A 72,089-nucleotide genomic window follows, 5' to 3' on the forward strand; every position below is an offset into this window, starting at 1 on the left:
TTCCCCATCTGGGTTGCTCTGATGACATGGTCTGACGACTTCAGGGACCGCTCAGTGGTGTTTTGGTCTGATAATATGACTGTTGTCGAGTGCATTAACCAACAGGCAGCACGCTGCAAATTGATCTTGAGATTGTTGAAAGAAATTGTGCTGCTTTGCATGAGATTGAATGTACAGTTCAGGGCGAAACATGTGCCAAGTGTACTGAATCATGCGGCTGATGCACTCTCTCGTTCACATATGCAGGCATTCAGGGGTTATCTACCCACAGCGGACCTAGAGGCAGCACCATTCCCCGAAACAATATGGCTAATCGGTGCCCCGGATTACAAGACCTCGTGGCAGCGAGTTTAGCCCCCAGGACAAGGAAAGCATACGAAGGAGCGTTTCGTTCCTATTGCACATATTTGGGTCCTGCAGGGAGTCAGAAATGGGGTCAGGAGGAATCCTTCCTGGGGTACTTGGTAGCGCTGCACAGAGAGGGCCGATCAGCGGCAACGGCCAGTAGGCATAGGGCGGCCATTTCATTCATGGCCCAGGTACACAGCATAAAAGACCCTACAGGTTCCTTTTTGGTGAAAAAAGCCCTTCGCGGCTGGCAGCGCCTTGAGGGTTGCAAGCAAGATACGAGGCACCCGATTGGCTTAGACAGACTGTCTCTGCTTTTAGCAAAGCTGGATGACACGTGTTCCTCCCATTTTGAAGCAGTTCTGTTCCGGGCAGCGTTCACATTGGCATTCCATGGGGCTATGCGGGTGAGCGAACTTGTCGCAAGGAACAAGAGAGATATGGAGGGAGGCTTGTGCAGGGATCACATCCAAATAAGGGGTGATTCGATGGTGATCGTGATAGCCAAGTCAAGTCAAGTCAAGTAAAAATTTATATAGCGCACTACATACCCATAGGGTCTCAAGGCGCTTGAGGAAGGGGGGTAGGATTACTTATCGAATATCCATGTTTTAAGTTGTTTTCTGAAGGCTAGGTGGTTTTGAGTGAGGCGGAGGTGGATGGGAAGGGAATTCCAGGTCTTGGCCGCTAAGTAGGAGAAGGATCTTCCTCCCATGGTGGCTTTGTGGATGCGCGGAACAGCGGCGAGGGCTTGATTGGACGAACGCAGCTGGCGGGTGGGGGTGTAAAAGGAAAGGCGCGTGTTGAGACAATCAGGTCCAAGTTCGTATAGGGCTTTGTGTGCGTGGGTGAGGAGACGGAACGTTATTCTTTTGTTGACGGGGAGCCAGTGAAGGTCTTTCAGGTGAGCGGAGATGTGGTCTGTGCGGGGGATGTCTAGTATGAGTCTGGCTGAAGCATTTTGTATGCGTTGGAGCTTTTTCTGTAGTTTCGCGGTAGAGCCGGCGTAAAGGGTGTTTCCGTAGTCCAGACGGCTTGTAACCAGTGCGTGGGTGACCGTTTTTCTTGTTTCGGTGGGGACCCAGTAAAATGTTTTTTTGAGCATACGTAGGATGTTGAAGCATGAAGATGAGACGGCGTTGACTTGTCTGGTCATCGAGAGTGAGGAGTCCAGGATGATGCCCAGGTTCCGTGCGTGGTCCTTCGGTATGGGGGCTTTTCCTAGGGCAGTTGGCCACCAAGAGTCGTCCCAGGCGGAAGGGGATGAGCCTAAGATGAGGACTTCCGTTTTGTCCGAGTTCAGTTTCAGACGGCTGTGCTTCATCCACTCGGCTACTTCTTTCATCCCTTCGTGTAGGTTGGTTTTGGCGGTGGTTGGGTCTTTAGTGAGTGAGAGGATCAGCTGAGTGTCATCAGCGTAGGAGATGATGTTGAGGTTGTGTTGACGTGCAATGGTTGCGAGGGGGCTCACGTAGACGTTGAAGAGGGTGGGGCTGAGAGATGATCCTTGCGGGACGCCGCAGATGACTTCGGTGGCCTCTGACTTAAAAGGGGGGAGGCGGACTCTCTGAGTTCTTCCAACGAGGAACGAAATGATCCAGTCCAATGCTTTTCCTTGAATTCCGATGTTTCTGAGGCGTTGTATCAGGGTGCTATGGCAGACTGTGTCGAAGGCTGCGGAGAGGTCAAGGAGGATAAGGGCGACTGTGTCTCCGTTGTCCAGTAGTGTTCGAATGTCGTCTGTTGCTGCGATGAGGGCGGTCTCGGTGCTGTGTTTGGCTCGAAGCCAGACTGAGAGGAGTCAAGTAATTTGTTTGTTTCGAGGAAGGTGGCGAGCTGATTGTTAATGGCTTTCTCAATGACTTTGGCAGGGAATGGGAGAAGCGAGATGGGGCGGTAGTTTTTGAGTTCGTTGGGGTCAGCTGTGAGTTTCTTCAGAAGGGCGCTGAGTTCGGCGTGTTTCCAGCTTTCTGGGAATATGGTGGAGTTAAGGGAGTAGTTGATGACATCTCGGAGATGGGGTGCGATAATGGAGTCTGCTTTGTTGAATATGTGATGGGGACATGGGTCTGTAGGGGATCCTGAGTGGATGGAGTTCATCAGGCGAATGGTCTCTTCTGTGGTGATTGGGTTCCATTCGAAAAGGATATTCGGAGGAGGTAACGGTTCGGAGGTGAGTGGGGTGGACTGGTTTACAGGTTGGTTGTCAAAGCTGTTATGGATGTCGGCGATTTTGTTATGAAAGAATGAGGCAAGGGAGTCGCAGAGGACTTGAGAGGGGGTGATGTCGTTAGAGCTGGCGGTGGGGTTGGTGAATTCTTTGATGATGTTGAAAAGTTCCTTGCTGTTGTGGGCGTTGTTGTCTAGTCGGTCTTTGAGTGCTGATTTCTTGGCTGTTCGGATTAGTTGGTGGTGTTTGCGGGTGGCGTTTTTGAAGGCGGCTTGGGTGATAGTGTTTGGGTCTGTTTTCCAAGTTTTCTCACGGGAACGACAGAGCTTCTTGGATTTCTTAAGGTCATCGTTGAACCAGGGGGCGTTCTTGCTTCCTTGCTTGATTTGATGTTTTTTCAAGGGTGCTAATTTGTCGGCGGTTTGTGTTAACCATTTTGTAAGGTTGATGGCGGCTTGGTTAGGGTTCGTTGAATAGGCGGGCGGTTTTTGAAGAAGCGATGTTGAAATCTGGTCGATCGTTATTTTGTTCCAATTTCTTCGCAGAGTTTGTTGAGGGTGGTTGTGGATCGAGGTTTTATTGTAAATAAAGTGGATGCAGCTGTGGTCCGTCCAGAGGAGGGGTGTGGTATGAGTGAAGGAGATATGCTTGCTGGAAGTGAAGATCGGGTCGAGTGTGTGTCCTGCATAGTGTGTGGGGGTGTTAACAAGTTGTTTGAGTCCGAGATTGGCGAGGTTGTCCAGAAGGGTGGTGGTGTTACTGTCGTTGCTCTTCTCCAGATGGAAATTGAGGTCTCCCAGTAGAATGTATTCTTCCGAAGGGAGGGCGTGTGGGGTGATAAAGTCACTGATGTCTTCGCTGAATTTTGTTCGGGGTCCTGGTGGCCTGTAGAGGAGGGTGCCCCTAAGTGTTGTCTTGGGGTCGGTGTGGATCTGGAAGTGTAGGTGTTCGGCGATAGCGAGGTTGTCATCTGAGCTGGTTGAGACGCGGATGGTGTTCTTGTGGACGATGGCGATGCCTCCTCCTGTTTGGATGGGGCGGTCCTTACGGATGATCTTGTAGCCGTCCGGGATGGCTATGGTGATGTCTGGAGCTGAGGAGGCATTCATCCAGGTTTCTGTTAGGAAGGCGATGTCCGGAGAAATGGTGTTGAGTAGATTCCAAAGGTCGATGGCTTGTTTGTGAACCGAGCGGGTGTTGAGAAGGATGCATTTGAGGTGGTTGGTGTTGTCTCTCTGTTTGGTGTTTGTGGATTTGGTTTGGGACTTGACGCAGGTGAATTTGCAGGAGTGGCAGGTGAAGGGTCCATGGGTGTGTCCTGGTGCTGCTTGGGCGCAGTTAGTGAGTTGGCCGGGGTTGAGTGCAAAGAGGGTGGAGGCGTCGTATGAAATGCGGGGAGGATGGGTGGAGCGGGGACCAGGGGGTCTGGCGCTTGGCGCGGTCCAGGCGCGGACGGGCGTAGACGGGCTTACCTTTGGCGCACCATCGGCGCGCGTCCGCTGCGCGTGGACGCTGCGCGCATTTGCATCTATCATAAAGGATAGTCGGGGGGAGGGGCGAGGGAGGGTCAGCTGGGAGGCGGGTGCGGGGTGGAGAGGGCGGGCTCCCAGGTGCAACAACAACAAGATGGCTCTAGAAGCGAAACCGTAACCGGTTGGGGCTAACAACAGTGAAAACTACGTGGGCAGAGGCACAATCACAGAGGCACAATCACGATGTATCAGCAATTAATGCACAATGTTAAAGTTGAGCAAATAAATCGAGCGTTACGCCAGGCGGGTAATTTGAGCAGTAATGAGGCAATGCAGGCGATGCTATTAAACAATGCAAAGACGAGCAGCACGCTCCAAAATGCAGGCAGCAGGCAACAGTACGATACCAGATGCAGGCAGCAGTGAGAAGAGCAGTCTTTAGGCAGTGGCGCAATGTAATCAGCAGCACGATCTCAGCAAGGGCCAGGGGTCGTAGGGAGCGACCGTTTCTGACGGAGTCCAGATAGCCAGGTCCAAGACTGACCAGTGGGCTATGGGAAACAGTGTGGTCGTACAGCGCAAGCGTGGGTCCCCCATCTGCCCGTTGAAGTGTGTGGAAGACTATTTGGCGCTAAGGGCGGCCGCATGGGGGGGGAGCTTGCTCCGACACAAGGATGGCACTCCACTGACGAGATTTCAGTTTCAGAGGGTGCTAGCACTGTCAATCGCTGACGCGGGCATGGACCCGTGCGATTTTGGGACCCACTCCTTTAGGATAGGGGCTGCTACTGAGGCTACAGCCAGGGGTCAGAGTGCTGAGGAAGTGAAACAATTGGGCCGTTGGTCCTCGAATTGCTTCAAGAGGTATGTGCGATTGCACATGTTGTGAGTGATCAATTGACATGCACTCACGTTTTCTGTCTTTGTTTACTTTACAGTTTCGCGAGCCTGCCACGTGGGGCGGAATTTGAGGTCGACCCAGCACCAGGAGACCAGCGGTCAGAGGCCACGGACTGGAGAGAGGATGGTATGGGTCGTGGGCCACTCATACGTGAGGCGCGCCGGCGACGTATTCAAGGAAGGTGACGCGATTCACGCACCTGGGGAATACGGGTTCAGAGTGTCCTTCCATGGGAAGGGTGGGCTCGTTTTTGACCACTTTGAATCATTTTTCGAGGGGCTTCTAGGGCAGTATAGGTCACCGCCGTCTGTAGTCATAGTACACCTGGGAGGCAACGACTTGGTGACACTGGGTAGACGAGTGTTACTTGAACGAATTTTGTCAGCGGTTAGCTGGTTGGCTAAAAGAGTCCCGGGGTGTACGATTGCCTGGTCCCACATGATTCCTAGGAAGATGTGGCAGGGGGGCCTTTCGGTGTCAGCACTGAACCATTCAGTTAAACGGGTCAATAATAAAATAGGTAGATTGTTCCGTTCTGCGCAGTTGCATAACAATCCTCATGGGTGTATTCGGGGTGATCAAATGTATCTGAACGATGGGGTTCACCTGTCCAGGGAGGGGAATGACTTACTCATAGGAGACTTCGTAGCATGGCTAAGGGGTTTGAGGAAGCATGACCTTTAGGAGGATTTGGGGGGACCGTCGGTCAACTATCCGGTCTGTGGCGGTAAGGTCATGATCGGTGAGCAGTAATTTCAAGGTCCCTAGAGTGGGGCGCCACCCACAATGGATGGGAGCGCCCGGGGGAAGACGGCCATTGGCCCCTTCCACGGGGAGGCGGCACCCACTAAGGATGGGGCGCCTAGGGGGAGATGGCCATGGGCCCCTCCCAGGGGGGGAGGCGGTTAAATGCCCCTCCTACTAATTTCCCGGGGTCGGATATCCGCGACGGCGGATAGAGAGTGTGGGGATGGGGGGAGAGTCCACGCTGTCCTTCCTACAGAGACCTCATACGGGAACTCGGACGACCCTTAAGATGGCGTCGAGTAGAAAGGGGGCCCCCACCACGACAAGGGAAGTTACAGTTGGCAATGAGGGTACAGTCCTCTGCGCATGCGCCGCTCACACCGTGAGGGCGGGAGTCTGGTAGTAGGGATCTGACACCGGTTAAGACCTTGCCGTTGGCCCTTAATGCTAGGATGTACAATTTGAGTTAGAGTTTATGCATTTTCAGGATGTTAGCCAAAAGTACATGACTGCATCGAAAGGTAATAAATGACAAATTGTACATTATGGATAATGATGAAACTTTTATTTAATGTTTTAAATTTTGTTTCATATTTTAATAAATACGGCCGGGAGGGTGACTCCCTCCCGCCTTCCAAAAGTTCAACTATTGTCCGACTTCCCATTCTTGGGGAAACGTGTTGGGAGGGGGTGGCGGGCATCCCGGCCATATGGAAAGGGGCGACCACTCGGTCCCCCCGAACGTATGGATGGGTGCCCCGAACCTCCCGGGAAACCATTTTGGGCGGGGTGGGCGTAGCCCGGCTGGTATGCCCGAAGCGGCGTAGCCGGGGCGCGCCTTCCCCCGCCCAAGAGGGGTTGTCCTAGATACCTCAACGGAAGACGACCACGCCCCGTAGGCGTACCGGGGACGGGTACACGCCCTCCCGCAGAAGAATAAAGGAGTGGGAATCCAGAGGAGCGTCCTCTTGTTCCTCGGATCGGAAGGCTGCACCACTCGTTGCCCGTGAGCCCTCGACGGAACAAGCAGCAATTTTGACCCACCCACCAGCCCCTTATGGCAAATGTTTGGAGAAATAAAGTCTTGCAGAGAGATGGAAGTATAGGCCTTTTTTCCTTGGTAGAAAGAATGAAGGAATGTTGAGAATAAAGATTGACCTTTTGCAGAGATGTCTTCTTGCAGGAAAGAGCAATTGATGGCACAGTAGTGATGTCGAGTTTTTCTTTCCTTAATAGGTAAACAACTGTCGTATTTATTTGTCGGGCGGTAAGGTCATGATCGGTGAGCAGTAATTTCAAGGTCCCTAGAGTGGGGCGCCACCCACAATGGATGGGAGCGCCCGGGGGAAGACGGCCATTGGCCCCTTCCACGGGGAGGCGGCACCCACTAAGGATGGGGCGCCTAGGGGGAGATGGCCATGGGCCCCTCCCAGGGGGGGAGGCGGTTAAATGCCCCTCCTACTAATTTCCCGGGGCCGGATATCCGCGACGGCGGATAGAGAGTGTGGGGATGGGGGGAGAGTCCACGCTGTCCTTCCTACAGAGACCTCATACGGGAACTCGGACGACCCTTAAGATGGCGTCGAGTAGAAAGGGGCCCCCACCACGACAAGGGAAGTTACAGTTGGCAATGAGGGTACAGTCCTCTGCGCATGCGCCGCTCACACCGTGAGGGCGGGAGTCTGGTAGTAGGGCTCTGACACCGGTTAAGACCTTGCCGTTGGCCCTTAATGCTAGGATGTACAATTTGAGTTAGAGTGTATGCATTTTCAGGATGTTAGCCAAAAGTACATAACTGCATCGAAAGGTAATAAATGACAAATTGTACATTATGCATAATGATGAAACTTTTATTTAATGTTTTAAATTTTGTTTCATATTTTAATAAATACGGCCGGGAGGGTGACTCCCTCCCGCCTTCCAAAAGTTCAACTATTGTCCGACTTCCCATTCTTGGGGAAACGTGTTGGGAGGGGGTGGCGGGCATCCCGGCCATATGAGTATTACATGAGGTGGGTACTTGCCCCTCTCAACCAATACCCCAGTGTCTATCAAGGGTTATCACTATGTAACTTTGTATCCATAGGGATTGCCAGAGGGGTGAACCAGTACCAAAATCCTGGCCTACTATTGTTAGCTGTAGTATTCAATGCATCAAAAACGTCAGCTCTAAAGTGTTTGTCATAACTTTTCATCGTAAACAAATCAGACCTATGGCAGTGGACTAACCCTGGGTGAAGCACTACGCTACGCTCGTGTAGTTTGCGAAGTTTGCGCAACTTCGCACTACGCAAACTGCACGTAGCACAGTGCAAACATGCATAGCGTAGTGCAGCGGTCATTTTTTGCTTGCTCGCGGTCCTCAACGTCAAGTTGGCGATCGCGAGCAAGCAAAATGATATCCTTGCAAGACTTTTCCTTGTTCGTGATCAGCAACATCAAGTTGCCGATCGTGAGCATGGAAAAAAAAACTCCCGGCGAGATTCTCATTGCGGGGAGGTCAGGTTTCTCATTGCGAGTGGTCGCGCATGCTCGCAACCGCTCGTGATGAGAAACTACCAGTCCGCGTTGAGAAAGCTGCAGCTCGAGTACAAATCTACTTGAGCGGCAGAAAAGAACAGCTCGCACTGTGCAAGATGCTGTTTTCAATGACTGCACAGTGCCGGATGCTTGTCCACACTGTGCAATCATTGAAACGACATCTTGCACAGTGCGAACATGCTACTGCGCAGTTTGTGTAGTGCTACGCGTAGCTCGCGTAGTGCAAAGTGAACTTCGCGTAGCTATGCGTAGCGCTACTTCGCGAACTACGCCCACCCCTAGGGACATGAATTTTCACAATGAAGCAATTGACTCGTCGCCATAACCCCAGCCTACTGAATTGAGCATAAGTAGTCCCATCCTGCAAAACATGCACTGCAAGAATGCAGTGGAAATACACACCTTCTGTCCAATCAAAAGACTGTAGAGAGGAAGAGCAACATATGGGCGGAGCCCAATACCCTGTGAAAAGGAGTTGTCCCTGACTGCAAGAACCCGCACACCGACCTTTTATAATCCAAGTGTGACTTGAGAGCAGATATTAAACATGCGAAATATATTGCTCTGGGGACTAGTAATCGCATTTCCACATAAAACTCTCACAAAGCCTTCAGCCCTATTTTAGAAGAGAGGAGGCATGTGGCTGCACAGGCCTCCTCCAATGAACGGAGAGGATTGCAAATGGCGATTATGGAAACACCACGTGACCCGCCCGGGAGAAGTTCCGTCTGCGCGAGACAGACATCCCATGGACACCCCATGGACACCGGCCGTCAAATACCGACAGTCTCCAGACTTCAATCAAATCTGATCCCGCCCCCTCATGAGTCACCCCTCCTACGGGTGCCGACGAGCGATCGATTGACATGTATTAATCAGCGTCTGGGGGGATTAGTCTTTCCTGATCGATACACTCTGGAAGGAATCACCTCTCAGACGAGCAGGTGCCTTAACCCCTTGTGTACAGGCAGCTTCTACCAGAGCGCCTGGCACTATTTTATTTTTATTTTCCCACATTAAAAAATCAGCATCTTATTATGAAAACGTGTGCCCAGATACGTTTAACCCTTTCTCCCCAGATAACTAAGGTACATGAGAGGGTAGATTTCGAATAGTCCGTTTAAAATAAATCCCAAAAAATAAAACAATAAATCCTTGTTTACTGATATGACTTGTCAGAGTGTGAGCTTTTTAGGTGAAGTACATCAAACCGCAGTACATTTCTAAATGCTAATCAGGAACCACAGTAACACGAGCTACATCACTAACAACACCCGCACCACCACAAAATATAACATCGCCAGCTCCAGCAACCCACCTTCATCAGCAACATTCATAGATATTAAGAGCGGAAATACACCCTCCCTCGCCACCCAATCAGCCTCCATAAAATTCACATTACTACCACGCAGGGCCGGCTTTAGCGCAGTTGGCACCCTGTGCATAAATGTTTTTTTTGCCCCACCCCTAATGACCTCCTCCTCGGATCCCCTCATTACCACCCTGCAAAAGTGCCCCTTATCTCTCCACAGCCCCTCTCTCAAATACATTTCATTTGTTTTAAAAGCGCTGGTAAAGGCTAGCTCTACTAATCCACTCAGCTATCCACATAAAATACAGATCTGTTCTTTGCAGCAGGCACATTAACCCCCTGTGCTACTTTATGGTGAGTCAAAACTGCCACTAGACCAACCTCTGATCCCTCTCTCTCCAGCTGGAACATTAATCACAAGAGTTATCTTGACATTTCTATTGCTGCCTGAAAGCTGGAAGTATAAGGAACTCTGAAGCAGGTGCTTTTACAACCCACTACCCAGTGCTTAGCATTTCCCAAGAGTAAAAGAGGGAAAGTGAACCAAGGGGAAAGAAGGATAAAGACTGAAAAAGGGAGATATGTGGAATCTGCAACAATTAAATAAACGGGCAAGAAGTGTCTGGGACTCGATTAACGAGGAATGATGTGGATTCTAAGATTAACGAGGAATGATGTGGATTCTAAACCACGGGTCCTTGATACCAGCTGGCTGGTATTCACTGTTTCGAGGTTTTTAATATTTGTGTGGTGGAAAAGGTCAAAAATGGGTAAAATTGTTCCTGTGTTGTAGCACTGTTAACATAATTCCAACCAGATTCAGTGGTATCCTTGTTCAGACGCAGGCTCTTTTTTTATGGAAAATGCATAAGATTTTCTTATTGTATTATATAAATCACTTTTAATGGTTGTATATTGCTCCATTTTTTAATGGTATATTGATTTTGTATTGTATTTTAAGATGTGAATGATCATATTTTTGATCGATCGAAATAAATAAATTAATAAAGATACTCGGCGCACCAGTGCCAGCCGCTGGCTTGTGAGCAGAGCATTGGGTACCAGCACTTACTCTTCTACAAATTAAGCACTGCCGCTACCAGAACATATACCAACATCTGCAACATTTCCAACACTGACATCACATCTGGAACTCGCTACCTTTATCCTTGAGGATGACTGAGGACGAAACAAAATTTAGGAAATTACTCAAAACTCATCTCTTTGAATAAAAAGCTTGCGTGAACTTCTATGTGACGGAGTTGAGCGACAGCGTTGGGAAGCCTGTTGGGTAGTCATGTGCTTTACAAAGCTCTAGCAAAGCACATCCAAACCACCACTAACAGCCGCAGTCCACACTAAAGATTAGCACAAAAAAACAAAAGACAACCATAACATACACACCAAAACCTAACCAACCCAACACACCATCAGCACCAGAACCACCTACAGCATCCATTAAAAAATGCCATCAGCAGCCATGTAACCATCCAAATTCCACATCACAACACGCATACCCACCATCAATGACGCTGGCACCGACACCCACATCTCTTCCAGCACCAAGAATCACATACTACTGGAACAGCAAACAACCACACCACCAGAACCGCAAAGAACCACACCACCAGAAACACCGCCAACAGCCCTGTCACTGTCAGTCACGCCGCCATCACCTGTACACCCAACATCCGGCACCCAAACCACCACATCAACAGTGATTCCCACACACACTCACTATCCTGACCACCCCCACCAGCCACATGCCAACAATGATGTACACCACCACTAGTACCACCATAAATCGGGTTACCAGGCGTACCGAATTTGCCTGGACAGTCCCGGTTTTCCACTAGCTGTTGCAACAATTTTGGCTCATGTCAACTGAAAACAGTGAGAGGTGATTTTTAAGTGTTCTAAAGCTGTACTAGTCAGCAAATGTTGTAAGTAAGCAATTTAATCAACCAGCACAATGCTGGTTTTAGAAATTACAAATCATTTATTTTCTAAGCGACTCTTCTGTGCTCCTGCGTTGATGAGAGCTGTCATTCTGCACCGCTCCGTTGATGTAAAATTGTAGTCCTTCTTCTATTTTTGCAAAATGTCCCGGTTTTGGGTTCCCAAGATCTGGTCACCCTAACCATAAGCCTTTTCCCCAACACTACCTTCACCACCGCTAACATGATCACTAGTTCAGTAACCACTTCTAACACTATCACTACAAGGGGACGCCCATCAAACACTGACAACTCCAAGGCCAACACTGACCCTGCCATGACCACAGTCAGAGTCAGAACAACAACCAGCCTAGCCATCTCCCAACCCCCTCTACTAATGCCATCTCCCCCAGCCCAGGGGGCATAAGCTGCCCAGAAATAGCAGGGCCTGGATGCTGCGGGGAGGGTGCCCCTCCCTCTGGATACTGCGGGGGAGGGGCCCCTCCCCGCATGATGTACTTATTGTTCTTTAATCCCAGATGAGGCCTTGTTGGGCGGGGGAGGGCTGATCATGACAGGAAATTACAAATTAAAAACAGCCATTTCAATCAGCCTGCGATAAAACCAGCACTTAAAAGCTTTTTGGGGTTGCTTGGGGGAGGGTGGGCGCGGCACGGGAGTGGGCGGGGCTCTCTCTTCGCTCTGACTGTGTGCCCTTTCTGGCACGTCTTACTTTCTGCTTCTCTCACTCTGGGGCATATTATCAAGGACCGGTGTTAAAATTATCGCCGTTTTATCGGCAGGAAACTGCCGGTAAAACAGCGATAATGGGCTTGATAATACGCCCTTGTTAATTCCCATAGAAGCCCATGTTCTGATGTCAACATGGGTTTCTATGGGAATTAACAAGGGCGTATTATCAAGCCCATTATCGCAGTTTTATCAGCAGGAAACTGCCGATAAAACGTCAATAATTTTAACACCGATCCTTGAAAATATGCCCCTCTATTTCCTTTCCTCGCTTATCTTCACTTCTTCGCCCTCTCTCCGTCCTCTTTTCAAATTTCTTACCGTCCATACCCTCAGCCGACTCTCCTCCGCTAACGCAATACATAGTCTCCACTCTTTACTTTTTTCGTTCATTCATCTCTCCATTTTCCTCCTTTAATTCATGTCTGTCTTTCTTTCCTTCCCGTCCCCCAATCTCTCCCTCACGTATTCATCCCAACTTCCTCTTTCTCCTTTCCTTTACTTAGGGTGACCAACCGTCCCTAAATTTCATGGACCGTCTGTAATTTGGACCCCACGTCCATTATCCGTGAGGATCCCTTTTAAGAACGCATTTTGTCTGTAATTATGGCCATTACAGGGAGCAGCACTGCTCCCCTGCGAGAAGCCTTAGCCCCCTGATGGGACCGCCTCGCACTCCCCCTCGAGCACAAGAGCAGCCCCACCCGCCCATTGTTATTCTGTATGCCGGGTATTGTCACATACAGAATGACAATGGGCCGGTCTGGGCTGTTGCCGCATGTGGCTGCCTCCACCTGCCGCCGTGCACAGCAGGGCATTCTGAATAAAAGGTAAAACGCCCATGCTGCAACGTGAGGAAACAGTTTATATAAAGAAGCCTGTGAAACAAGTTAAAAAGAACGTGTTATGGTTCTTTCACTGTTTCAGCATTTTTAAACTGACGCATTTTCAATATTATATTCAACAAAGCCATGGTTGCTGCTTTTTTATTTTAAGCAACTAACAACCATTAGCAAAGCCAATAGTCCTGGCTTGCTGTTGGTGTAATGATGCTTGCTGTATTATATATGTGGATGCAATGACAGAAACAACATGATACCAGTCGGGTGGACCACTATGCTAAGCACATATTTTTAGCCTAGGTGTTTTAAGCCACGCCCTTAATTACATCGAACACCCCCGTTGAAGAGACCCCCCCCCCAAGTTTATTTTTACCCCATTTAAGGTCCTGGAAACAACACCATGTCACAGTCACCTCACGTCCTGGCACTGTGCATCATGCATGTTTTCAGATTGCCTATGTGCAGGTGCATAGTGAACCCTTCCCCACCCCACCCCTTGCTTTAGGAACTACAGCGAGGCGAAGTTCTTTGATGGACCTCTTCTGTCTGCAACTTTGCAGACAAAGGCGCTGCTCATAATGTGAAAAGGTGGGTGAGTAAATAAGTGAAAGAGTGTGTGAATGGATTAGTGAAAGGATGAATGAAAGGGTGCATGGATAGATAATGAAAGAAAGAATGGATGAGTGAGTGAGTGGAGGGATGGATGAGAGAAAAGGTACATAGATGAATGTATGGTTGGAAGGGTAGATGGATGGGTAAAAGGGTGGATGGGTGAGTGAAAGGATGGATGGATGAGTGAAAGGATGGATGGATGAGTGAAAAGATAGATGATGGGCGAGTGAATTGGTGGATGGATGAGTGAAAGTATGGATGGATTGATGAATTGAAAAGTGAAAGGGTAAATGGATGGATGAGTGAAAGGGTGGATGTAAGGATTGATGAGTGAGTGAAAGGGGTAGATGGACAAAACAATGGATAGATGAGTGAAGAAGTAAAAGGGTGCATGGTTGAGAGAACGGATGGATGGATGAGTGAAAGGATGGATGAGTAATTGGGTCAATGGATGAGTAGATGGGTGGATGGAAGAATGGATGGATAAGTGAAAGGGTCATAGAGAGAGAGAACGGAAGGATGAATGACTGAAAGGGTGAATGGGTGGAAGGATAAGTGACTGGGTTGATGGATTAGTAAGTGAAAGGATGGCTGGATGGGTGAAAGGGTAAATGGCTGGATGGGTGAGTAAATAGATGGATGGGTGGAAGAGTGGATGGGTGAGTGGATGGATGGATTGGATAAAAGGGTGGATGGATGAATAATAGATGGATGAGTGAAAGGGTAGATGGAAGGATGGATGAATGAAATGATGGATGGAAGGATACATGATGGATATGTTTGCAAATGGTTGAATATGTTTGGATATAGATGGGCACACAGATGGAAGGACAGAATGAATGGTGAAAGACTGAATGATAGATAAAATGATTACACCTTGTAGCACCCATTATCTTAAGTAAAATTTCCTATACATTGACTTTCACGTTTATATGAGTCATTGTCTCTATATGATGTGTGTGTGATGTAACGCACTCTGACACCCTGCCCTACATACTTGGGATGAGTAGCACTATAAAAGAAATTAAATACACATGAGAGACGGTCTATGTGAAGATGAGGTGCACCATTGGAGGGTGGTAGCAAGGCCGGACTGGCCGGACCGGGCATCGGGTGTTTCCCTGGGAGGCTGGAAAGGGGGCGGGTGGTTTTGTGACTGGGGGCTGGCACTGCAAAGTTCCTTGTATATCCAGTAGTTTTCAATCAACAATAAAAGCGGCCCCACTTGTATTCAGGTGTGGTTCACCATTGTCTGGTGACTAATACCTGCTGGAGCGAGAGGCAAGTTTTGAATCATCTATGGTAGCAAGCTGCAGGCATATTGAAAAACCGTGAAGTGCACGATTGTCTCAACCTAATATAAACTTATTTTGACTTGTACTTAAGTGGTTGTCTATTTACTTACTTTTACACTATTGCTCGACCTCCTCTGATGAGTCTGTAAAACTCACCTTTTGTCCCAAAGTTTTGTCCTGAATTTTGACCTCCTGTCCTGAATTTTGACTCTTTGCCCTGAATTTTTACACTCACCGTCCTAAATTTGCACCCATGCCAGTTGCTCACCCTACCTTTGCTCCCGCTGTCTCGCTTCTTCCACACCGCCCCTCTCTCTCCTACGTTCGCTTCCCCACTCCCGCTCAAGTATTATTTTCCATTCTTTCCGTCCCTCCAGTAGGACATCGGCCCCCCTGCCTTTGTGGCACGGATCCTCCATCCCTCTCCAGAAGTGCTCCTTTCCTCCCTCTCCAGCATTAGCCCATCACCCCCCACACAGGGCTTTAAGTGGGCAGGGTCTCAACGGTGCTGAGCACCAGCAGTTTTTTATAGGGGACCACGAAGCGGGTCTCTATCGAGCTCTGCTTTGTGCCCTGGCACAGGCGTTTTGTTCTTTTACGGACTGCAGTGACAGCAGGTACATCGATGTGCGTGTGCTCAAACTGCTCACTTCTCACTAGTGGTGAAGTTATGGCATGACGTCATGCCAGGTGAGCTTGCAGGGGAAGGGTTATCCTTTAAAGCAAGTCCTTTTGACTCAGAAGAAGCAACATTGTTGTGGTGTTAAGTGAAAGTTTTTCAATATTATATACAACAAGCCATAGTTGTTACTTATTTATCTAAAACAACCATTGACAAAGCCAATAGTCCTGACTTGATGTAGGTATGATGTTACTTGTTGTATCATATATCTGGATGCTATGACAGAAACAGCAAAATACAATTCGGGCGGCACACTATGCTAAGCACAGATATTTAGCTAATGTGTTTTAAGCCACACCCCTAAATACAATGGCCATGCCCCTTTGTGAGACCCCCCCAGTATTTCATCCCACTTAAAGCCCTACCCCCACGTTATAGATTTCCCTCCGCTCCCCACATCCTAACACTTGTCTCTTCTTTGTGACAGTTGTTCCACCCACTTCTCTCTCATGTTCCAAATGTTAAATATGTCATTTTGTTTTTATGAAAAGTAAAAATGAACTTAAATTTGTGTCAGATTTCTTCGAAGTTCCACTCCTCCTCCGAATCCCCATATCCCTTTCGATGTATTGGCTTGTTTGATTTCCCCTTTTTCAATTTCACTTGCTGGATTTTTTTACAGTTTCACGCTTTCCCTTGAAAGGTCTAAATCCCATGCAAAGTTAACAATTGCTATATTGCAAAAATGTTAAAATAACAAAGAAATATTATTTTTGTCTGGATTGCTTTGACATTCCTTGTCCATGTTTTAGACTACTCGTGATATGCAATATTTAACATTTTAATTGTGACAACATAATGGATGTTAATTCACTTATGATGACCTAATCATTTTTAGGTTTCGCCTGGCGTTCACTGCGCAGCAGTGTCGCACAGACGAAATCTTATGTTTTTCAGTAAGGGGCTTTCACTCGCCTCTCTCTTCCATTGGCTAGCTCCATAAATGGAGGCTAGCCATTGGAAGAAAGATCTGTCAGTAATTCTCGGAGCAGATTCGTGGGCGTTCCGGTGATTTTTTTCTCGCTCCGCCCCTTTGCAAACGTCATGTGGCGGTGGGCGGGTGTTTTTTTTTTTTGGGGTACGGCATGTTTTGATCATTTGTTCGTGACTTTTGCAGGAGTGGGCTGCGCACTGAGGCCGCTGGCCGATGTCGGTTTCTTTTGGCCTCCAAGCGCCTGAGAGCGCTTTGCTTTTTCCTCATAGCGCCTAGGGGCGCTGTAATTGTGCCACGAGCACTGGGAGTGCTTTATTTTTGCTTTAGCGCCTGGGAGCGCTGCATCTTGTTCACTAGCACTTGGGAGCGCTTTATTTGTTTTAACCGGTGCCCACCCGGCATTGGCCCCCTGGATTGCTGCCCCCACTGAGTGCCCACATCGGTTTATAATTAGCTTGAAGAGGGAGCCCGTGTTTCACCGCCACTGGCCCGGAGATCGCTAAGGAGGCGCTGTGCCCGCCTCCCTGCCAAGGGCCGCGCTGCCATTGGTGGCCCTCAGCACAGGAAGTCAGGCAGTCTGGGGGCGGGACGACGAGACGATGGGAAGACTAAGGAGCTTCCCCGCGGGGCTCCCAGGAGCGAGGGAGAGCCCCATAGTATACCGGCCGAAGAGCGGCTGCCGGAGGAGTGCCACAGTGGAGCGAGGCTCCCCCGAGTCCCGCCAGTGAAGATAGCAGCGAGGCAGCCTCCAGCCGCAACCAGAGTCCGCCGTTCCGGTGAGTGGCCGAAAAGGAGAGGGGGCATCGGGGCACATTGCCGGTGCCCGCCCCTCCCCTCCAGTGCGAGTGTGTGTGCTAAGAGGCCCGTGGGGCCTTACCTGATGCAGAGTCCCCCGAGAGGGACTTCCCCGACCAGGCCCAAATTATTGAAGAGCCCCGAGAGACTCAGGCAGCATTCCCGTGGTGACGGAGCGGCCCCAAGAGGCAGCGGGCTGCTCCAGCGGGCATTGTTAATTCGAGCCCACGAGAGGCTCAGAGGCAGTTCTTAGTTCTGGAGCCCAGCGAGGCTCCATAAGGGCCCACTCATTTCTTGAGCCTGCGAGGCTCCCACCTGGCCCCACGTTTTGTTGAGGAGCCCCGAGAAGCTTCAGGCGCCACAGTTGTTCTTCGAGCCCAGAGAGGCTTAGAGCGCCCCATTTGTCTTCGAGCCCCGAGAGGCTCCAGGCATTTCCTTTGTTCAGAGCCTGTGAGGCTCCCACGTTGGCCCCATCATTGTTGTTACAGCTGCCCAGCACTTAGTGGGCAGCTGCCACGTTTAGGCCCCCCTGACACTGGGACACAGGGCGTCCCACCCCAACAAGGCCAGTTGGCCTAGGGACTGCCACAGGTGGTGGACACTGCAAGCACCTCAACCCTAAACCACACTCAAAGCAGTAAGGCAACCCTAGGCCACCAGAACCATCATTCAAAGCAGTACCACCCCAAACCCAGCTACGGGGTGGACTTATTCACAGCTACCAAGTGACCTCGTTGGGGTATTACTTTTTGACATTTTTATTAACCCAAAGCACTTAGCATTATGAAGCATATGTTTCCACGTTTTCTTTTTTATTTAAGCAGGATTGGCGATAGATCCCAGCTCACAAAGTGCTGTTTCGGTTAAAAAACAAACAAACACAGGAATTGCTGAATGTTCCACCATTAACATGAGAACACTGGTTAACTCTGACTACCCACCCCTCCTTGAAGCATCCCCCCCCTCACTAAGGTATGTTTAAATGAGAACTGAACACCACTGTGGCTGGAAACCCTGCAGCCCCCGATCACCCACCCCAAAAGGTGCTGACTGTGCCTTTTCGGCCAGCCGTCCACTTTTTAATTAGATTCCTGGCGACGGTGGGAGGAGTGGGCGAGCCCTTTGATCTGAGGGCGCTTAATGAACTTTACTTTATAGGTCAAAGCCTGGCGTTCACTGCGCAAGCAGTGTCGCGCAGGCTGTCATGTACTTGCACAAGTTCGTTTTATGTATTGTTTTGTAACTGTATTTATATAGTGCTTACTACCCCTGACAAGGTGTGGTCGGGTGGATGGAGTCAGTGGATGAATGGAGTTGAGTGGTGGCTAGGTGGATGGACTTAGTGGGTGGATGAAGTGTGTGTATGGGGCTGTGCTTGTGTCTGTAGCTGCGTGTGTGTCTGTGTATGTGGCTCTGTGTATGTGTGGCTCTGTGTGTGTGTGGCTTTGCGTGTGGCTCTGTAGGTATGTATGTGTGTGGGAATCTGTGTGGGTCTGTGTTTGTGTGTGGCATTTGCGAGAAATTAAGCTATTGGCATTGTAAATGACAGTGCCATTTATTTATCTGTTTTCAAAATCAACACATAAATAAAAATTTTGTCATTTACAACGCCAATAGCTCTAACTTTTTCAAAGGCGAGATCATTGCATTGTAAATGCTTGTTTCTAAAGTGGGCACAATTTGTAAAAAAAAATGAACACTGCTGATCTACTCTTGTCAAGAACATTCTGGAAGCCCATGTATTGTATTCTAATTGCATTTATATAGCGCTTACTACCCCTGACAAGGCATCAAAGCGTTTTTTTCGGCGAGTAGCACGCTACTCCGGAAACCATAAAGGATTAGTGGTGAATTAGTATAGTGAAATATGAAAGTAATTTGAGTGGTGGATATGTTAGTCAGGTATTTTGATTGAGAAGGATAGTGGAGGAATAGAAGAGGCAAAACGGTTTGCATTGGTATAGTGCTTGCTACCCCTGATGGGGTGTTGAAGTGCTTCTTCGGCGAGTAGCCCGCTACATAGCATGTAATGTGAAATGCTACTTACCCAAAGTTCATTTGAATGTTTTCCAACTTTGTGACCAGCACAGCTGATAAAGTTAAAAGGTTGGGGCAAAAAAGAGAATGAGCTGAAATTGGAACACCCCTACTGTTAGGCATCCCCGCGCGTGCACCGTTCAGCAGTCACTTACCCTACCAGGAGAGGTTCCACCTACAGCTCAAGCTTCCGGATAGAGCTTCCTGTAGTGAGGAAAGCAGAGGCGTAGCTTCAGGGGTGGTGTTACACCCCCCTAATAAATGTATTCTGTTGTAAATAATTGGATGCAGGTACTTTCAGTTGGGTATGGTGAAGTGTATGGTGGATTTCACTTGGGACTTAAACATACAGATGCAGATAAACACACACACACACACTCATCTCTGTTTTAAAGGTCTTAAAAGGGATTATTTTACAAAATGTTAAGGTATAGGTGCCCCTCACAATCTGCACTCCTCTCCATTCTCACTTCTTTTAAAGGCCCTACTCCTACCCTGCTTCACGTATAATGGATTTTAAATAGAGTGATTGTTGGGAACTCTAAAGCTCGCCCCCGTCCCAATCTTACTGACCAAGCTACACCCCTGGAGCAAAGAAGATGACACAGCTTCCCATGGTAGCCAGGGGATGCCTGTGCAGTGGGGCACACAGCTCCCCAATCCTGCATGGTTATGTTCCATCCATGTTGGCCGTAACACCCAGCTGTAGGTAACAGAATTTTGAATTGGTCTGAACAATTTCTAAATATTGTATTCTAATGACTGTTTTATTGTCTGTAAGTTTTAAGGAATCAATTTTCCAAAATTAAACTTTATACACCCACTCAGGATATAAAGTCCAAAAGAAATATTTCCACAGGAGAGAAAGTTTATTAGGAATAAAGCAAGACTGCATAGAACCAGGTTCAGCGACAAATATTTATTGCAGAATTCCCATGATTGAGATTCTATGACGGCTTAAAGAGGATGGGAATTGTGTGTAGTGCAAAATGAATCACATAACATGTCTCTTTCGTAGAAAATAAAAATGATAACAAAATAAATTAAATCCCCTCATTATCATGTATTAATTTAGCCGTGATTCCACAGCGACCGCCCTCAGAACAGGAAATTATACCGGCAATCTAAGGAAGACTCCCTCCTTGGAAGATTAGACACACAGGGCCTCATTTACAAGCCCATTGAGCCGCAGGTGTGTCACTTTTTCGATGCACCAGTGGCGCAGTGTGCCTGCCCATATGTACACGGCCACGTAAAGTCACCCTATGTGACCTTTCATGGCCTTGTAAACATGGGACTCTTTCATGCATTACTCTCCACCACTCTCCTCGACAACCTTGCCATCCTAGGACTGAAGCAGCGCGTCAACTCGCCCACCAACAGAGCGGGTCACACCCTCGGCCCCATCTTTGCACCTCCCTCGGAGCAGGCATGCCAAGACATCTCAGACTTCAGACCCTTGAGAAACCCTTTAGGAAACTCCTTAAAACCTGGATTTTCAATCTTCCCGACGACTGGACTAAAGCTGCCATCTAGCTCCCACCCTCCTATCACTCTGGGATTTGGGCTCTATGATTCACAGCGCCATGATGCTCCTTCCGGAGCGAACGCCGCGCTTTATAAATACCCCTCCAAATTCCAAATTCCAAATCTTCCCAGACGACTGGAAACAGGGGGAGGTGAAACCCCTCCTCAAGAAACCAGCTGCCTACCTAACGGACCTGAAAAAAACTACCGGCCCATCTCTCGCCTCCCGTTTGCAGCCAAAGTCACAGAGAGACTCGTAAACGCCCAGCTGACTGCCTTCATCGAAGAGAACGCCATCCTAGATGCCTCCCAGTCTGGATTCGGCAGCAACCACAGTACAGAGACGGCCCTCCTCGCCGCCACTGATGACATCCGCATGCTACTGGATCAGGGACACACTGCGGCCTTCATCCTCCTGGACCTCTCCGCAGCCTTCGACCCCGTCTCACATCGCACGCTCGCAGCCAGACTTCATGACGTGGGAATATAAGGAGCTGTCCTCGACTGAATCTAGTCCTTCCTCTCCGGCAGCACACAGAGGATTCGACTCCCTCCCTTCCTCTCCAAACCCACGGAGATCAACTGCGGAGTACCCCAGGGATCATCACTGGGCCCCACACTCTTCAACATCTACATGGCCCCCCTTGCTACCATCATCAAACAGCATGGGCTCAGCATCATATCCTACGGCGACGACACCCAGCTCATCCTCTCACTTACGAAGAACCCAGAAGACAGTAGACTCTGCTTCCATGAAGGAATGAAAAACGTGGCAGCCTGGATGAAGGACAGCTGCCTGAAGCTAAACTCAGAGAAGACTGAGGTCCTCATCCTCGGACCCTGCACCTCCGCCTGGGACAAAACATGATGGCCCCCACCCTCGAGAGCCCGCCCACCCCCACAGACCATGCTCTGAATCTCGGCATCATCCTAGACTCCTCCCTCTCCATGAACCGCCAGATCAACGCCGTCACCTCCACTAGTTTCAACTGCCTTTGTATCCTCCGTAAGACCTTCAAATGGATCCCCCGAATGCAGAAGGACCGTCACCCACGCACTCATAACCAGCAGACTGGACTACGGCAACGCCTTCTACGCCGGAATGAACAAAACTCTTCTACACAAACTCCAAACCATCCAGAACGCTGCAGCCAGACTCGTCCTCAGGACACCGCGCCATGAGCACATGACCCAACACCTACGAGGCCTCCACTGGCTTCCCGTCGAGAAGACAAACTCCTCACCCACACTTACAAATCCCTCAACAACATCGGACCCAAATACCTCAACGAGAGAGTAGCCTTCCACGTACCTAAGAGGAGCCTCCACTCTGCCGACCTCGCCCTGGCAGAAGTCCCCGCATCTGCAGAAACAGCGGCGGGAGAGCTTTCTCCTACATCGCAGCCGAAACCTGGAACGAGCACCCTGTGAACATCAGACACTCCCTGACCCTGCACACTTTCAGGAAGGACCTCAAGACCTGGCTCTTCGACTGATCCGGAGCCGCCTCCACCAGTGCCTTGAGACCCTCATGGCTGAGTAGCGTGCTTTATAAACCTCTGATTGATTGATTGATTGACTGAAAGGGGCTTTCCATGCATGTTGCTGTGGGTGTTCCCACGCAACATGCATGGACCCTAAAGCATTCCCAGATTTACAACGTGTTGTAAACCTGGAAATGCGTCTGAATCCTATGCCTCCTCTGGGGAGGCGTAGGGGGAGGCGAAGAAGTAGTGTAACAAGAAGAAATACTTTTATTTCTCCTCATTTGTTCCTCTTTCTATGTGTGCTGCATTCTGCAACATGCATAGATAGAGGAAAATGCCATCAATTATTGTTTTTGTCCAGGAAGATGTCCCTTCCTGCACATACACAATTATCCCTGCAATGCAAGCACCCAAACAACATGACGCAAGGGTGTCTGCGTTGGCGCACGGCTGTTGTTTGTGCGCCGGCGCAGTGGAGAAGGACAGGTATGCTCCATATTTTGCAGATACAGCGCATTCCTGTACAGACTCACAGCAGCACAGCAGGAAAGATTGCTGCGCTGCAGTGTGTCAAAATACAGTAAACGAGGCCCTCAGTCACTATTTTGGTATTTCAACATTTCTTTAGTGTATCGAATCCTGATATGTGTAGGAGCACTTTACATTGAAATAGTAAACCAAGGCTTCTATTATGTGAAGCTGGCAATTGGGAATGTTTACCACGAGACAGGGAGAATGCCCAAATATGATAAAGAAGAGTAGAAAGATTTACAGTCATTGAGAAGCGGAGAGGAAGAAAAGGGAAAAAAGAGTAGTACATTGAGAAAATTGTTATCAGGTGAGTCTTTAGTTGTTTCCTGAAAGTCAGGAACAGGTGTTGCTCTCCTCAGGGAAGGTGGAAGGAAGTCCTACACTTAAACTGTGGCAACAGAGAAGAAATGTTGGCTGGTAATGGATTTTGGTTTTAATTTTATTACTTGCAAGAATAGAGTTTTATTGCTCTTTAGTTCTCTGCAACTGCCCAGGATAGAGAGGTATATCAGAGAGATATGTTGAGTCCTTATTGTGTAGCACATTGTGAACTATGACAGAGTTTGAATTGAATCCGAGGCTGGGTAGGTATTGGGTGGAGGTAGTGGCATGGCGAAAAAATCTTTTGCCAGGCCTAAACTTTCCTCTTTAATATTTATGAGTAACCCCTATGGTAGGTCCTGAATGCCCATAGTGTAAGGTGCATAGACTAAAAATAAGCATGGGATTTATATTTAATATTTTACATGCCCTGGTAGTGAAAAGCATCCGAAGTCAATTTTCACTTTGGCAAGACTAGCTCTCCCATAGTTTACCTCAAGCTTACATTGTTCAATTTAATAAATGCTACATTCAGTTTGGGAATAGTACTTCAAGAACTCATTTTAATAGTAATTTTAAATCCAACCTATTGACCAAGTTGGATTTTGTATTATTAATTTGCAAATTACACTTTTAGAAAGTTGTCATTGTCTTGCCTAAAACCAAAAGACTTTCCTGCCAGTCCCTTTAAGTGGATAAAGGGCTCTGGCATGGGAAAGGAATTTTCCTCCTTGACAGGATGGCCTGTAGGGCTGTGCCCAGCACCTTCCTGAGTTTCAACAGATGCCTTCCCTTTCACTCGGAGATGAAGCTACATCAAGGCTTACCTCCCTTTTGCTCCTCTTGTCCCGATGGCTCCAAACCCAGAGAGAGGGGAGCTGCATCAGAATGGGTTTAGAGTGCCCACAGAGCAGGGGTTGCCCATTTCCACAGCACCATCTTAAGTGGGCACAGGGAGCTGCAATTTGTTTTTTTTTAACTTTATTACTGTTTCAGTATTGCATAAATACTTTATGCATTGCCTCTAAGTTAAGCCTCTCTGAGCTGTGTCATAGCTGCCAGGATGCTGTGGTCAGGTTAGTGACTTTAGTGGTTCACCTTGACAATGATTATGATTATTATATGAAGTGGGTTCTCACCACCCTTCAAGTAATACTCCAATTTCTTAACCTCTTCGCTGCGGCGGCTATTACGCCGCAGCGCTAGGGGGGTGGGGCGGCCGCGCGGCGCTCCCATGCTCGTGACGGAACCGCTCCGTCACGAGCCTCGGGTGCGCTGTGCTTATGACGGAGCGGTTCCGTCATGGCTCCGCCCGCTCAATGGAACGTCCAGTGCAGGCGCGGAATCCGCACCGCGCAGGGGCGCCGAGCGGGCCGTGACGGAACGGCTCCGTCATCAGCACAGCGCATCCGTGGCTGGTGACGGAGCAGTTCCGTCACCAGCATGGAAGGGGTTAAAGGTCCTTAAAACATGACCACACGTTTTCACTTTGTTTGCACGCTTCACACTCAAATGCTCGCCTACTTCATACCTTTATATAGTGCTTTGCATCACTGTGGTCTTTTTGTTGCACCACTACCCTTAACTATGACTTTTGTAGGTTCCACCCTGGTACAGGAACTTGCCAATCCATGGCAGACACAAAAGAGAAGAAGGACCTTTTCCAGTTAACTAGTTAATTAACAACACTAAATGCAATTTCTTTGTAGTAGAATGAGGAACCCTGGAATTCCTTCTTGGAGTCCAGCTGCCCGACTAGTCAATTGAGCGCATTTCTATGTTCCAATCAACTAAGCTATTCCATCTGCTGCTATAGAAGTCCATATGACTGTGTTTTGTGTAATATTTTCTGAAGAAATCAGCCATTTTATTAGACACAAACTGTGTTCTATTATCTTTAACAACTATTTAGAAAACCCACATCTGAAAAATATTTCCAGCACAAACTTCACTTCTTTCTACTTCATTTACTTAGCAAACTTTAGTTAATCCTTTTCCTAGATTAGTCCAGCATAGTTGCACAAACAACCTGAAGTTGAATAGTGGCCCACTATTAGACCTGACATCCTTGGCGTGGTATTACCCAAAGCTTTTTGCCTTCACTCCCTGATTTTTCCTGAACTTGTTTTTGTCAACTTTAAGACTCTGTTCGCTTTATCCGAGCTAACCAGTGGTAAAGTGCTTGCGCTCTCTCCTTAAAGCACGGTAACAGTGGACTACATCTAATTGGCACACTTGATTTACTTGTAAATTCCTAGTATATAGTACTACAGTTGTGGAGAAAGTGGTCAACAGCCAACTCATGAAATACCTTGAGGAGGAATCCCTCCTCCATTCCACACAGTCAGGGTTCAGAAACCCCCTGTGATTCTGGGCAAATCACTTAATCTCCCCGTGCCTAAAATGAAAGTGTGTCCTCATGTAACGTAACGGGTGCTATGTAAAGCGCTCTGATAACTGATTCGGTACAGTTCTAGTTTGCGTTATATAAAACTCTAAAAAAAAAAAAAAAAAAAAAGAGCAGGCCACTCGACGGAGTTGGCTGTTCTCTTATCCACAGAATGCCTCAGACAGCTAGTAGATGAGGGGCAGACAGCAGCGTTGGTTTTATTAGATCTCAGTGCAGCTTTTGACACCGTGCTGCACACAACGCTGCTGTCTCGCCTCTCAGACATGGGAGTGGAGGGATCTGCTTATGAATGGATCAGATCGTTTCTGGAAAACAGGACTTTTCAGATACACTGCCCTCCCTACAAATCCTCTCCCCGAAAGCTGAGACATGGGGTTCCACAGTGCTCCAGTCTGAGCCCTGCGCTGTTCAATCTTTATATGGAACCCCTGGCTCACATTGTGGAAGCCTTCGGAGTGGATATCGTCACATATGCTGACGATACCCAACTGATGATTAAACTCACGCACAATCAGATGGAAGACGCCACCAACTTTTCCAACTGCATGATATCGGTGGCAGGGTGGATGAACAACAACTGCCTGCGCCTGAACGGCGAAAAAACAGAACTGCTGGTTGTTGGTAAATCCCCCTCGGCCTGGTCGCATGCATGGTGGCCCACTGAATTAGGCGTGATTCCCTCCCCGGCGGAATCTGTTAGAAACCTTGGAATCATGCTGGACGCGGAACTCTCTTTTAAGCAACAGGTCAGTAAAATCACGGGAAGATGTTTTGATATACTCAAAACTCTCCGCAAAGTCCTTGACCTTCTCCCTATCAGCGCCAGAAAGACACTTATCCACGCTATAGTCACACCACATCTAGACTATGGTAATGCTCTGCTCCTAGGCTTAAGTAAAAAAGGTATACACCAACTGCAGTGCGTTCAAAATGCTGCCGCTCGCCTGGTGCTCAACCTCCCTCGCAGAGCATCAGGAAAGAGGGCACTATCCAAACTTCACTGGCTTCCTATTGAGGAACGCATTAAGTTTAAAGCACTCTGTTTTGCACACCGCATTGCCCAAGGAAAGGGTCCAGGTTACTTGCGTAAACTTCTTACCATCCATCGCCCCATCAGGAATTTAAGATCTGCTGGAGCGATGCTGTTCCAACTACCCCGCATTCACAAAGCCAGGATGGGAGGTCGCTCCTTCAGGTTTTTAGCATGTAAATACTGGAATGAACTTCCACTGGACCTGCGTATGGAACCCTCTGAAGCTAGATTCAGATTGAGACTTAAAACCCATCTCTTTCCACGTAAATAAAGCCTTCGTGTTCTTCTTTTCTTGGCCTTTCGCTTCTGGATCTCTGCCTCTCTTGGAGCAGCAGTAATTTTTAGCACGGGGACACACCGTCTTGAGTGTAACCAGGCGCTCTAAAAATGGTTTTATTATTATTTTTATTACATGTACCCAGGACCTGTAAATTAAATACTACTAGTTGTCTGTAGCACCCATAGTTCCACCTGCTATGGTAACCTTTTACAACATGACTCAGGCCTGCCACTGCAGACTGTAGTGCAGTTTTAAACTGCTGTTTTGATCTGGCAAAATACACCTTTTGCCCGGCCTAAACCTTCCTTTTTAAAACGTATAAATCACCCCTCAATTATCCCCTAACCACCTCCAGGGCAATGTGTATGGCATTTAAGAAGTAGGACATATGTGTTTAAGTTGTACATGTTCTGACAGAGAAAAACTCCTAAAGTCATCTTCACTTTTGTGAGGCCTATCTCGCCCATAGACCTACACTGTCTTGCCTTACTACATTTAATAATTACTCATTTTAGATTGGGAGCAGACAGAAAAATGCTGTTTGCACTCAAATTAATTGTAATTTTAAAAAGCCTCTTTAATGGTGAAGTCAGATCTTAGGTTACACTTTTGAAAATGCCACTTTTCTTACCTAAAACAACGTTGCCGTTCCACCTGTGTCCTGGCTCGCATGACTGTGAAAGGGTCTGCGGTTAGGTTTTGTGCATTGCTTCCAGACATGTGAACAAAGAAGGCCTAGGTGTGAGGGGGTTGAGTCTTCCTGACAAGATGTGCTGGGGAACCGTTGTCTACCACCCTGATTACACTTCAAAGGGCTCTGCCTGCAGCACACAAAAGTAACCTGACACCAGGCCTGCCCTCGCCTTTGTCACCCTAGACAGTTTGCAGCCAGGGGAAGGGGAAGAACTGACAAGAACCTGTTTTAGGTGTAGGTAAGGGATTACCCCCACTGAAGTACTGACACTGGGTATAAACATAGGATCTTCGGAACCACTTCTCAGAACACTCCTCGACCTGTGGAAGATTCAGAAGAAGCACTGCCTAGCTGCCAGATGGACTGCCCTACAGAAAGGACTGCCTTGCTGTCTAAAGAAGGAAGATAGGACCTGCTTTCCTTGATCCCAGGCTACCCAGAGTGATGCCAAGGGTCAGCTGGGTGACCTGTGTGCTCTACTGGGAAACAACAAGCTTTCAGACCTCCCGGCAACTGCTCAGCTGACCAGCACCACCTCCACTTACCTGGACCTACCTGGGCCACGCTGCTGGTCTCTGAAGGAGTGAGTCCTGATCCCCCAAGGGGTGCCCCCCAGGGCTGACATCAGTGGGAACTCCTCCTTAAGAAAAGGTGGAAATCCTGAAGTTTGAACTCTTTGCGACCACAAAGTGAGGTCTTTGTGCAGAGAATCGACCATCCGCAATGGCGGCGAATGCTAAGCACCAGGCGAACCTGCCCTTCACACTGACAGTGACCATCTGCAATGCCTAGCAGCTCATGCCCTGCGCTTCATTGCGACAATCCGTGGTAATCAACCAAAGCGAAGCTCCAGCGAAGACTGGTTCTTCATGCTGCAGCAACAACCGTCAGCGAAGCTCGAACTGCTCCTTGTGCCAAAAGCCTTCTTCCTGCGGCCCCCCCCAACACAAATGGAACTCTTTGCACTGGACATGAGAAGGTAACTCTTCAGCGGAACTAACCTGGTCCCTATTCCCGACCCACACTCCATCTCGTTCTGCCTGAACTTATGACTTTTCCTGGTCTAGTGAAACCAGATGACCATGAGAGGTTCTTTCTTCTTTGTGCTATTTTTTTACCTAAAACTTTAGAAATTGATATCTCTGGTCCCATTGATTGGATATTTGTCAGTCTGGTATCATTCTATTTATTAAAATGTACTCTTGTTTTCTAAATTGGTTTGAGATTTTTCTTGCATTGTGTTTTCACTTTATGGGTGTGTGCCTCATAAATAATTTACACATTGCCTCTAAGTTAAGCCGGACTGCTATGTGCCAAGCTACCAGAGGGTGAAGCACATGTTAATTTAGTGACTTCTGTGGCCACCCTGACAAGGACTGTGTTTATTATTTGAATGGGGCTTCCAACCCGCTCAACTAATAACCACATTTCTTACATCTGCTATATTTAACCAACTTTTTTGTCTGTTTGCTTGGGTAATCCATTGGCACCAATGGGGTTCTTTAACTTTCTTTGTCTTAGTACATGCAGTATGTATCATGCAATCCCATGAATACCTATCAACCTCTTTGTCAATTTGCACCCCCAAAAAGTGCCTTTTTTGACCTAGGGCCAGATGCATGAAGCTAAAAACCGCTCGCAAAGGGGCAGATTTCTCAGAATCTGCCCCTTTGTGACCGGTATTTTTGCATTTGGGATGCATCATCCAAAATGCAAAAATCGCAAATTAAGAATTCGCTAAATTGCGATTACTTGCATTTAAGGAATCTTAAATTGAGATTCCTTAAATACAATGCATGAAAGTTTAAAAATAGCGATTTCGCTAATAGGGCTCACAAATTACCATGAAGTTCAACTTCATGGTAATTTGCAAAAACTTTGAAAAATGCACTAAAGTGCATTTTTCAAAGTTTCATGTTGTGCGCACACACATGCCCTAAGGGCATGTGTGTGCGAAACATATGTGCACAGATCAATTTCAGGGGTGCACAGGGAGTCCTTTGGACACCCCTGCACCCTTGAAATCGCATTCTCATTTTGTGATTCGCTAATAGCGATTCGCAAATTGAGAATGTCTTCCCATTCATTCCTATGGGCCTCTAGGCCTCTAGGCCCATAGGAATGAATGGGGAGGTATTACTTAATTGCGACTTGCAATTTGCGAGTCGCAATTAAGAAATTTTAAGAAATCGCTATTTTTCATGTGATTTCTTTTTGCATAGCATTTTGCTATTCCTTATAAGCGATTCCTTATTTTTCGCTAATAAGGAATCGCAAAATGGATGCTTGATGCATCTGGGGGTTAGTCTTTAGGGCATGGCTACCATAGTGTCCCCTTGTGCAGTAACCATAAATACAGCAGGCACACCGCAGGATATAAGCAGCTTGTCTTGTCTTCTTAACATATCTCCTTCACAAGACAATTTGATCCCACCGTTCAATTAACTACTCACCACATTCATCACATGCTCTTTTGAGGCCATTTGTCAATTCGACCGGATACACCAGCTTCAAATCTTGGCACGTTAGGTTATTTTACGTTATGTTGCATTGTTTTTACATAGTGCACACGAATCCTGATCAATTAGCCTACACCACTGATGCTCTGTGATTTTATTGGGATGGAGAAGGTTGCCTGCATGGCTCAGTAGAACGCGCACCCCAGTCCTGACATCACAAAGAGGGAGACTCCGACTGCGTGTTGATTAACGGCAATCCTGCTTGTACATTGATGACCCACTGGAACGCAAAGCCACCTAAAGATGGATCAGTGGTCTGGAGAGGTACACCATGTGCTCCCTAGAAATGTGACTACCGTCAGCTCAGCGGGCTGTGGAGGGCTGGCAGTGGTGGCAGCAGAAAGATTGCAATGGCTTTACTGGCCTTGTTACCTGTACCTGTGGAAGCGTTGTCTACTGTCCTCTCCTTTATAACGCGGTCTGCCAGATCCCTGTATACAGGACCTTGGCTTCATCCCTGAGAGATGTGAATGTCGAATGTATGCGCTTGTCGTTGGATGAGCGTGGAGCCTCATGGCCCATGCAAAGCATGCTTGAGGGCCTTGTAGTGTACCAGGCTCTATCAGCCAGATTCATCATCGTCCTGTTTTGCCAGTCCTTCATAGCGATTATTAAGGAATCGCTATTAAAGACTCGCAAAACGGGATTCATGTAGAAATCTCAATATTATTTGCGATTTCTACAGCTTCCTTATTTGCGATTAGCAAATTGCTAATCGCAAATAAGGATGCGATTTCAAGGGTGCCAGGGGTGTCCAAACGACACCCTGTAGCACCCCTGAAATGAAAATGTAGACTGATGTTGCGCACACACATGTCCAAAGGACATGTGTGTGTGTAACATACAACTTAGAAAAATGCACTAAAGTGCATTTTTCTAGGTTTTCGCTATTTACCACGAAGTCAGACTTCGCGGTAAATAGCGGCCAAAAATTGCGATTTCGCAAATCTAAAATGGTTCATGAATTGCATTTAAGGAATCTCAAATAGAGATTCCTTAAATGCAATTCCTCGCAATTTAGCGATTTCGCAATTTGCGATTTTTGCATTTGGGACGATGAATCCCAAATGCAAAAACTGCGCTCGCGAAGGGCCAGATTCTGAGAATCTGGCCCTTTGCAAACCGATTTTCTGTTGATGAATCAGGCTCTTAGTTGTTTAGGACTGGAGACAAAGTATTGTTTTAAAATGTATGGAAATACCTTGTCATTTCCAGCTCCATTGTTGCCTAAAAATGCTACCTCAATATTGGTGACTGGTAGCTAAATGGAAAGCCTCTCCTTCCTTTATGCCCTTGATTTGGGTCTCCCCTGACAGAAGACTGCTCTGAAAGGAAAGACAATGACTGGACCAGTCTGGGAGGAATAAGCAGAAGGAAGGGGCTGCCTGAAACTGGTCTAAGAGCTGAATCTTTGCAATACACAATCTGAGCCTGTGAACCTGATGAAGTATGGAGCAGAAACCACAGGCAGGTGTCAAAGATTTCTATTCAACAGATTCACAAAAGTGGAGACCAGAAACTTTTCTGTGCTCCAGACAGTAGTTCCTCTTAACCAGGTCCAGGAACAGGAACCACAAAGTTCTGCAGCCTACCAGGAGGAGAGCTGCCTGGAGAGATGGAGGTGACTGGTGGCTGAGGAAGGGTGCTGGTGGTGCCCTTGCAGGAGGAAGATGATACCTAGGAAAGAGCAGGGCTGCATGAAGCTAAGGCAGGAAGAACTGATCTCTGCGCTGCAGCGCGTGGAAGAATCTGCACCATTGAGTCATTTGCCCTGGTGCCTCAGAGGCGTGCACCAGAAACTAGAGCGACTGAGACGACTGAGTGCTCACGAGGTGCACAAGTGCATCCTGCAGTCTCCTTGACAGAGAGATGTAGCATGGATGATGGCTTGTTGCTTGAAACATACCACCTGCAGTTGCCAAATAAAGAACCAGTGTGCCTCAAAAGGCCTACCTCCCAAGCTACATAGCTCTCTACTAGCAGCAGTAAGTTTGACTTTTGTTAGATACTCTATGATGAGCTGTGGTAGGCTCTTTGCTTTATTAGGGAGTTGAGTTTTTGTTTGGGTCTGAAAAAGATCTCCCCAGCAGAGAGCCACCAAACCACAGTCAGATTCAGCACAGCATGGTCTTTCCTTCTTCTGGGGCCTGTTGTCCCACTGATTTTCATCAGAGGCAAAGCACCAGACACCAAGGCAGTGCCAGCCGGTCCAGGCTGGGCTAAAGAACGGTGATGGATTAAACCCAGATCTGTTGACTGGGTGTGAGTGTTTGATTGGTTCAGATGCTCCGTCCATCACCACCCCCTTTTGCACCAGCCGGTCCAGGACAGAATCAGTCCGACCCCACTCGGTGGGCCATGTGGATAACTCACCACCCGGGTGGGCGCTGCCTCTGATTTAGCTGGCAACAGCAGTCTCAGGCTACTGAGACTGGAATAAATCCAGCAAGCTACAGTGCAGAGAGCAGCACACTGTGGGTGAACTGTTTTTGGTGTTCATTACACTTCATTCATCTGCTCTTTCTTCAGGAGGGTGGACCAGGAATTTCCTGTGGGGGCACATGTTTGGTTTTACAGAAGAGAGTACTACCTGTCCCAATGCGGCAAACTTAAGTCAACACTGACTGCCCACATCACTCCAAGAAATTAATTTACTTACTGCATATTGCCTTCTGGCCTTTCTTGTACAGTAGTGTGCTCTGAGGTAGAAGTAAAGTACTTTTTTTCTCTTACAAAAAAGCACTGCCTGTCCAATGATTTATTTACCCTATTAAATGCTTTATTGAGTTTTGGACCAATAACCAGACATCACCACCCTGAGTAAGCCTTGCACTGCTTGCCCTCACTATCTAGAGGGTCAGTTGTTAAAGGTGTGTACTGGGTTCTCAGTTTTAGGCTCAACTTGTTAATGTTAATGTTATTTAATGGTTTTATATAGCGCTCGGCTACTCCGAAGAATGTCCCGGCGCTTTAACAGAAACCAGAATGCGGCTGTTGGGAGCAGAGGGACAGGAAACTATTGAACAAAAAGCCAGGACTTTAACTCTTTCCTAAAAGTCATCAAATTCGAGGCTTTCCTCAAATGAGCTGGCAAGGAGTTCCATAGCTTGGGAGCCAGAAAACGGAAGGAGCGACACCTGATCCGGGCCCGACGTATGGATGGAACAAGTGCCAAGGCCAGAGAGGCTGACCTCAGCATTCTGGCCGGCATGTAGAAAGCCAGTCGCTTTCTAATATATTTTGCTCCAGAGTCGTGCAGTAGTGCCTTGAAAGCGAGTGTAAGTGCCTTAAAAGCCACCCGTTTCTTAATAGGAAGCCAATGCAATTTTTCCAATAACTCTTTTGCGCTAGTTCTACGATGGAGGCCATAGATGGCTATAGCAGCCGAATTCGTATTCGTAGGCCATTAATACGGATATGCATACACTATTATCCACAAGGAAACAAGGAGACTCTATTCAATTGTAGCATATGCTCATGGCATCATTTTTATAAACCATTTGAGGAAAATTGAAACTTAAAAAAGGGTAATTACAGTTGTAACAGCACTGTATTACATGAATAAAAGCAATTATTGCAACCCAAATTGCACGTGGTGCTCGTGGTTTATGAGTAAAAACCGGAAGTAGCAACTCAGGTGACAATGTGAACAGCGTGGGCGGCACAAAGTGGTTGGTGTAGAATTATATACAGTGAACAATTGGCACAGTATGGTTCCGGTTTACTTTAGGAGTACATTTTGACTTGAACACAGTTTTAGTGTTCGTGAACCATTCTATGTGGAGCGCCTATGGCTGCGTATATGGACAATGTACGCGGGGTCTGGAGGACCGATCCGGAATAAGGCGCAGGGTCAAGATTGATTTGCATATGGCTGTGTTCAAACTGGGGTGGCGTGGGGGGAAAAGAAAGATCGATTTAACCCAGATCTATGACTGGGGGTGAATGTTTGACAATGTTCAGCATTCCATCCATCATCTTTTTGTGTTGTTCTCATGACTTGCACCTGGCACAAGGCTGATCACGAATGGTATTCTCCTACCATCTGTGAATGCCAATTAGCAATTTGGAGGGTTGCCCTACCAGCCATCCAAATAGCCGCTTCTCAACTCCAGAATGAAGGAAATAGTCGTGCAGATTGTCACAGCAATTGAGGCATTTTTGGAATGAAGCAGTGTTACAGAGAACTAGCCTTAGCACCATCTGCTTATTGCAGAATCTCTATACCCAAGACTCAACAGTGATATAACACACATTGTATACTGATCCGTACAAACACCATCAGTCAAACTGGCAGGAGGATTATAACCTAACTGGTGCCCATCCCCAAGTGTCAGCAAGTGACTAAGAGTGAATGAACTGCCCTTGATAGCAATACAATTCCAACACTGAAGTTCAATTCAATTATGTATCTATTTTGGGCAAGACCAACAACAGAAATGTAGACGTTTCGGTCCGCCTGCACTCTCAATGCAATGGACCATCATCAGGACAAACCATTGTGAATCAAGTGCAATTCCGAGAGGGATTACAAGCTTCACCTAAAACCACTGTCAATCAGTGCAGGAAATAAACATCAGAATATCCAAGAGTTAGGACCTGAGAGTATTCGTTAGGAAGATGCCTTTATTTTGATGGGCTGCACGCGGCAATGTAAAACATACAGGATACTTGTCCAGGACCAAGGCAACAATCAGTCCTAAAAATCTTATAGAATTCAAGACCATCAATGCACGTGTGCGAAAGAAAGTGCGATGGAATGTGCGCAGTGCAGAAGCCCAAAATCCTGGGCCACAGGTGCCACGGCAGTGCTTAGACGAATCACAACAAAGAGGTGTGGCCAGGAGCTTAGCGCGCACTAGCGCACCCGGGGCCCTCGGGAGCAAGGATGCGGTGGACTTATGCACCCAAATTATGTCTGACTTCTCTAACCCAACCAGATACAGGGAGGGCATTGTCTAGCTTGCTTTTGGGCTCCTGGCACCTTTGCAATGCAACAGACTCTTGTCTGCTGCAAAGCATAGGGCATCTTTGGAAGTGAGGGCAGATCACAGCGATTTGAATGAGCCTACCAGGCCACACCCATCCCTTGGGAGAAACTAAATTGGAAGGAACGTGGGTGTGCCCAAACCTTGAGAAGGACTAGCAGACTGGTCCAGTTGCCTATTTCCTAGCGTCCCCACAACGCCTCACCTTCCTGCTGCCTTCCCTCGCAGTTAATGCACTGGAATTGGTAGATGAAGACATGACCGAAAGGCCTGGAATTCCCTCATGGATGACAATTACTGTGACCTCAGCACCGCCATTTAGACGCCGTATTAAACAAAATCCATACTGCATCCATAACCTACGACGCCATGCCTGCACGTGCAATTCTGCATCCCATCAGGCCTCAGCTCCACTCTGATTGGTCAGAGGACGTCGGAATGCAAATGAGCTTCTCATCAGGCCCCTGGTAACCAAATGGTCCCTCTCTGACAATGACCTCCCCTCTCTCTGGTACTGGTCACTCCATTCTCTCTTCTCTGGCACTGGGTCTCTTTCGACCAAGGGATAGGGCGACCAGGCGTCCCCGTTTTGCCAGGACGGTCCCCGTTTTTCACCAGCTGTCCCAGCAAATTTCAAGAAATGTAGCTCATGTCCCTGGTTTTAACCCCTTCGCTGCGCAGCGCTAAGGCGGAGGCGGGGCTGCACGGCGCTCCCGTACTCGTGACGGAACCACTCCGTCACGGCCCTCTGGTGAGCTGTGCTTGTGACGGAACGGTTCCGTCACGGCCCCGCCCGCTCTTTAAAACGTCAGCGCAGGCGCGGAATTCGCGCCGCGCGTGCGCGGCGAGCAGGCCGTGACGGAACGGTTCCGTCACCAGCACAGCCCACCCGAGGCTCGTGACGGGACGGTTCCGTCACGAGCATGGGAGGGGTTAAAGAGGGTCGACTGAAAACGGTGGGAGGTGTTTTTTATGTTTCACAAAGCAGGGAAAGTTAGCAGTTGTTTCAAGAAAGCAATTTAATTCACATGCAAGCTACTGGGTTTAAAAATTGCATTTTATGTATGTTCTTACTGCCTGTTCTGTAATTCTCTGCTGAGGAGCACTCTCATTGCTTGAAGTAACATTGTAGTCCTTCTTCTATTTTTGTGAAATGTCCCTGTTTTTGGCTTTAAATTTCTGGTCACCCTTCCAAGGGAGTAGCCAGAATATTAAAATACCCCCCACTTTGAAGCAAACCTCTAATAGCACCAAGTGAGCAAAGCAAGTAAACACAACCCTTCCTATAATAGTTTCCTTCACTGGCTCACCCATCCATCTATTCATACATCTTATCATCCCTCCATCTGTCCTTTAATGGTTCTAACACTCCATTAAAACTCCATCCATTCACTCATCCACAGATTCTTCGATCTTTTCAATGATGCAGCCATCCATCGATTCATCCAGCAATCCACCCATCTATTCTTCCACCCTTTCAGCAACAAATATGCATTGATCCATCTAACCATCCACCCATCCAAATAATGAAACTTGCACCATTCCTTCCACTCTTTACTTTCACTTTTCCTTTTCTGTTTCCTTCCTTTCGTACTTCTTTCTTTTTTCCTTTCCTTACTTTAGCCCTTTCTTCTTCCTCCCATTCTTCCTTTCCAGTTTCAATCTTCGTTTTGTGACGTTATTTTTCTTTCTTATCTTCCTCTTTCCCATTGGTCTGTTTGCTGCTCTGTCCCTTCCTGGTTTCTTCTGGACCCTTTTACTGAACGTGTCTCACTTAGTAACCCTCCGCGCCCATCTCTCAGCCCTGCCTTTCCCTCAGAGCACTACTTTGAGTTGCATCCCTGCGGAGTGAAGGGGCCTGAGTACCATGAAGCACCTGTTAGCTGGAGGCAGATTACCAGACCCTCCGGTGCGGTGGGTACTACCCCCCCCTTGAGTTGCTAAAGCGGGGGGCACCACTCTCCTCCTCTCTGGCACCAGACCTCCCAGCCTCCATCTCTCACACCTGGCTCCCCTCCTCTCCAACACCGGTTACCCCTCAAACATCTCACTTTTCTCACTCCTCTGTCGCTGAAAGGGGGTCTCCGCTCCCCACTTTCTGACAAAAGCCCCTCTGCTTCATCCCTAACACAGGCCCCTTCACTCCCTCCTCTCTGATACTGGACCCTCTCTCTCTCTCTCTCTCTCTCTATCGCTCACTCTCTCTCTCTCTCACACACACACACAAACTCTCTCTCTCTCTTTCTCTCCCTCCCTCTCTCTCTCTCTCTCTCCCTCTCTCTCCCTTTCTCTCTCTCTCTCTTTCTCTTTCTCTCTCTCTCTCTCTCTCTCTCTCTCTCTCTCTCTCCCTTTCTCTCTCTCTCTCTTTCTCTTTCTCTCTCTCTCTCTCTCTCTCTCTCCCTTTCTCTCTCTCTCTCTCACAGACCCTCTCAAAATCTGACACACTCCACCTGTGCTCTTTTGTACTGAAGTTCTCTGTATGCCCTCAACAATCACTGTCCTGTGTAAATCATGTTTTTGGGGGGTTTGAGAGCCCTGTCATAGATGGTTGACTTCGGCGTGGGGCGTCACGCCTGCCTCTTGCACAGCACTGTCAAACTCTGGCGGTGAAGCATCATTGAATAAATAAATAAAGCCATCATAAGTCACTCCTCTCTTTGTCTCTCTGGCGCTCCCTCCTTTCTGACACTGGTCTCTCCTCTCCCTCATGACAACGGTCCCTCCTATATTCCCTCTGTGACACTGGTCCCTCCCCTGCCCCAGCCCCCCCCCCCCCCCCCCCTCAAAGACACCGGTCACACCTTCCTCTCTACGACACTGGCCCCGCCCCTTTCTGTGACACCGGCCTCCTCTGACGCGGCTCCTCGCTCCCTCTCCCCTGACATTGAAGCATCCTTTCACTCCTTCGCGATGCTGCTTCCTCTCCAGTATCCCTTCCTCTCATCCCTCCACGACACGTGTCCCTCCTCCCCCCCTCGCTGACACTTGTCCCTCTCCCGCTTCTCTGATCCTGGCCCCTCCTTCCAGCTCTCTGACACTGGCGCCTCTCCCTCCTCTCTGACTCTGGTCCCTCCTCCCTCCTCTCTGACACTGGTCCCTCCCCCCGGGCTCTGGGATGTCACACCGGAGGGATGCTCCGGAGGATGCAGGGTGCTGAGGTGAAGAGGAGGCTGCGGTGAGGGGATGGCCGTTGAGGTGAGAGGGGAGGATGCTGAGGTGAGGGGGAGGATGCTGAGGTGAGGGGGAGGATGCTGAGGTGAGGGGGAGGGCAGGATGAGGCGAGGATCAGGGTGCTGAGAGGGGGGGGGGTGGGTGCTGTCAGAGGGAGGATGCAGGCAGGGGGAGGATTCTGAGAGGGGGACGGCGAGGATGCTGAGGTGAGGAGGAGGATGCTGAGGTGGTCGCCATGGCAGCTGTAACCAGGAGGTAAGCCTGCTCCGCCGTCTCTCAATCCCTTCACCTCTCCTCTCTCCCTGTATCCCCCCTTCCCCCCTTCGGGCTCGATTAGCGCGTGCTTTGATGTTGTACCCCCTAACCTCCTGCCCCGCCCCCTCCCCCACAGTGGTACCCAACCCTTTACCCTCACAGCATCTCTCTCGTGCCCGATGATGTGTCGTGCCCTGACGAGGCCTTCGTCTCTCTGGGACTTCGGGGGGGACTGGTGGGGCTCCGATGAACCCACTGCGGCCCCGTCCTATCCCACTGCTTCACTTTTGGGGGTTTGGGGGGGAAGGGGCGTTAGCTTCCCTCAGGCCATGCTTTTCTCTCCGCTGCACACTGGGTGGATTGGATTTTTTTCCCCTACCCGTCCCTCTCTCTCTCCCTTCCTTCCCTCTTTCCCTCTTTCCATTCCGTTCTCTCCCATTTTCTCTGTCTTTCTTTTAAATCTCTATCGTTCTCTCTTATGTGTCTCTTCCTCTCACTCTCATTTCACTTTTCCGCAACCTCTCTTTCGTTTGCGTCCTTGCCCTCTCCGCTCTTTCTTTTGTTTTCTTTTTCTTTAGCCTTCTCTTCATGCATTGCCACCTCTCTCTCTCCTTCCTCTGTCACTCTTTCTCTCCTTGTGTATTTGCCCCGGCTCCCCCCCCCCCGCTCTCTCCCAGACTCTGTCTCCTTTCCTATGTGTATTTCTTTCTCTTTATCGCTTTGTTTATATCTTGCTGAAGGTGCTCTTACCCCCATGTCTCCATCTTTCTTTCTCTAAACCCCACTCTCCCTCTCTCTCTCTTTGCTTCTCTCCTGTGCATCCGTTTCTCTCTCTCTGTGTGACCTCTCACACAAACACCTCTCTCTCTGTCCGTGAACCCCTCTCTTTCTTCACCTCTTTCTCTTCCGGTATCCCCCCTCGTGCATGTTATTTATATTCTTTTTTGCATCTTCCCCTCACTTTCTTGTTGTACTGCCCCCGCCCCCATCTGCAGCCTGCTCCCCTGTCCTGTAACGACCTCTCCTTCTCTCTTCCTGTCTGCCTCACTCACTTCTTGCAGCCCTCTGTCTTATTCTCTCTCTGCCCCTCTCTCCCGTTTCTGTATCTTCCTGTATCCCCCGTCCTTTTCATGTTCTTGTATTTGTCACCCCGCCTCTCTTCCTGTCTGTCCATCTCTGATCCCTTCCTAGTGGATATATCAGTCTCATTCTCCACTCCCTCCTCCACTGCCTTTCGGTCAGTGTCGTTCCCTTCCCTTCCTGCACCTGTCCCTCGTCCTCTCCTTGCATCTGTCTCTCTCTCCCTCTCCCTGCACCTGTCCCTCTCCCTCTCCCTGCATCTGTCCCTCTCCCTCTCCTTGCATCTGTCTCTCTCCCTCTCCCTGCATCTGTCCCTCTCCCTCTCCTTGCATCTGTCCCTCTCCCTCTCCCTGCATCTGTCCCTCTCTCCCTCTCCCTGCATCTGTCTCTCTCCCTCTCCCTGCATCTGTCCCTCGTCCTCTCCTTGTATCTGTCCCTCTCTCCCTCTCCTTGCATCTGTCCCTCTCCCTCTCCCTGCATCTGTCCCTCTCTCCCTCTCCCTGCATCTGTCCCTCTCCCTCTCCCTGCATCTGTCCCTCTCCCTCTCCTTGCATCTGTCCCTCTCTCCCTCTCCCTGCACCTGTCCCTCTCCCTCTCCCTGCATCTGTCCCTCTCCCTCTCCCTGCATCTGTCCCTCGTCCTCTCCTTGTATCTGTCCCTCTCTCCCTCTCCCTGCATCTGTCCCTCTCTCCCTCTCCCTGCATCTGTCTCTCTCCCTCTCCCTGCATCTGTCCCTCTCCCTCTCCCTGCATCTGTCCCTCTCCCTCTCCTTGCATCTGTCCCTCTCTCCCTCTCCCTGCACCTGTCCCTCTCCCTCTCCCTGCATCTGTCCCTCTCCCTCTCCCTGCATCTGTCCCTCGTCCTCTCCTTGTATCTGTCCCTCTCCCTCTCCCTGCATCTGTCCCTCTCTCCCTCTCCCTGCATCTGTCCCTCTCCCTCTCCCTGCATCTGTCCCTCTCCCTCTCCCTGCATCTGTCCCTCGTCCTCTCCTTGTATCTGTCCCTCTCCTCTCCTTGTATCTGTCCCCCTTCCTCTCCTTGTATCTGTACCTCTCCCTCTCCCTGTATCTGCCTCTCTTCCTTTCCTTGTATCTGTTCCTCTCTTTGTATCTGTCTCTCTCTCTCCCCTTGTATCCGTCCCTCTCCTTGTATCTGTCCCTCTTCCTCTCCTTGTATCTGTCCCTCTCCCTCTCCTTGTATCCGTCCCTCTCCTTGTATCTATCTCTCTTCCTCTCTTTGTATCTGTCTCTCTCCCTCCCCTTGTATCTGTCTCTGTCGCCTTCTCCTTCTATCTGTCTCTCTCTTCCTCTCCTTGTTTCTGTCCCTCGTCCTCTCCTTGTAACCGTCCCTCTACCTCTCCATGTATCTGTCGCTCTCCTTGTATCTGTCTCTCTCCCTCCCCTTGTATCTGTCTCTGTCGCCTTCTCCTTCTATCTCTCTCTCGTCATCTCCTTGTGTCTGTCTCTCTTACTTTCCTTGTATCCGTCCCTCTCCTTGTATCTGTCGCTCTCCCTCTCCTTGTATCTGTCCCTCTCCCTCTCCTTGTATCCGTCCCTCTCCTTGTATCTGTCCCCCTTCCTCTCTTTGTATCTGTCCCTCTCCCTCTCCTTGTATCTGTCCCCCTTCCTCTCCTTGTATCTGTCCCTCTCCCTCTCCTTGTATCTGTCCCCCTTCCTCTCCTTGTATCTGTCCCTCTCCCTCTCCTGGTATCTGTCCCTCTTCCTCTCCTTGTATCTGTCCCCCTTCCTCTCCTTGTATCTGTCCCTCTCCCTCTCCTGGTATCTGTCCCTCTTCCTCTCCTTGTATCTGTCCCCCTTCCTCTCCTTGTATCTGTCCCTCTTCCTCTCCTTGTATCTGTCCCTCTCCCTCTCCTCGTATCTGTCCCTCTTCCTCTCCGTGTATCTGTCCCTCTCCATCTCCTTGTATCTGTCCCTCTTCCTCTCCTCGTATCTGTCCCCCTCCCTCTCCTTGTATCTGTCCCCCTCCCTCTCCTTGTATCTTTCCCTCTTCCTCTCCTTGTATCTGTCCCTCTCCCTCTCCTTGTATCTGTCCCTCTCCTCGTATCCGTCCCTCTCCTTGTATCTGTCCCCCTTCCTCTCCTTGTATCTGTCCCTCTCCCTCTCCTCGTATCTGTCTCTCTCCTTGTATCTGCCCCCCTTCCTCTCCTTGTATCTGCCCCTCTCCCTCTCCTTGTATCTGTCCCTCTCCCTCTCCTCGTATCCGTCCCTCTCCTTGTATCTGTCCCCCTTCCTCTCCTTGTATATGTCCCTCTCCCTCTCCTTGTATCTGTCCCTCTTCCTTTCCTTGTATCTGTCCCTCTCCCTCTCCTTGTATCTGTCTCTCTTCCTTTCCTTGTATCTGTCCCTCTCCTCTCCTTGTATCTGTCCCCCTTCCTCTCCTTGTATCTGTCCCCCTTCCTTTCCTTGTATCTGTCCCTCTGCTTTTATCTTTCTCTCCCTCCCCTTGTATCTGTCTCTCTCCCTCTCCTTGTATCTGTCTCTCTCCCTCTCCTTGTATCTGTCCCTCTTCCTCCCCTTGTATCTGTCTCTCTCGCCTTCTCCTTCTATCTGTCTTTCTCATCTTCTCCTTGTATCTGTCCCTCTCCCTCTCCTTGTATCTGTCTCTCTTCCTTTCCTTGTATCTGTCCCTCTCCTCTCCTTGTATCTGTCCCTCTCCTCTCCTTGTATCTGTCCCTCTTCCTCCCCTTGTATCTGTCTCTCTCCTTGTATCTGCCCCCCTTCCTCTCCTTGTATCTGCCCCTCTCCCTCTCCTTGTATCTGTCCCTCTCCCTCTCCTCGTATCCGTCCCTCTCCTTGTATCTGTCCCCCTTCCTCTCCTTGTATATGTCCCTCTCCCTCTCCTTGTATCTGTCCCTCTTCCTTTCCTTGTATCTGTCCCTCTCCCTCTCCTTGTATCTGTCTCTCTTCCTTTCCTTGTATCTGTCCCTCTCCTCTCCTTGTATCTGTCCCCCTTCCTCTCCTTGTATCTGTCCCCCTTCCTTTCCTTGTATCTGTCCCTCTGCTTTTATCTTTCTCTCCCTCCCCTTGTATCTGTCTCTCTCCCTCTCCTTGTATCTGTCTCTCTCCCTCTCCTTGTATCTGTCCCTCTTCCTCCCCTTGTATCTGTCTCTCTCGCCTTCTCCTTCTATCTGTCTTTCTCATCTTCTCCTTGTATCTGTCCCTCTCCCTCTCCTTGTATCTGTCTCTCTTCCTTTCCTTGTATCTGTCCCTCTCCTCTCCTTGTATCTGTCCCTCTCCTCTCCTTGTATCTGTCCCTCTCCTCTCCTTGTATCTGTCCCTCTTCCTCCCCTTGTATCTGTCTCTCTCGCCTTCTCCTTCTATCTGTCTTTCTCATCTTCTCCTTGTATCTGTCCCTCTCCCTCTCCTTGTATCTGTCTCTCTTCCTTTCCTTGTATCTGTCCCTCTCCTCTCCTTGTATCTGTCCCTCTCCTCTCCTTGTATCTGTCCCTCTCCTCTCCTTGTATCTGTCCCCCTTCCTCTCCTTGTATCTGTCCCCCTTCCTTTCCTTGTATCTGTCCCTCTGCTTTTATCTTTCTCTCCCTCCCCTTGTATCTGTCTCTCTCCCTCTCCTTGTATCTGTCTCTCTCCCTCTCCTTGTATCTGTCCCTCTTCCTCCCCTTGTATCTGTCTCTCTCGCCTTCTCCTTCTATCTGTCTTTCTCATCTTCTCCTTGTATCTGCCCCTCTTCCTCTCCTTACACCTGTCTCACTCTCCCACTCCCTGTATCTCTCCTTCCTCCTCTCCCTGTATGTATCTCTCGCGCTCTCCTTCATATGTCTACCACTCTCTTTTTACTCCTGTGTATCTTTATTGTCCTGTCTGTCACTCTCTGTCTATCTCTTCTTGTCTGTACTCTCATACCATCCCTTGCTCTCTTAGTTTTTATCTTTTCCCTCTTTTCTCCCTTCCTTTCTTCTATTTCCCACATCTACTCCCCCAATTGTGCTTTATGCTTTTGGCCATTTTTTTGTCTTTTTGCACCTGTCTGTATTATTGCAATATGTGTGCCCCTCTCTCATTCTCTCTGTCTGTCTCCCACCATCTCCCTCCTTCTGGCACTTTATCTGTCTCTCTCTTCCTTCTACCATGTCTGTCCCTGCATCTCCAGCTGTACAGACGTCTGTCGTGCTGCCTCACGGTTTCTGTGTCCTCCTCTACCTCTGTTTCTATGTCTTTCTGTAACAACTTCTCTCTCTCGTGCTTTCACTCTCTTGCTCGCTCTTGTTTGCTTGTTGCCTAGACCTGGCCGTCTCTCATTCTCTCTTCCTGTAATAACACCCCTCTCTCTCTCTCTTGCTTGCTGCCGAGTCCTGCACGTCTCTTGTTCTTGTCTTCCTGTAATAACTTCTCTCTCTCGTGCACTCCCACTCTTTTTTGCTTGTTGCCCAGACCTGCCCGTCTCTTCTTCTTCCTCTAATAACCTCTCTTTCTCGAGCTCTCATACTCACTCTTTTGCTAATGCCTAGAACTGCCCGTCTCTTGTTCTTCCTCTAATGACCTCTCTCTCTCGTGCACTCACACTCTCTTTTGTGTGTTGTCCAGACATGCCCTCTCTCGCTCTCTCTTCCTGTAATAACCCCCCCCTCTCTCTCTCTCTTGCTCTCACACTCTCTCTTTTGCTTGTTGCCCAGACCTCGGTCTCCCCTTGTCTCTTCCTGTGATAACCCCTCCCCTCCTGTCTCCCCTGCCTCTGTTTCTTAGTTCACACTTTCTCACCAGGCCTTGTGAGTTCACAAGGGTCACCAGAGCTTGACTCCTGGCCGCAGTGGCCCGTGAGAGGTTGTCACGGTGTCACACACAGTCTTAGAATATTTGGGGGAAGAGCAAATTGTCCTCAAATATTCCAGGAGGCTTATTTACTATTCTAACTCCATCCCTAGAATATGTTGGTGGAAGTTCTACATTTCCCAGGTATTTTTAAGAAGGGTTGAAAAGTAGTCATTTTGAATTGCAGAAAGAGAGTTCAGGGTAAAAAACTAGGAATACATATTGTCTGCATTGTGGAGCCTCGTGAATCTAGTGCTTACCTCCCCTCTCAGTAAACTCGGGGAGTACTTCGCTGAGACCTCTACAGGGGGCACATGTGTGTCACCCTCTGTGGGTGTGTGTGTGTGTGGGGGTGGGGGGGGTGTAACTCGTTTCCTGCAAGGCCCCGGTCTCAGGGCTGACAGATGTCCTTCATCTCTCCTCTTTCAAGGACGCTCTGCTGCGGTCTCTTTTAATCCGATTGTCATCACTGGCACCACACTCTTCAGTTATATCTTTTATTTTCTCTCCCTGCCCCTATCTCTTTCCCCTCATTCTCTCATTCTCTCGTTTACTTTTTTCATTGTCTTTTACAATCTTTCTTTCATGACCTAACACGATGTTCTCTGCCTCTCGCCGTATCTATAATACTCTCTCTTTGCCTTGTCTTTCTCCCATTCTCTGGCATTTTTCTCTCGCTCCCTCTTTCTCTCACTCCTCCTCTTTTCCTTCCAAGTCTCTCTCATTCTCTGCCTTTGTCCATCTCCCCCTCTCTCCACTCATCCTCTTTCTTTTTCACTCTCATTTTCTTTGCCCCTCATTCTCTCTCTATCCATCTTACGTTTTCACTCTCTCTGTCCCTCTTCAGCATTCCCTTTCTCTCTCTCTCTCTCTCTCTCTACCTGTTCTCTCTCGCTTTCTTCTGGTTCTAACTCATCGTCTATTTTCCCTCCCTCTTTATTACACTTTCTCTCTTCCTCTGTCCTTAGCTCTCCGTCACTGTCTACACTCTCTCTCTTACACTGTCGATCCATTCATCCATTCATCCATCCATCCATCATCCATCCATCCATAGATCATCCATCCATCCATCCATCCATAGATCATCCATCCATCCATCCATCATCCATCCATCCATCATCCATCCATCCATAGATCATCCATCCATCCATCCATCCATCCATAGATCATTCATCCATCCATCCATAGATCATTCATCCATCCATCCATAGATCATCCATCCATCCATCCATCATCCATCCATCCATAGATCATCCATCCATCCATCCATCCATATATCATCCATCTATCCATCCATCCATCCATCCACCCACCCACCCATCCATCTAACCATCCATCCAACCATCCATCCATCCATCCATCATCCATCCATCCATCCATCCATCCATCCATCCATCATCCATCCATCCCCTTGCCTGTGTCATCTCGGTTGTTCCCTTCCTCTCTGTTTTTCTCTCTCAGACTCACTCGTCCAATTCCATTTCATCCTCTAATGCTTTATTGCCCCGACTGGTGGGTTTTCAAGTCCTGCCAAAGCTTTACAGGTTTTACAGATGAGTTTTTACCTCTGCTGAAGTCACCAGCTGAAAGCTATCTGCTCTCTTCTCTAACACTTCCGGGTCATTTCCCAGCAAAACGTTAATCTAGCCTTCCTATTCAGTAGCTGGTCAGCTCGTGACCCTTGGGTTCAATCCACCGTGGTCTATGGTCGGTGCCTTCATGTTTGTGAGAGCAGGGGGATGCCTGGGGCCTGGTCCTCGCAAGGATGAGACCCCTTCACCGGCCACCTGGGCTGGTGGGACATGAAATCCATCATGCATCCATTGGCCCCTGTGGGACAGCGCGTGGCATTGTGACACATTAACATAGACCTTGTCAGTACTGCTTCAGTGACAGTTTGTGCATTTTTGGGTGCAGTGATCCTGTTCAGAGTATTGAATTCCAGGAACTACTCTTGCAATATAACTTCAGAAATCCCTCCGAATAAATCGCACACCAATTTAGGCAGGATTCCATTAATTACATTCCCTGTTTACTAAATCATACCATCAAGTAGCTCATTTGCATATATTTAAGTTATCCTAATTTAAAATCATGACTTTAGTATGCTCAACGCGTTTCGGGATTATTTGTATTCCTTCTTCAGGAAGTTCATCATATAAGCCTGTGGTTGGATTAAATGAAATATTATGTACCATCAACTCAACATCAAATATTATATTAACTTTTTACTAAACTGAAACAATTTGAGGGATGCCTAAAAGATTGTCACCACTAGATTAAATTGAATTTGGAGTCATATGACAGCGCGCGACATTGTTCCACTGGAAAATCCAGCCTAGAATTCCAAGTTCTGCCTGTTCCGCGATCTTCTGCCTGTTGTCACTAGCATCACATCACAATATTTTGGGGCTACGCTCTGCCACAAATCCAATGGCACAGCGTAATGCTGCTTGCGTAATTTTTTTCTAAAAGTACTCAAATGTATTCAAAGTTCTCCTGATTTTCATGCTATTTTTTCCACTTGAATCCCTCTTTTTGTTCCACACATAGGGTAACATGTCATCTTTCAAGGGTTTCTCATGTTCAAGATTGTCCATGCGGACCTTTTTACAAGAACACGTCCAAAAGCAGCAATTCATCCAAGGCAATCGTTTATTAAACCCAATGCGTTTCGGTCACTGCCTGCACTCGATAACATTTCCTTCCAGAAAGTCACGATTACGGCTGAAGGAGCGTCGTGTTATTCAAAATTTTCGCAGGTTCAGAATTGTTGATTCCCAAAGTTCTTTATTGAAGTCAAGTTCATCAAATGATGGCGACTGCGTTTCATCAAAATCAAAGGTTCCAAATTAATCGAAAAGCATAAAGTATACAGATCACATTACAGGCTGTTTTGATGATAAACTTGACTTCAATGACCACATCGCTGCGGCGGCTATTCCGCCGCAGCGCTAAGGGGGCGGGGCGGCCGCGCGGCGGGCGCATGCTGGTGACGGAACCGCTCCGTCCCCAGCCGCGGTTGCGCTGTGCTCATGACGGAGCGGTTCTGTCATGGCCCGCCTGCTCAATAGAACGCCCAGCGCAGGCGCTGAATCCGCGCCGCGCAGGCGCGGCGGCCGGGCCATGACCGAACCGCTCTGTCATAAGCACAGCGCCACCGCAGCTGATGACGGAGCGGTTCCGTCATCAGCATCGAAAGAGCGAGAGAACTTTGGGAATCAACAATTTTGAACATACGAAAATGTTTGAATACCACAACACTCCTTCAACTGTAATAGTGACTTTCTGGATTCTTTGGGGTCCTAACGGTAGATTCCTTGTGTTTGAGCGTACGGACTTTGTGAATTGGTGGACAATTACTAATATATACATTTATTTCTCTGTGCTTATCCTTTCACCTATACCGTTTTTCGTATATTGCAACATTTCCTTCCACCTCACATTCTTTCGGCGTCGAAAAAATTGCGCTAGCAGCATTACGCGGTGCCATTGGATTTGGGGCAGAGAGTAGCCCCAAAATATTGTGAAGTAGTATCCGGGTGCCACCCGGGCAAGGCACCACAAACCTGTGAGCACGCAACGTTGAGCGATTGGTGTGGAAAAACACGATGAACTATGACTAAAGAGGATGTACATTCCCTATCATTTAAAATTGTCACTAGCATTACTCCATCTGTGATTGGCTGTGTGTGGGATCCTTCACTTTCAGCAGATATCTGCTTATTCCGTGATTGGCTGTGTTTGGTTGGGGTTTGTCTTCCTGAGCAGATACTGCATTCAGGTGAAGGTCCGGTTTAGCCAGTGCACGGGCTGTGATTGGCTGTGTCGGCAGGACCAACTTCAGCGCTGCTGGCACCTGGTGCAGCAATCTTTGTTGGTGCCTTCAATGACCTCCTACTCCACGGATTCCCTCACTGGTAACAAGACAAAATATAGAATTCAAAATATAGAATTACCAAAATATCGAAGTCAAAATATAGAATGGACAAAATATCGAATGGACAGAATATAGTGGTGAAAAATATCGAATTGAAGGTAAGTTATTTAATACCGAATAGTAATTTTTACCCCTACGCTATCCAACGCTTTCCCTAATGTTGCACTCACTGGAGTGGTAATAGTAAATGTTATATTTATTATTTCATTCATTTTAAATTACTTTTAAGACATTTAAAAAAATTTGATATTTTGACTAACTATATTTTTTTAAACTATATTTTTGATTCAATATTTTTGTACTTACCTGTTTGTAGATAGGAATTCGATATTTTTGCATTCTATATTTTTTCTTCGATATTTTGGTAATTCTATATTTGTGAATTCGATATTATGTCAGTGATCCGTTTTATAGCGGTTCTCGTACCAGTGCAGGGTGTCAGAGCACTTTAGATCACACACACATTATACAGAGACAATGAATTATACATGTGTTCTCAGTGTATAGCAAATGTTACATAAGACAATGAGGACTACAAGGTGTAGTAGTCACGTGTCATCCACACTGGTAGGCAGTACATTTTAAGCCTACTTGGTCTTGAGAAGCACACAGTTACAATGCAAAACATAACACAGAGGTTGGCGTTAGTAATAAACATGTATTTCTACCCAAACAAACCGTTTTTAGCAACAATGGAAAAAAATAACACTCTAACCTATACATTGCAGTTTGCAGGCAGCTCTTTAATGACAGTTCATAGTTCGCTGTGCTATATTACGATTGTAACTTATGAACGGTAAGCAACTAAGGCATCTCTGTGACAAAAGTCGTAACCCACTAAGCTATGCACTTAAAATACATGCATGGAACATGGTACAAGTTCTTTGCAACAGCCAAATTAACCCTCTGCCTATTTTATGAAGAATCAAAACTGTCACTAGACACAACTCTAACTCTCTCCAGCAGGCGCATTAACCACCAGAGTTATCTCGACATTTTTAATGTTGCCTGAGCATTTCTGGACACACAAGGAGCGCTGCAGGAGGCGCTTTCAAATCCATATGATGTTTCAAAACACTGCAAGCTCGGTGCCCAGTGTCGCTGGTCACACCGCCCAGAAGCCGGCCATGGCACTGGTCACACCGCCCAGAAGCCGGCCATGGCTGGTCACACCACCCAGAAGCCGGGGTTGCCACTCGTCACACCACACAGAAGCTGGCCATGGCACTAGTTACACTACCCTGAAGCCGGCCATGGCACTGGTCACTTGTCATGGCACTGGACACACCAACCAGAAGTCAGCCATGGCACTGGTCACACCACCCAGAAGCCGGCCATGGCACTGGTCACACCGCCCTGAAGCGGCCATGGCACTGGTCACACTGCCCAGAAGCCGGCCATGGCACTGGTCACACTGCCCAGAAGCAGGCCATGGCACTGGCCACACGCCCAGAAGCCGGCCGTAGCACTGGTCACACCGCCCAGTAGCCCTCCATGGTGCTCAGGATGGGGCAGACATTGTGCTTGTTTGCAGTTCTTGTCTAGCAGTTTGTAGTATTTCATTTTTTTTCACCTGTGGTTGGGTTTTCAGTGAGTTGCATTTCTTTGCTCAATCTCTTTCACTAGCCAATGTGGGCTGTGATGTTCTAGGTTGATCTACTTACTCTGATATGTGTTTCTGTCTCAGGTAAGTCGAGCCCTGGTTCCTCTCAGGTGTGTGTCTGTTTCCGGCAGAAGGACCTATAGTTTCTCTGAGTTATGTGTCTGTTTTCGGCAGATGGTTCTGCAGTTTCTCCCAGATGTTTGCCTGTTTCTGGCCGATGGGTCTCTATTTTTCTGAGATGTATATATTTCTGGCACATGTAGGTCTAGTTTCTCTGAGATGTTTGTTTCTAGTAGATGGAGCTCAAGTTTCCCTGTGATGTTTGTAGTAGATGGGGCTCTGGTTTCACTGTGACTTGTGTCTGTTTCTGTCTGACAGAGCTCTAATTTCTCTGAGATGTATGTTTCTGTCAGACGGAGCTCAAGTTTCCCTGTGATGTTTGTAGTAGATGGTGCTCTAGTTTCACTGACATGCTTGTTTGTAGTAGATGGAGCTCTAGTTTTTATATGACTTGTGTTTGTTTCTAGTAGATGGAGCTCTAGTTTATCTGAGTTGTTTGTTTCTAGTAGATGGAGCTCTAGTTTCTCTGAGATGTTTGTTTCTAGTAGATGGAGCTCTTGTTTCTCTGTGATGTTTGTTTCTGGCATATGGAGCTATAGTTTATCTGAGATGTTTGTTTCTAGTAGAAGGAGCTCTAGTTTATCTAAGATGTTTCTTTCTGTCATATGGAGCTCTAGTTTCACTGACTTGTTTGTTTGTAGTAGATGGAGCTCTAGTTTCACTGACATGTTTGTTTGTAGTAATTGGAGCTCTAGTTTCACTGACATGTTTGTTTCTAGTAGATGGAGCTCTAGTTTCTCTGAGATGTCTGTTTCTAGTAGATGGAGCTATAGTTTCTCTGAGATGTTTGTTTTTAGTAGATTGAGCTCTAGTTTCTCCGAGAGGTCTCTTTCTAGTAGATGGAGCTATGGTTTATCTGAGATGTTTGTTTCTAGTAGTATGAGCTCTAGTTTATCCGAGATGTTTGTTTCTAGAAGATGGATTTCTAGTTTCTCTGATATGTTTGATTCTAGTAGATGGAGGTCTAGTTTCTCTGATATGTTTGTTTCTGGCACATGGAGCTATAGTTTCACTGACATGTTTGTTTCTAGTAGATGGAGCTCTAGTTTCTCTGGGATGTTTGTTTCTAGTAGATGGATTTCTAGTTTCTCTGATATGTTTGTTTCTAGTAGATGGAGATCTAGTTTCTCTGATAAGTTTGTTTCTGGCATATGGAGCTATAGTTTCACTGACATGTTTGTTTCTAGTAGATGGAGCTCTAGTTTCTCTGAGATGTTTGTTTCTAGCAGAAGGAGCTCTAGTTTATCTGAGATGTTTGTTTCTAGTAGTTGGAGCTCTAGTTTCTCTGAGATGTTTGTTTCTGGCATATGGATCTATAGTTTCACTGACATGTTTGTTTCCAGTAGATGGAATTCTAGTGTCTCTGGGATGTGTCTTTCTGGTATATAGACAAAATATCGAGTCGAAAATATCGAATTGCACTAATATCGAAGTGAAAATATAGAATGGACAGAATATCGAATGGACAGAATATAGTCAACAAAAATATCGAATTTAAGGTAAGTAATTTAATATCGATTTTCATAAATATAGAAAGTAAAAATATCGAAGTATATAATATAGGTATTAAATATATCGATTTTTTTATAATATCGATTTTTTAAAGTGTTTTGTATGTTAGTATATGTGTGAAAATTGTATATTTATTTTATAATTTATTTTAAGTAATGAATTTTATGTTATTTAATTTTTGCGTAATTTAATTCTGTAGCGTGTTGTGGGTTTATAGGGGAATAGGGTGGCAAGTAAATTATTTTTTAATTGGTAATAATTAAATTTAAATTGGTAATTAATTTTTATTAATTGATTGATAATTATGTTAATTTTATAAAATGATTTCCCGTAGCGGGTTGTGGGTTTATAGGGGAATAGGGTGGGAAGTGATTTAATTGTAATTAATTAAATATTTTAATTTATTTATTGGTATTTATCGTTAATTAATTTTTAATTGGTAATTAATTAAATTTAAACTGGTAATTATTTTTTATTAATTGGTAATTATGTTAATTTTATAAAATTATTTCCCGTAGCGGGTTGTGGGTTTATAGGGGAATAGGGTGGGAAGTAATTTAATTGTAATTAACTAAATATTTTAATTTATTTATTGGTATTTATTTTGAAATAATTGTTACATTATTTTTAATTGCTAATTAACTAATTGGTAATTGGTAATTAATTTGTATTAATAGGTAATGAATTTTATTAATTAATTTTTATTTGTATTTTTAATTGGTTAATTATTATATTATATTATATTAAATTGGTAATTACTTTTAACTCATTTTTATTGGTATTTATATTTAATTTATTGTTATTAATATATGAAGTATTTACTTTCCCTACTGTTGTACTCACTGGAGTGGGAATAGTAATTTTTACCCCTATGCTATCCAACGCTTTTCCTACTGTTGCAATCTCTGGAGTGGGAATAGTAATTTTTACCCCTACGCTATCCAACGCTTTCCCTACTGTTGCACTCTCTGGAGTGGGAATAGTAATTTTTACCCCTACGCTATCCAACGCTTTCCCTACTGTTGCACTCTCTGGAGTGGGAATAGTAATTGTTACCCCTACGCTATCCAACGCTTTCCCTACTGTTGCACTCTCTGGAGTGGGAATAGTAATTTTTACCCTTACGCTATCCAACGCTTTCCCTACTGTTGCACTCTCTGGAGTGGGAATAGTAATTTTTACCCATACGTTATCCAACGCTTTCCCTACTGTTGCACTCTCTGGAGTGGGAATAGTAATTCTTACCCTTACGCTATCCAACGCTTTCCCTATTGTTGCACTCTCTGGAGTGGGAATAGTAATTTTTACCCCTACGCTATCCATCGCTTTCCCTACTGTTGCACTCACTGGAGTGGGAATAGTAATTTTTACCCCTATGCTATCCAACGCTTTCCCTACTGTTGCACTCTCTGGAGTGGGAATAGTAATTTTTACCTCTACGCTATCCAATGCTTTCCCTACTGTTGCACTCTCTGGAGTGGGAATAGTAATTTTTACCCTTACGCTATCCAACGCTTTCCCTACTTTTGCACTCACTGGAGTGGGAATAGTAATTTTTACCCCTACGCTATCCAACGCTTTCCCTACTGTTGCACTCAATGGAGTGGGAATAGTAATTTGTACCCTCCCGTTATCCTACGGTAAAAACTTTGTATTTTTTAATTAATATTAAGTTAATATATATGTTTTGAAAAATAAAATTGTAATTATTTTTTTATAACTTAAATACATTTTTTAATAATTTTAACGTTATTTAAGTATTTTTAAGTATATTTTAGTTAATTTTTTTTAATATTTCATTAATTATAAATTATTTTGAAGACATTTTAAAAAATTCGATATTTTGAATAACTATATTTTTTAAACGATATTTTTGATTCGATATTTTTGTACTTACCTGTTTGTAGATAGGAATTCGATATTTTTGTATTCGATATTTTATCTTCGATATTTGTGTAATTCTATATTTTTGTTATCTATATTATTTCAGTGATCCTTCTTTCTAGTAGATGGAGCTCTAGTTTCTATGAGATGTCTGTTTCTAGTAGAAGGAGCTCTAGTTTTTCTGAGATGTTTGTTTCTGGCATATGGAGCTCTAGTTTCACAGACATGTTTGCTTCTAGAAGATGGAGCTCTAGTTTCTCTGGGATTTTTTGCTCTTATGGCCTGAGCATGGCCTTTTCCTGGAGGCGTTGTCTGGACTATGTGGGTCTTCCAGAGTTTTTGAAAGCTTTTGCTTAGTGCACTGGGTTGTGTTACTGTTAATCTGATTTAGGTTGCTTTTTATTTTTTCTTTTTTTCCTGTAGAATAGTGATAATGGGTTTTGTTTTCACAATCAAGTTGTAAAAAAACATTTTAGGGCAGCAGGTGGGTCACCTGCAAAGAGCAGACACACATTTTTGCATTATCTAGTAGTAATGCAGGGGTTCTGATGCTTTTAGGGTGACTGCCAGGGTGTTCACGCATATGATGATTGCAGTCTTGAAGATACTCCAGTCTTCAATATCAGGGGTCTCACTAATAGAAAGAACTTGGCACAGAAGCTGAAATATGAAAAGACATCGTTATTAAACTTAATTAAGTGAGACTACGTCACACAGGAGCCTTTAGCAACCGAATGAGGCAGTCTAAAGAGTACAGAACACAGAGGCCTTTTATATGCTTAGGGTTACAAACTCAGCACAAAAGTAAGGGGCAGTCCTAGCTTTTGCAGGCATGCAAAATACCTAATATGGACATACAAGATCTGCAAAATATTAACCCATAGGAAAATATTTAAAACAAGGCATCATGTAACCAGAACGTCCCCCTTACGTCGTGTTTCTGCCCAACCCATAAGTCAATCAATTACAGTACCTATAGGTCAATCAGTAATGGCAGGACATGTATGTATGCAGTTAGGCCAGCTGGTGTCTGAAATTGGTTTTCAAAACAAGGACAGAGGGGGTTTTCAACACGTTGCAGTCCAAAGGGCAGAAACACTTTGTGAATCATGCAGCCTGTGTAAAGGCAACACAAAATGGAGTTGAATGAAAAATTGAGTCAAAATTAAGGAACCTCAGACCCTCCTTTTGCCATTACACAGGCAAATCCTAATTCATTGCTAGGCAAGCATTTTCCATTTTAAACATTTCATTAAGGGTATGAGCAGGAATACAAAGAGAACAAGGCATTGGGTCATAATTAACATTAAGAAAGTAATGACCACTATTACAAACAAAATTATCATTTTCACAACCCTAAGCAAAAGCAAATCCTAAAATGATCTAGTAACATTTTTAGCTCCTATGGCTTTCAGTAACTATTATATACTCAGGTGAAACAGTGGCGATCCTTATCAATGCTCTCAGATGAAAAGGGATACTCTTCCACAGAGAATGGACTTTATTCTGCTTTTACTAAACAGAATACTACTTTAAAACAATGCCAGCAAAACAATAAGAATCAGTCTCCTAACACCCATTTTATGCAATCGCACGGAAACCACTTGTGCAACCAACTATGCCCAGAGTCCGTTCAAGCCTCTCTGGCAGGCTTCTATTGTCCATCAAATCTGATTCTGTTGTTTTCTTCCGCATGGGCCTCTTCATTCAGGCCTTTTAAGGAAATGGTGATTCTCACTCAGTATCCGTTGGAGTGCCTTCCTGGCAAACACTCACAGCTCACTTAAAAGTCTCAATGTCTCAATGCAGTGCACCAATATTTCCTGTGCTGCAGGCACTACAGATATTGCGCTCTTCGTTAGTCATGGGCACAGATCATCTCGTGCAGACCCAAGTACTATTAATCGGGAAAGAGCAACAGACTGTCATACTCAGCAACACTCTCAGGCTCCAACACTCTCATTTCAGTGTCAGAGGATGCTCGGGCTGCTCTTTCATTTAATCATAGGTACCACAATGTAGTGCCTTTTGCCAATCCTGGATCCTCCGGTGCACTGCCTTTCCGTTGGAGCAAAGAAAAGGGGTGTGTGGCCAAAACTCAGGCCAAGGGGCTCAAGGGACTGCACACTGTCGGATTTTACCAGCACATGACAGGTGGAAAACTGAAGCCTCAAAACAACAGGAATCCTTCTCTTTCGCTCTTTTGCACTGAAATTCTGGTTCTGTGGCAAAACCAGATCCTCCTTCTTTTCTGATGTTCAACGCCTTCTGATGAAGCAAGCACAATCCTTTGAAGATACCATTGATGGCGCACTGGTGATCACTTTCCAGCCTTGCTACTTTTCTGGGTGCTGAGACTTTTCATCTATAGCTGTCACTGATGGGATTGTGGGTGAGTTCCGCAGGTTATTATAACTTAATCCTGCAGAACCTAGTGACGTAGGAAATGTGACACAGTTGTTAGTTTCCTTCAATTAAGTACAAAAACAGGTAATTGTATAACAAGGGGATTGCAATCAGGTGGCCTGCAATCTGCGAGGGAGTGGCCATACGCCATGGGACAATTCTGGTCTAGAATACACTGTCATTCTCAAAGGCAATACTTCTAATCTCTTCAATTGGGTATCCTTCATTATCCTCTTGCCATCTAAGGGTAGATAACGACATGGGAATTCTATCTGAATGGATGTCCTCACATATGGTGGCATCGTCTAATGGGGTAAACACATTTTTTTTCTCTAAATGATTACAAATAGGTGTTCCTAAATTCCTTATCTACAACACCTCAAAAGAGAGATCACATGATACAGATTATCAGGGACATGCAGATACCTCCCTTTTAATAACTGTGCATCAGGTGCACTATGCAATACAAAGGCTAATGATCAAGATGTGGAAACAAAAGACAAGAACTAGAGAGTCCTGGTATTTCCATTATTAAAACACATCTGGTCCATCAAAAATTAAAGCAGCAGAAAAAAGGAACTAAAAACTAAATTAAAATAGGCATTGAATTTGTCATATGTAAAAAAATGCAAGGTGTTTCCTATTGAGGTGGAAAACTTGTCTTACTATAGTATCAAGTCAGTTAACCAGTCTATCACTACCCTGACGGTCAGACCGGAAAACATCAAAGTAGGCCTAAAGAAAATTCTTGAAAACCAGTCTGGTCATACAAAAGGAAATTATACATAATATGGGGGTCCCTGGTACATTTACTGCAGTCTGGAAGTGTGAACCTAAACAATACACCAAATAATAAAAGGGCTAACTGGTGAAAGGAATATGGAAAATGGAAATGGAACTAGGACACAGCTAAAATCCCCAATAACTAGGCACAATGCAACATCAGTCAGGGGAGAAGCGGCAAAAGAAAAATCTATAGGAAGAACAAAAAAAATTACTCGGGTGATAGTCAAGTTTGTGACATAATACCAAGAGTATGGGTGAGCACAAAAGTCAAACTAGTACACAAATTTTAACTCTACCGCTGGCCCCTACACCATATACGGTATTCTCAGCTAATGTTCCAATTCCTTTTTCAGGGAAAAAATGAAAAATTTAGGTCACCTTTAGCAAGAGCCACAAATCTATAATTTCATCCTTAGGTCCAACCAAGGAAACATAAATCGCCAAAAAGGTTCTCAGTCTGGAGTGACATCATGTGGAGGATCAAAATCAGGAAGATCAGAAATATACTGGGCTGCAGAGACAGAGAATCCCCAGAATCTCTGTGCACGGTGTACCTTCTTAGTAGAATTCTGTCCTGTCCTCCTTAGTAGATTTCAGTCTCCTGACAAGATCACTCCTTCAGAAAGTCACTTCTCTGATGAAGCCCACGTTGGCCGCGCCATTTGAAGATACTCCAGTCTTCAATCTCAGAGGTCTCACTAATAGAAAGAACTTGGCACAGAAGCTGAAATATGAAAAGACATCTTTATTAAACTTAATTAAGTGAGACTACGTCACACAGGAGCCTTTAGCAACTGAATGAGGCAGTCTAAAGAGTACAGAACACAGAGGCCTTTTATATGCTTAGGGTTACAAACTCAGCACAAACGTGAGGGGCAGTCCTAGCTTTTGCAAGCATGCAAAATACCTAATATGGACATACAAGATCTGCAAAATATTAGCCGAATGGAAAACATTCAAAACAAGGCATCATGTAACCAGAACGTCCCCCTTACGTCGTGTTTCTGCCCAACCCATAAGTCAATCAATTACAGCACCTATAGGTCAATCAGTAATGGCAGGACACGTCTGTATGCAGTTAGGCCAGCTGGTGTCTGAGATTGGTTTTCAAAACAAGGACAGAGGGGGTTTTCAACACGTTGCAGTCCAAAGGCAGAAACACTTCGTGAATCATGCAGCCTGTGTAAAGGCAACACAAAATGACGACAAATGTAAGATGGAGTCAAAATTAAGGAACCTCAGTCTGGCCGAGCAGCACTCCTGCCTTACCCATCTTTCCCCTCTGGAAGAGTCTGTCTTCGTCCCACTGTTTTCCACCTGGGTGTGCATACCTTGAGTTTTGTTGTGCTTATATACCTCTCCTCCCCTTTCAGTGAGTTTACAGTGTGGCCCATTGTTCATCATTGAGGCTGTATTCACAGAAGGCACTTACTCATTTTGGTATTCACAGAAGGCACTTACTCATTTTGGTATTCACAGAAGTTAGGAGTCCTAACTTTAGGACTCCTAAATGCCTTCAGTGAATACTGAAAGTCTTAAAGTTAGGATTTTCTCAGTTTAGGAGTAGTAAAGTTAGGACTCCTAACTTCTGTGAAATACTAAAATGAGTAAGTGCCTTCTGTGAATACCAAAATGAGTAAGTGCCTTCTGTGAATACCAAATGGTAGTAAGTTTAGGATTTTGTCTTAAATTAGTTCTGTGAATCGGGCCCTCTGTCTTTGATGCTTGCACAATTGCTTTGTCTATGATGGGACAGGACAGTTTCACATCCTCTGTAGATACTGGGGTTTAGGTGGTGCCTGTTTTTTACGTAACATGGTGATAGAGGGGTGGCTTTACCTGTGCAGAATGCCAGATTATTGAGTTTCACAGTTGTTGATGTTTACAGCCTGGGTCTGCAGTTAGTTACCATCCATTGAATAGCACATCTGTTCTGGGTGGTTTGATTGGTTTTATATGTTTCTGTTTGTGTTGGGTGGGTGCAGGTTTTGATAGACTTGCATGTCCTAATTTACATAGGTCAGGCTGTTTGTTGTCGGTCACAGAGGGCGGTATACAGTGGCTGATTTTTCGGATGTGGCACGCCCTGGCTGAGTATCTGTCTGTCGGGGATCCTGTCCACCCCTGGTGTGAATCCCCAAGTGTCACCCTGAGGGGATGAAGGCTGGTGGTTTGGTGATGATGATGCCATGGAGTGAAGCAATCAGGGCCCTTCCCATATTCTGAGGGACACTGAGGCCCACTTGCTTTACACCACTGCCAGTCTGCAATCACAGACAGCCTGACACAGTGCCTGTGTTTGGGGTGGTTTCCCATAAGCAGGCTGGTTGCTAATACCCATCTCATGTCTAGCAGTCCGTGGGCTGTCATTCGGGCTTGTGTCTGTGTCTATATTTGGGTTTCTGGTGGGTTTTACACCTTAGCTCAGTCAACTTCAAAGTCAGATCTAGTGGCATTTTTCTTGGTTTCTGATTACTTCTCTTTGACCATTCAGTCTCAAGCTCTGGTTTGTGGAGTTCTTCTTTAGTGACCAGGGATTTTTCTATCATCTGTTTCTTAAGTTTCTGTCTTGTTTCCCTTCATCATGCAGTTAGAAGTTTCGCCCATGACTGCCTGGCACATATTATTGGGCATTTCTTTGACATTCAGCATTTCTACCCAGAGCAGTTCTCCTATCTTTTAAAATCTTGGTTACTCTGATCTATCTATCCATCCATTCATCCATCCGTCCATCTGTCCGTAGCTCCGTCTGTCCTTCCATCTGTCCATCCATCCATCCATTATTTAGGTATGTCTGTTCTGTATATCTGTCTGTGTTGTTCTGTCCTACATATCTGTTTGTTTGTCCTGCATACCTGTCTTTCTGTCCTGCATACCTGACTGAGTGTCTTGCTTATCTGTATGTCTGTCTGTCTATCTATTATACTACCAAACTTTCCAAAGGATTCCAAACCCATGCTTCAGCTTCACACCCATTCTGTAATTTCTCATACTGTTATTCAAGGCTTAAGTGGTATGAAAAAACTGGGGGCTGGGGTGTCTCTCCAAGAGGCGTGTTCAATGTAAGTAAGGGTGTGGCTTGAAAACACATATGCTAAAACTCTGTGCTTAGTATAGTGCGGGGCCTGAATGGTATTTTGCTGCTTCTGTCATTGCACAAAGATATATAATACATTACACTTACAACAAACCAGGACTATTATATTTGAGTTTATATAGCGCGCAGCTACCCGGAGGTTTCCCGGCGCTAGAACCAAATGAGAGAGAGCAAACTGAAACGAAGGAAAGCAGTTACAGGTTGAATAACCAAGTTTTCACCTCTCTGCGGAACTTAAGGTAGCAAGGTTCGGTGCGCAGCAATAGGGGAAGGGAGTTCCAAAGGGAGAGAGCGAGCCAGGAGAAAGAGCGGCCACCCATTCTAGCTCTTTTGATTCTGGGAACCAGGAACCTATGTTGATTGGATGAGCGAAGAGTACGGGGAGGACAGTAATGCTGAACCAAGGTATTATGGTAGGGTGGGGCCCGGCCAGCATTCTGTGCATAAAGCAGAGGGCCTTGAATTTCGTACGGCTTTCAATACGAAGCCAATGCAGATTACGTAGGGAATTGGAAGTAGAAGATGTATTAGGAAGTTTACAGAGCAGCCGAACCGCCATGTTCTGGACTGTCTGTAATTTACGGATCACCTCTTTGCAGGCCCCCAGGAGAAGAATATTCCCGTAGTCCAGTCTAGAGGTGATTAAGGCCTGGACTACGGTTTTCTATGTTTCCTGGGGGAGCATCCAAATGATCTTTCTCAACCATTTGATGATGGTAATACAAGTAGAGGAAGTTTTAACCACATGGTGCTTCATGGATAACTGGTCGTCAAAAATGACGCCAAGGTTACGTGCTGTTCTAGAGGGAACGGGGAGAGTGCCCATTTGCGAGGGCCAATGTTGGGGCCTCCACAGAGTGGTGTTATGGCCAAACAGAAGAAGCTCTGTTTTCCCCTGTTTAATTTCAATTTATTAACATGCATCCACGCAGCGATGTTACTAAGTCCTACACAGAGGGAAGAGGAGGAAGAGTGAGGCCCCATCGAGAGAGAATAGATGATCTGGGTATCATTGGCGTATGAATAAATAGTGAGCCCAGCTTGCTCCGCAATAGTAGCCAAAGATCTGACATACAAATAAAAAAGCAAGGGGCTCAAAATGGAGCCCTGCGGGACACCATAAGCCGATTTATAAGTTTGAGAAACTGATGAAGAGGAAAAGACTTGAAAGGTGCGGTCTGAAAGAAAACTAGCAAGCCAGTTGAGGGCTGAGCCGGTAATGCCAGATGATTTAAGGGCATTAATGAGGATGGGGTGGGAAACCGTATCAAATGCGGCACTCAAATCAAGCAAAATGAGTGCCACGGTTTCCCCCCTATCCACTCGGCATCGGATGGTTTCAGAAACCCCCAACGAAGTAGATTCCGTTGAGAAGCCGGACCTAAAACCTGATTGAGATGGATGTAAAATGTTCCTAGATTCAACATGTAGGGTGAGTTGTGTGTTAATATGTTTTTCAAAAAATTTTGAAAAAACCGGGAGGAGTGAAATGGGGCGGAAGTTAGATGGATTATTTGAATCAGCATTTGCCTTTTTTAGCATAGGCACTATCATTGCATGTTTCCATGCAGAAGGTACTATGGCTTCTCTAAGGGAGGTGTTAAGTAGGTCCAAAATGAGTTTAAGGGAAGAATTGTCCAGCATTTTTAGAATTTGAGGGGGAAATGGATCCAGTGGGGAACCAGATTTGATATTACTGATAATATCATGAAGTGTGGTAATATTAAGAGGATCCCAAGTACCGATCAGCTGTGAAGATGGAAGACTGGTCTCCTCTGGTTGTTAGTTGCAAAAGAAAAAAAGCAGCAACTATGGCTTCGTTGTATATATCTTTGAAAATGCTCCAGTTCTAAAATGATGAGACTGTGAATGAATTATAACAAGTCTCTTTAAAGTTGCATCAAAGGCAGTGAAGGGTGGTACTGCTGCATAGGTTAGATTTTTTTTTTTCACCGAGGATGAGGGGAAAAATAGAGAGCCGTTAGGGACCTGTCTCAGCGCCTGCTTTTTAGACCTATTGGTGCTGAGTACCGGCAGGACTCGGCCGCACTTAATGCCCTGTTGTTACTGACCCTCAAGTCTCTGTCTTCATCTGCATATCTGTCTTTCTGTCAGTTCTATTTGTATGCCTGTCAAGCAATCCGTATTACCCAGCTTTCCAAAGGAATGCAAACCCTTGCTTCAGTTTTACGTGTTTTCCAATTTCTAATATAGTTACTGACTGACAAGACTCGGTCTTCTTCTATCACTCTACACAGTTCTCTCTTTTACCCTCTATGTCAGTTCTTGCCTCCCTCTGCAGATGCCTTCATATCTCTCTCTCTCTCATTGTTTCTCTCTCCCTCTCAGTTCATCTGCGGGTGATATTTTGCATTACATTTGAAAAAACATTGACTTATTACATGACAAGTAAACAAAAGACATAAAGTGCAGTCATCTTCCCTGAAGGGTGCAGGGTGGTGCGAGCTGCTAGGCCGAGCCCTCTCTGAACGAGGTCACTGTAACTTCAGTAGCTTGCCACCATTATTGGGTCGCACGACAACTTAAATACCACTTCTCAGAAATGCCTGACTCTACCTATCCTGCTTTGCTGGTGTCACAAGATAACATAGGTGACAGCTCTTTCCATGATGCTCCTAAGATAACATCATATTTTTCTTGTTAAGTCTTTTTCGTCTCAGAGAGATTTAGATAACATGGGGCCATATTATCAAGAAAGGGCGATACATTATCGCCAGGAAACTGCCGCTAAAGCGCAGATAATGGACTTGATAATATGCCCTTGTGAATTCCCATAGAAGCCGAGGTTCTGGTGTTAACCTGGGCTTCTATGGGAATTCACGAGGGCATATTATCAAGCCCATTATCGCTGCTTTAGCGGCAGTTTCCTGCCGATAAAAGCGGCGATAATGTCTTACCCTTTCTTGATAATATGGCCCTTGGTTCTTTGAACAATGTGGGTCTTAGAATTGCTTCTCAGTTTCTGGGTATTAAGAAGCAGCTGCACAAGCAGCAGCAAGAGTACAAGTCAAAGGTTATCGCTCTCTGACTGGACATTCACCAGACTAGTAAACCACGTCAAAACCAGGGCCACTGGAATTATGCTGCAGGGAAGGGCCAAATTATGCAGCATGGTTGAGAAGATTATGGGGCAAGAAAAAGCAAAAATATGCTGCATAATGCTGAACATTTTGTGATAGTATTACTTCATTATTTTGTCATTTTTATACCGGTTAACATTGTCTGGGCATTGGTTGCACCTTATTTGTACAAGTTTAACTCCCAAATATAGCAAAAAGCAATAGAAAAGTTAATAGTAAACCTTTGCAAAGGGCCTTCCACTGAGCGGCAACATGTGTCACTGCATTTCATGTAACTTTTGAACTCTTTGAGCTGGAAACAATTTTTTTTAAATCTCCTGATAATGCAGCAGATGGTGGATTATGTGGCAAATGTGGCAAATCTATAAATAGGCACAAAAGGCAGTGGCCGCACAATCACATAATGCCAGTGGCCCCGGTAATAACCTAAGAGGCTGCCCGACATCCATGAACACCGTGGACCCACCAATGGCAATGTGGGCCAACCCAGCTGTGTACCCAATGATGCCTATTATACGCAAAATTGGGCTTAATTAGGCTTCTTTAAAATCCTCACTGGCATAATCAGCTGCTAATGATTTCAGCTACACTAAGCTTTCAGACACCCAATAAGAATGATTTGCAGCACACCAACCAATCATTAGCAGAGGATATCTAGAGGTGTGTGACCCACTGCCCAGCCCTATTGAGGCATTATGAATGTTGGTGGCCAAGGGTTCTGACATTAGAAGAACGTGAATCTCTAAAACAAACAAGCACTGGCAAATCCAACAGGATGGCTATTTTATCATTGAACGTTATTGATGAGTGTGTGTGTTTGTGTGGATAGCTGAGTGGGTGAGCGTCATAAAGAGTCGTGGTTTGGGTGAATAAGTGAGCTCATAAATGGATGAATCAGTGACTAGTATAACGATAAGTATAGGGTACGTATGTTCAGAGATGGGTGAATGGTTAAATAATTGAGTGCATGGATGAATTCAGACAGGTTACAACAGTGTTACAGACTGAGTCCTTTGACAGAAGTAGTAACAGTGTTATAGAAATGGCAGAACTACCAATGCCATGCCAATCAAGCATAACATCATGGCAGAGTACAATTAATCCAAGAGTTCTTCAAATTTGTATAAAACATTTCAAACAGTATGTCAGTGCAAGCATAACACAAGAGGTGGTCATCCTTATTCTAAGGGTGCCACTACATGCCAAGAATTGCCACAATCATGGTAGTGCACGCGTTATGCGGGAGTGGGTGCCACTGTGCCAAGAATCCCCACAATAGATTAAGACTTGCCACAATTGTGTAGGTTTACTTTTACCCCATCATTCAGTAACCATTTACGCAGACTTGTACGATCACTCATTACTCCTAAATTTAGACGTGCCCCAGTACTCACTAATCCTTAGTGCATATTTAAATTTGCCCTATAACTCAGTATTCGCTGGTGCATGATCAGATTTGCACCATTGCTCATCCATCTTGTACACTTGTTCAGATTTGCACTATGAAATCTTATTTGTCAGACCAGAGTTGCCTACTCTTTAGAGGACTTCACTACATGAGTATATTTGCATCATCATTTATTAATCACAAAAAAATTAGATTCATGTACCATCCCTCAGTGTGTTGAGATTTGTACTACTGATCATAAATGTTTAGTATCGACCCACATTAGTACCATCACTCAGATATACCACCATATTCTATGTGCAAACATATTAACAAAACTTCCAAATTGCTAATATTAAAATAAAACAAACAAAAGTCAATGGCAGTCGCTCGGGATAGCATTCCAACCCATCATTGTTTTGCCCCCATACCACTTCAGATTAGACTCAGCCATATGCAAATCAGCCTTGGTCCTACTCCAGTAGGAAACAGTCCACTTAGGGTGTTATATCAAACACACAAAATGTGATTGGAGGAAGGCTTGGATAGTCTAACCACTTTTAATCACTAGGGGTAGCATTCCAGTCCACCTCGGATTAGACCCAGCCATATGCAAATCAGCCTTGATCCTGCTCCTGTGGGAACAGTACATCCCAAACTGCCAACCCAGGACCTCTCTGAACCAGAACAAAAGCAACCCAGCCTATTTGGGCCTCTTCAGTCATGTACAGGTTCGAATAAGCCCAGATCGGCCCTGCCTTTTTTGAACCATAGTTATGTGGAGATTGCATTGCTGCAGGAGACACATCTTAGCAGAGATGGGGACCCTCCCTTTGCTGCAAAGTTGAGGGCTGAACCCATTGTTCCTCTCATACAGAACCAATGCTAGGGATGTTGCAATTCTTATTGAAAAGTCTGCATGCGTTAGCCCCCACAATATACGTGTCACACCAGGTGGCAGGCTACTGATGATTGCAGGCACCCATAATGACATCCCAGTTATGCTTGCCAATTTCTATGGTCCAAATGTTGAATCCCTCAGGTTTTGCAATGACATATTAGCAATAAATGACCAGCAGTTGGGTTTTTATTGATATGGGGTGGGGATTTTAATCTAGTCCTGAATTCGACTCTATGTACATACAAATTGGAGGAAATGTACCCCCACCGGATGTATGACGTTACAACCCATACTTTTACAACACATACCTTTACAACGCATTTTTTACAATGCAACATCCATTACAACGCATTCCATTACAAAGCATGCCATTACGACAAATTTTTAAAAACTACCTTTACAACGCATTCCATTACAAGCCACACTACCTTAACAACGCATACCATTACAACGCATAACATTACATTGCATGTATGGTAAGTATTGGATAGTGTAGGGGTAAAAATTACTATTCTAATTCCAGGGGGTGCAACAGTAGGGTAAGTGTTGGATAGTGTAAAGGTAAAAATTACTATTCCAACTCCAGGGGGTGCAACAGTAGGGTAAGTGTTGGAAAGTTAAAGGGTACTATGCGTTGTAATGCTATGCGTTGGAATGTTATGCGTTGTAATGACATGCGTTGTAGTGGTATGCGTTGTAGTGTCATGCGTTGTAATGGTTGCGTTGTAATGGCATGCGGTGTAATGGATGTTGCGTTGTAAAAGTTTTGTTGTAATGGTAGTGCGTCGTAAACGTTGCGTTGTAAAGGTTGTTTCCCACCCCCACCGCACCAAGGCATTGTTAACCTTGCAGCAAAATAATGGCTTATGCCAAGTATTGGATGCCCGGAGGACCCTCAAGGCTGGGAGGGTACATACTACTCCACACATGCTCTTGAATTTGGAACTCTCCATCTCCCTATTGCAGAATCGTGGTTGGGGGGTTTCATCCGGGCACTGCTGGACGTTCTCGTGGGTGGAGATTCAATCTGCAGCCGCAGACTTTTTGGAGCTAACATACCATGTGTCCCCCATGGTTGCACTGTCTGGGAGGCTTTCAAGGTGTATATTATGAACATTTTGTACTTCACAGCCTTCCGGGGTTCCTCAAATCTATTAGGACCCAAATACAAAAATGATAGTCCAAATTAGTAGCATTGGAGAAACTTCATGCTAAAACTCTGGTCCCCGAAAACCCTAGCAGAGATAGATAATTGCTTATTGGCTCATAGGGAGCTGACTGAACAGGAGGAAAAATATATAGGAAAATATGCAATGGCAGAGGGTACGGAGAGAGAGAAGGGCCAAGCAGAACATTAGCGTGGCTGGGGTGCCCACTGCGAGTGGGGGAAACCTAAACGTCAACGCCGCATGCAGGGAATGGCGATCACGTCTGCAGCACAGAGGCTATCATGCAGGAATTTGTAGATTTCCATGCAGAGCTTTGCCCGTCTAAAGTTACAATACCTTATGAAACCCTCCATGCCTGTCTTGCTGAGATAGCTCTGGCATGGGTGAAGGATGACCACTGAGGCCCCTGGTTGACTTGCTTACAGTAGACAAGATCGAAGAGGCTACAAACTGATTTGCTGAAGACAAGGCCCTGGGTTCTGATGGTTTTACGGATGTATGTCGTTACCACGCATACGTTTACAACGCATGCCTTTACCACGCAACTTTTACAACGCAAGTCGTTACAACGACTTGCGTTGGGGGGCGCCGGATATTGAATAGTTTAATTTACTATTCCAACTCCAGTCCCCGTCGATAGTAGGGAAGGTTTTGGATAGTAAATTAAACTATTACCTATCCTATAGCGCCCCCCAGCGCAAGTCGTTGTAACGATTTGCGTTGTAAAAGTTGCGTGGTAAAGGTAGTGCGTGGTAAAATTTGCGTTGTAAACGCTGTTTACCAGTTTTACAGCTACATTTTATAAAGAATACAACGCTTCACAATTGCAGGAAATGTAAGGCATTAATCAGGCATTAGAGCTTGGCCGACAGCCGTAAAAAATGAGAGAAGCAATAATCGTTGTATTGTTAAAACCAGGTACAGGAGAAGACCTCTGCCAAACATATCATGCATTGTCTTTGGTAAATCTAGACAACAAGATAGAGTAATTGCCAAAAGACTCATGCGGGTTAGAGCGGTGAGGTCGAGTTGGGGTGGGATTCGGCAGATGACCACGATAGAAAATTAAATAAATAATAAATGTTTCCCTCTCCCTCGTCTGTCGAAATTCCCGCTAACCCAGCCCCACCGCTCTTAACTGCACAGACCGCGGCTGACTGGTATACCTCAAGATATACGGAGACCTTTGCGATCCAATCTTGTAAATGATGGCCTTGGGATGGGGACGACCCCCAATGAGGCCAACCCTCCACAATCCAGTTGTACCTCTCACTTGCCCTAGTAATGGTGCGAAAGTCAGTATGTGGCCAACGATGAACAGCGATAGGTCGATCCTATGACGCAATTAGGATACGAGGATATAGATAGGTTTGCATTGAGGTTTGATATAGGAACATTATCTGCCCAGGAAGGTTTTGCACCTTGATGGTTTAATATTTCTGCATATTTAACTGGTAGTTTTCCAATGTTTGACCTGTAAAATGCAGATATGTAGACATTACCAAGTATACATGCAATTTAGTTGTTTATATGTTCTCTGAAAATATTACGTTAAGTTTATAAATAGTTAAATAACTCGGTGATCAGGCAATGCTCCTACGCGAGGTAACCGGGGGTGAACCTAGCGCTGCCAAGGATGACTCATAGAAAAAATATCAAAGAGCTCCTGAGGCACATACACTGAGGAGATGAGACCTGATGGTACAACACTTGCTGCATTCATGGCCTCTGATTGTGGTCAAGTTATTTGTGCAAGGATGCACTGTTGCACCCTTTACTGTATGTAGATGTGGACGAGACAACGTAAGCTCATGCAGGCTCGGCCGGATGCTTGGCTGTGGCTCGGCTCGAGGCCCTCTTGGAACCTCGAGCCCAAAACGAGTCGAGCTTTAAGAGGAGGCTACATGGCTACAAATGTCGACCATGTAACATGGGAAGCCAAGTTTGAATCCCAGCATCAGCTCTGAATCCTGGCACATCTCCCTGTGTCAATAAAAGTGTTACATAGTATGTGTAGTTTGTGAAGTGCTTGTGTGCCTGTGGGCAAGGTCTGCTCTATGTGAAACTGTGAAAAAATAAATGTGGTTCCTGCCTGTCACCTACTCACTAACCTCTTTTTTCAACAATTAAGCCAAAAGCACCAACCTTTGGTGTCAGAACGAGATACCCACCTAGTGACAGTATTGCACTGTGTGAGACTGGAAAATCTGGGACCAATCCCAGCATCCCTGCTTGCGTAAAGTGTGTGAATCTAGGCAAATGCTTTGTCACCGAGCCTCCTTTTTGTTCATTTGCACACATCAGAATACCTTCCAATACCCAATTTCAGGATTTGTCCTGTACAAACACCCCTCTTGTGTTTGATTTTATATGCTATAATGTTCTTCTCTGTTTAATAAGGATCTTGGCCACATATAGAGTACATATGACAACTGACTTGCCTCTTAGATCACTGATAGCATGGTCATCTCGACTGGAGAAGGATTTTCTATTTTTAAAAATTATCACTTTTATAAATGCTCATTGATGAAGACTATGGGCCTCATTAAAAAGTCCGCCCGACACCGTCTCGGTCCGGTGACCGACTGACCTCCGGGTTGGTCGCATGCTCCCTTTTCTCAATGGGAGCTTGTGGTACGGCTGTAAACCAGCCGTAACACAAGCTCACACAGTTTATCCCTGTACCCATGGGGTGCAGGGATCAACAGGGGGGGCACCATAGGTGCCCCAACAGTAGTCCGAATGCACAAGGGGGCCCTGCTGGGGGCCCCCAAGCACCCTTTCCGACATGGTTTCTATGTCAGACAGGCCGGCATCGAAACCATGCTGGACACCATGCATCATAATCTCAAGGGTGAAAGGGCCCGCCCTTGAGATTACCCGGCGGGCTCTCAACTGGCCGACGGGCTCCTAGAGCCCATCGGAAGCCAGTAGGAATGACGGTCCGGTTTACTTTCCGACCACCTAGATCATAATACTTTCCGACCGAAAGTAAACAGAGTGGCCAATTATGAAGGCTCTAACCAATGGTCAGAGCCGTAACAGGCCACATCGGAATCGGCCCCATAATCTTACCCGTCTGAAGACTCCTTACCGTATTCTAATTTGGTTGTATGATTTACATGCCACATAGTTTCAGGGCTCAGCTCCTGCATGGGCTCTTAGAGCCAGAGCCTCCCCTTGGTTCGGCTCTGGCTTGCCTCTTCCTGTTAACTTGTTGGCTATCCCACCTGTGTGTGTATGCATGTGCATGAAAGACTACATGCGTGGACACAGATCCACAAGGAGAACCCGTACCCAATAGAACACAAACCCGGTCACAGCAAGGAGGGCATAGATATATCAATAATATTGTTCTATTTATACCCCATTATGCAAATCCCAAAAAATCATGTGGTATGATTTCAATAATGCCATGGTGCAAATGAAGTCATTGGGCACAGGAAGCCACCAGTTTAATTACCAGCAACATATTTAATTGCATTGCTTCAAAAGGTTCACATTGCTCCGGTCCAAGTTTTAATTGTAAGCACATTTATTCAATTGCAACTCTTAAAGCAAATCTAAACTTTATAAAAAATCTACCAAAACTCCTCGCAAACACGTTTCAATCCATAAATGAGCCTTCTGCAGGGTAAACGGAAGTGATTTTTGTCCTTCAATTTCATTTTTTATTGGAATAGAGACACACCTATTCCATTTGTGACACTACAATATTATTTACTACACCACGTGTGGTTGTAGTTTATTCGATTGATACCCTATCTTCGTAGAGGTCTCGCTATTAGGATGACAATTTAGTGTGCAACCCATCACAGGAGCAAAAAGCTGTATATTTCTTTTCAGTGAATTTATTTGCAGCTTGTGCGGCAGTGGGGAAGGGGTTAACAATTATCAGAGGGTTTCTGAACTTGCAGAAATCTAATATCCTGCTTGAAAGCAACAACCATAATGTGTGTGGCGCTGGAATGCAAATGAAATGACTGTCCATTGTAGCAAATCTAATAAATCTCTACAACATTAAATGACTGTGCATCATCCCATATCTGAAGGCGTATATGGGATATCAACATGTCAACCAAAATATAATCAATATGTGTTTATCTCATGAAAGCAACTGCGGCCAGAGCGGCTCACTCTGGAGCGAGGGGATCACGGTTCGATCCCCGGCGGCAGCGGCAGCTCAGCTCAGCATCATGTGACTCTGGACAATAGCTTGCTTAATCTTCCCGACAGCCCCAGCACCTTGAAACCCTAAGGGGTGATATGTTTGCGCTTTACAAATATGGGATATTATTATTACTGTCATTGGACTTGTATTTAATATGTAGTCCAAATGCCTTGTGCAATTCTTTTCAATGGTACGCGCATCCAGTTATTTGTAGCCCTTGATACACACTATCTGGAAGACGCCTTGCTAGGCTTCACTTGTCCACCAATGATGTGTTGAATTTAATAGCCCTTTCTGGTTGGTCTTGTGTTGAGATTTTATTCTGTGGGGCTGAACTCGTGTTTGGCTGGATTATATGTAAATAAATCTCAAAACCATTAAGGACAATCTTAAAAGAAAGGAAAAAAAAAAAGAAAAACTTTGGCATCCCATTGAACCAATAAAATCAATATCCGAATTCCAGACAATTTCCTAATATCTTTTTGCAAAAATTGGGTTGGCGGAGCTCGTATCAGCGCAACATTCCACGCATTTAGTCCTAAAAAGTAAAGCAAGTGACGTTGATGTGTGGTAACAGAAAAGAGCCACCACCCCAAAATACCCCAAGTCCAGCCACTGACCCAACAGTAAATGTAAAGTCACTGCGGGGACAATCAAGGATCACTCAACAGTCCTTCATGTTGCAGAAAAGTTCAATTCCTTTAATCGTTTCTTCCTTAACACCAGCTAGCCGGCATGTGTTTCGTATAGCAATGTTTCGCAACGACTTCCTCCAGGTTACTGGTGGTATCTTCCACGCCAACTAATTGTTAGTATCTCTTACTATCTGCGTTTGAGGTGGGCTCACCTTAGCAAACATGCATATGGATTCCTTTTAGGTTTCCAGCCTCTTTTCTCAATAGGGATAGAGGTTGATCTCTTCGTTCATTTCTGCCACTTGTTGGGCTGTATACTCTTGACCATGCGGTGCGGCTTCAGCGAGTCAAGCCCGCTGGCGGCCATCTTGCATGAGAGGTTTACTGCCACAAGCGGCCATTTTGAATGAAGCAGTTGATTCTGGGCCAGAAACAAGAGGCCTGCTGTGTGCGCGTTTGCATGCCCTGTTGAGGGAGGGTGTAGGCATTTTTTGTCACAGATGTGCTGAAAATCCTATCATGTGGACATATTAGCTCTGTGGCCAGAATCCCAGTGATACTTCATGCTGTGACTCTACAGCTTGAGTTGCATCTTCAGCTTCACTTTTTTTGCTCCCTACATTATCCGCTCTGAGTGTGTTGGTAGGACAGGTAAAGGTCCTACACTCTCAGGGAGCTACTCTGGTGTACCTCCCTCCGCCTCACAGACAACAGGATCTGTGGGCTCTGGTGTAGAAAGGTGTAACAGGTGGAAGAGGGCAGGACTACCCCCTCAGGGTGCTTGGCACCCCTTAGGAGTGAATGGGGACAGGGCTGCTCCTCAGGGTGCATTGCACCCCTTGGGATTGGAAGAGGGCTGGGCGGCCCCTCAGGTTGCATGGCACCCCTTAGGAGTGGAAGAGGGTAGGGCTACCCCCTCA

The sequence above is a fragment of the Lissotriton helveticus genome, chromosome 7, assembly GCF_964261635.1.
Source record: "Lissotriton helveticus chromosome 7, aLisHel1.1, whole genome shotgun sequence".
In the NCBI taxonomy this organism is placed as follows: Eukaryota; Metazoa; Chordata; class Amphibia; order Caudata; family Salamandridae; genus Lissotriton; species Lissotriton helveticus.